This window comes from Apium graveolens, chromosome 2 (assembly GCF_009905375.1).
Source record: "Apium graveolens cultivar Ventura chromosome 2, ASM990537v1, whole genome shotgun sequence".
Lineage (NCBI taxonomy): Eukaryota > Viridiplantae > Streptophyta > Magnoliopsida > Apiales > Apiaceae > Apium > Apium graveolens.
This window is the reverse complement of record NC_133648.1, coordinates 87315048-87387136: the sequence shown is the minus strand read 5'-3', so window position 1 is coordinate 87387136 and position 72089 is coordinate 87315048. Positions and strand designations below refer to the sequence as shown.

The 72089-nt window shown below is 36.5% G+C and overlaps 4 protein-coding genes across 4 annotated transcripts; 3 read left to right on the top strand and 1 right to left on the bottom strand.

Annotated features, from left to right (window-relative positions):
• Positions 1-23422: 23422 nt before the first annotated feature.
• Positions 23423-24127, top strand: LOC141691211 (uncharacterized). Its single transcript, XM_074495951.1, has one exon. It carries the CDS (start codon positions 23423-23425, stop codon positions 24125-24127), a length of 705 nt encoding a protein of 234 aa, XP_074352052.1.
• A 4798-nt stretch (positions 24128-28925) lies between these two features.
• Positions 28926-45391, top strand: LOC141707621 (myosin-6-like). Its single transcript, XM_074510875.1, has 39 exons — positions 28926-29295; positions 31123-31251; positions 31466-31609; positions 31720-31865; positions 31949-32105; positions 32241-32299; positions 32410-32569; positions 32890-33039; positions 33138-33274; positions 33380-33526; positions 33664-33765; positions 34773-34830; positions 34927-35028; positions 35979-36016; positions 36170-36296; positions 36407-36574; positions 36657-36788; positions 36879-36988; positions 37075-37135; positions 37302-37479; positions 37565-37770; positions 38009-38128; positions 38875-38973; positions 39744-39962; positions 40046-40185; positions 40265-40376; positions 40462-40506; positions 40595-40678; positions 40762-40932; positions 41611-41766; positions 41861-42055; positions 42918-43046; positions 43143-43213; positions 43309-43408; positions 43519-43575; positions 43785-43841; positions 44155-44235; positions 44343-44425; positions 44802-45391. The coding sequence occupies exons 1-39, from the start codon at positions 29293-29295 to the stop codon at positions 44914-44916; spliced, it is 4548 nt and encodes a 1515-aa protein (XP_074366976.1). The 5' UTR covers positions 28926-29292; the 3' UTR covers positions 44917-45391.
• A 2043-nt stretch (positions 45392-47434) lies between these two features.
• On the top strand, positions 47435-49185 carry LOC141691204 (protein FAR1-RELATED SEQUENCE 5-like). Its single transcript, XM_074495943.1, has 2 exons — positions 47435-48681; positions 48849-49185. Exons 1-2 carry the CDS (start codon positions 47435-47437, stop codon positions 49183-49185), a joined length of 1584 nt encoding a protein of 527 aa, XP_074352044.1.
• A 1782-nt stretch (positions 49186-50967) lies between these two features.
• LOC141691199 (ubiquitin-like-specific protease ESD4) lies at positions 50968-52060 on the bottom strand. Its single transcript, XM_074495938.1, has 4 exons — positions 51857-52060; positions 51635-51724; positions 51358-51567; positions 50968-51228 (listed from the first exon to the last, which is right to left on the bottom strand). Exons 1-4 carry the CDS (start codon positions 52058-52060, stop codon positions 50968-50970), a joined length of 765 nt encoding a protein of 254 aa, XP_074352039.1.
• Between the last annotated feature and the right edge of the window lie 20029 nt (positions 52061-72089).

Genomic DNA, 72089 nt, shown 5'->3' with positions numbered 1-72089 from the left:
TTTGACTCTTTGGCACGTATAACATTTACTTATCCATTCTGCAATTTCCTTCTTCATGTTTGGCCACCAATAACTTTCTTTTAAATCCTGGTACATTTTCGTACTTCCAGGGTGAATTGAAAATCTCGAGTTATGCGCTTCTTGCAAAATCTCGTGCTTTAGTTCCATGATATTAGTGTTAGTCCCTTAACATTATAGCAAGAATTACAGAAGGGGGTTGAATGGAATTTTCGAACCTTTTTCTTAAAATAAAAATGTTCAAACTCGAATATAAATATAAGTGTATTGATTAGCACAATGTGGAATAAAAACTTAAGTGAACCAGAACACAAGTAATTAAAAACAAGAGTCTTTAAAAACTTTCTGGTGGATTTAATTCCACCAGAGATATATTATATCGAGATAACTCTGTGTGCAAGAATGCTCACAGCTGCTTACAAATATAAACTAATGAGAATACAGAGAAATGCGAATAATTCTGCTTACAAATATTTCTCACTTTTTGTATCTTAGATCTATATTTCTATTTGCTACTTCTTGGTTTATATATTACCAAGATTACAAAGTCAAAAGACAGGATCATCAAAAAAACTATCGGGTCTAATGTTTTTCTACTTTGTTCTCTTTTACCCAGTTAATAGGCTTCCTCATTCCATTTGCATACACTTCGACGCATGTGACCAGTTGTCACTGTCAACTGATATTTAAATTCTTTATCCGTTGAGTATATGATCATCCGTCGACTTTATGATCATCCATTGATGGCTTCATTGATCATCCGTCGACTGCTATATTGAACATCCGTTGATAGCTATTTGATCATCCGTCGATGGCTTTGTTAATCATCCGTCGGTAGCTATTTTGGCACTTGACTTCAATTCATTTATGCAGAATTACACGACATCATCTATGTACAATTAATCAACCTATTCTGCATATCTAGTTAAGTCAACATGACTTATATGCTACTACAGAATTTATACAAAGGTGTATGCAGAAATGTGCTACAGACTCATTATTACATAAGCTACTCACTCGATGGATAATAAGTCATCATCCGTCGGGACTATAATGAGTTATCTGTCGGGACTATAATTCTTATCCGTCGAGTGCTACATTATTTCACTAAGTAAAATCTACTTGGGTGTTTTGTTTATGTCATCATCAAGTACACAACATATGCACAACAATCTCCCCCCAATTTATGTCTACTGGAATTATAGCCATAAATTAAGAGATACTTGATGATAACAAAACACCCTAAACATACAGCTTTAAAGAAAAGTAGATAATACTGAAAAGTGCTTCAATTAATCAAAATGTACAAAGTTTGGCTCACAGTCATTTTCCAAGATGCTTCTCTAGTCTGAGCAGATTTATCTAGTTCCTTGAAGGTCTGGATCTTCTTCCAAGCTTTCTGTTGTTTTCATCAATCTGATTTTGGAGCTGTCTGTGGAATTCCAGTTCATCAGATTCTGAGAGATTTAGCTTTCCTTGCATTTCCAAGAGAGTCTCATTACTAGAGATGCTCAATTGGTATTCTAATCTGAAGAATCTTCTCACAGCTTTGTCATCCATGAACTCCATCAGCCAATAGGGCCTTAGATGCACTCTTCTCTCTGTGTATGGGATGATTAGAGTCTTTGGGAGTGCATCTTTAGCTCTAACACTCCTTAGGTCTTCAATCTTCTTCAATACTAGTCTTCTTGCTGTGAGATTGAACCCAAAGTTCTTCTTGAAGGATGAATAGACTTTAATCAGTACAGCTTGGCTCTCTTGAAGAATCCTGTGAAGTGGCCACTGAATCTCCTTTCCTCCTTTGTACTTGAACACTAACCTTTCAGGTAGGTTCCTGTATGCATCAATACCTCTTACTTCATCTAGTTCATCTAAATAGAGATTTAGATCAGAAAATTCATTGATGTCACACAAGTACAAGTAGTCTCCCCTATTGACTTTGGGCTGAGCTTTGACTATAGATTTGGATTTGAGAGGAGACAGCTTAACTTTTTGACTGCTCTTGACTTTGTTCTTTTTGGATTGCTAAGGATTGGTAGATTGAAGTCAGGAATTGACATGTTATCCCAATCTATTGGCTCATCCTTGGGCACAATAGGTTCACCATGAATATTCCTGTAGGGATCCACCACCCTTATATCTTCAAATACCACAGAGGGCTTTGATGCTTGAGTTGTGGCTGGTGTGGATTCCTTAGGAAATTGATCTTCCAATTCCTTGTCAACAATATCCAGTTTCTTTTAGTTCTTTTAGCCAATTATTTCTTTATTGGAGATTTCTTCTGTTCTTCAACTTGTTTCCTTGATTCTGTAGCTTCAGATGGTTGAGAGGGAATTTGTTGAGATGAATTCATAGATTGTAGCTTGGCCAAGATAGCAATCTGCTCTTTTTTTTTGTTTAATCTTCTTTGCATCTAGAGCAGCTTGCTTCTTTTCCTGCTTTAATCTGGCTTTTTCTTCTCTCTTTACTTAAGCAAATTAAGGATGTCCAGCTACCACACAAATTTCTTTCCCATTTCTGAATATCTTAGGAATCCTCCTTTTAGAAGCTGAATCAGTTAGATCTTTATAGAAAACAATTGATCTTGACAGAAGCTTCTTCTCATCAGGCTTGGGTGTCTCATACACAGTGTCCAAGGGGTTTTTCAAGGATGATTTTGAGTAGTTTACCCTTAGTTTGAGAATCATTTCAGCCTTTGGAGACTTGATGTAGGAAGATTGTCCTCTTTCCAGATAGTTCATGCTCATCTCATTCACACTTACTTGCTTGACTTGAGAGTGATGGATGGCTGACTTAGCTGGCTCCTTGACAAGTTGGAACTTCTTCTGTATCTCCTCATCAATCTTCTCCCAGTTGACCAAACTCAACTTTTCCTTCTCAGCAACTTTCAAGTTAGTTGTTGTTGCTTGAATCAGATCTATACCATCTGCAACTGGTGGCTTTGAGACAGTAATTGAAGGCACAATTACTTTACTGATTTGTATCTGAAGCTTTTCCCCCTCACTTGGTCCTTTCTCCCCCTTTTTGTTATCATCAAGTTGAGGGGTCAAGCCTTGTGCTTTAGCCAGTTGCATTAGAAGATTGGTCTGAGACTGTTGATTTTGAAGAATGGTGACCACAGAATTTTCAATAACTTGAACTCTGTCCTCCAATTTGGCCAGCTTCTTTTCAGCATCTAATTCTCTTCTCAGTCTCAGTAGCAGATCCTGCATGGTACCATAGGGCATGATTGAATCCAGCTTCTCAGAATTGTAGGTCTTCAAGTCAGCTATATCATTTTTGAGTTCATCCATACTCAGATTCTATCTTAATTGATGTAGCTTCATGAGATGTAGAGAATCTAGGTGGGCTTGAAGAATAGCCTTGGTACCAGCATTTGAGGTGTTAGAATGGCCTTTTGGATAGACATGATTTGTTTGACTAAGGATACATTGAATTGTCCTGGTGTAAACTCCTTTGTCAATGCCCATTCAGGTAGATCTGGAATAGAACTTGGGCCTTCATCTCCCCCTAAGTTCATGTTTCCATCAAATGAAACAGAGTCATCATCATTAGAATTTACTGCAAACTCTTCAGATGGCTCACCAGCTGTAGGAGGCATCAAATTGACAGCAACTTTATCCCTTTGTAGAGATTCTGAAGTATGTACTAGATTTAAAGTCTTCTCTGCCTCCTCATTGCCCTGAGTAGCCAACAGTTGATAGGCTGACACAGGATGAGTAAAAGTGTCAGCATCCAAGGAAATGTTATCAATTACAGCTTTGTAATATTGCTGAAATTGTCTTTCTTTTCAGCATCATCCACAATCATTGACTCGTGAGCAATGGCTGGATCCACCCTTATACCCTCTGTACCTGCTTTTCTCTCATGTTCTCTCTTTTGTTGCATCAGGGTCTCACCCTGGCTCCCCACCCTCACACCTTCACCTTCACCTACTAAGGTGGGACTCCTCTCACTCCCTTTTGCCAATCCTGAAGAAATGGATTGCAGATTTTCACTTATTTCCTCTCCTTTTTCCTGGGAGCAACCCAGACTCTCACTCAACACACTCTGCTCTCTCAATCCTAAGAGTGACTATACAACCACTAAATCTTCTGCACTTGAAATAATTGAAGTTTGAAGTTGTGCAGAGATACTCGATGGATGAGTGATATCCATCGAGTGAGTGGTTTTGCTATCCGACGGATAACTGCTGTTAGGTTTATCCATCGGGATACAATCACTACTCGACGGATGAGCAATATCCGTCGAGAGAGTAGAAATGAATGAGGTGGGAATAGAAACTATTGTTGACTCTGTGCTGTTTAAGGATATTTTAGGCACAGATGACACAACAGTTCCTGAAAGAATTGGCAAGTGAGCCAACAAATCATCTAAAAGATGATGCTCACTTGCACTAGATTTTGGCTTCCCCGACAGAGTTAAAGAAGGGGAATCAGGGATTGATGTGTTTATCATATCCACATCCATAGAGTTGGTTGGTGAGTATGGTGTTAGAGGTGCTTCTATAACTGATATTTGAATTCTTTATCCGTTGAGTACATGATCATGCGTCGACTTTATGATCATCCGTTGATGGCTTCATTGATCATCCGTCGACTGATATATTGAACATCCATTGATAGCTATTTGATCATCCGTTAATGGCTTTGTTAATCATCCGTCGGTAGCAATTTTGGCACTTGACTTCAATTCATTTATGCAGAATTACAAGACATCATCTATGTACAATTAATCAACCTATTCTGCATATCTAGTTAAAGTCAACATGACTTATATGCTACTACAGAATTTATACAAAGGTGTATGCAGAAATGTGCTACAGACTCATTATTACATAAGCTACTCACTCGATGGATAATAAGTCATCATCCGTCGGGACTATAATGAGGTATCCGTCGGGACTATAATTTTTATCCGTTGAGTGCTACATTATTTCACTAAGTAAAATCTACTTGGGTGTTTTGTTTATGTCATCATCAAGTACACAACATATGCACAACAATTAGGTATCCAAATACGTGAGTTAACATGGTATATTCCTTTCCCAACTTTTTGAGCTTTAGTTTCTTCTCCCGTCAACTTATCCTTTTCGCGATTCATTACTTGCTCTTGACAACATCGAATCTTTTCTAAAATTTCAGGTTGAAATGACATTGCATATATAGCTTCACCTCCAAATTCGGGAGTCTGCACCTCTATTTCCATCTTTTCAAAATCTTTGACCAATTCTTCTGATGTCGTTAACATATTCAATCTTTCCTTGCGACTTAGAGCGTCGGCCACCACATTTGACTTTCCAGGATGATAATTTATCGCACAATCATAATCTTTGATCAGTTCCAACCACCTTCTTTGTCTCATATTCAATTCCTTCTGAGTAAAGATATACTTTAAACTCTTATGATCCGTATAAATCTCGCACTTTTCCCCGTACAAATAATGCCTCCAAATTTTAAGGGCAAACACGATTGCTGCCAATTCCAAATCATGCGTTGGATATTTCTGCTCGTGCGGCTTGAGTTGCCTTGACGCATAGGCTATTACCTTCCCGTGTTGCATTAACACACACCCAAGTCCTTTATACGAAGCATCACTGAATATCACAAATTCCCCTTTTTCATCTGGTAATACCAATACTGGGGCGATTACCAATCTCTTCTTTAACTCTTGAAAACCATCCTCGCATTTTTCTGTCCATACAAACTTCTCATTCTTTCTTGTCGACTTCGTTAACGGAACGGAAATCTTAGAGAAATCTTGCACAAATCTCCTGTAATATCCGGCTAATCCCAGAAAACTTTTGACTTCCGTAGGAGACTTGGGTCTTTCCCAACTCATTACAGCTTCTATCTTGGCTGGGTCCACTTTGATTCCTTCTTTATTAACTACATGACCAAGAAATTGCACTTCCTTTAGCCAAAATTCACACTTTAAAAACTTAGTGTACAGCTTCTCTTTTCTCAGAATTTCCAAAAATCCTCAAATGCTCCTTATGATCTTCTTTCGTATTGGAGTAAATCGGTATATCGTCGATAAACACAATAACGAACTTATCCAAATATTGCTTGAACACTCGTTTCATAAGATCCATAAATACGGCTGGCGCATTCGTCAAGCCAAATGCCATTACCAAAAACTCATAGTGTCCATATCTCGTTCGGAACGATGTCTTGGGTATATCTTCCGCTTTTATCTTTAACTGATGATACCCAGATCTTAAATCAATCTTGGAGAAACATGAAGCTCCTTTCAGCTGATCAAATAAGTCATCGATCCGCGGTAGAGGATACTTATTCTTAATCGTCAATTTATTCAGTTCGCGATAATCAATGCATAACCTCATACTTCCATCATTTTTCTTTACAAATAACACCGGTGCGCCCCACGGGGATACACTCGGTCGGATTACTCCTTTATCCAACAAATCTTGTAACTGAGCTGCCAATTCCTTCATTTCAACTGGCACCATGCGATAGGGAGCTTTCGACACTGGTTCCGTTCCAGGAGCCAAATCAATCATAAACTCGATCTCTCTGTCTAGAGGTAGTCCAGGCAATTCATCAAGAAATACATCCAGAAAATCTCTTACTATCGGAATATCCTCGATCCTTACGGATTCCTTCTCCACATCCATGACATGAGCCAAATAAACTTCGCATCCTTGTTGTATTAATCTTCTCGCCTCAATAGCCATTAGGAATTTCTTCTCTTGCCTCTTTCCTTTAAATATCACCTATTCACCATCCTTGGTTCTTAACTTCACCTTTTTACTTTTACATTCTATTTGCGCTTCATGGTTTGTCAACCAATCCATTCCTAGTATAACCTCAAATTCTCCTAACTTAAAGGGAATTAAGTTAGCAGAAAAGTGCCGACCTTCTATAGTCACATCACAATCGGGACAAATCTTTCTAGCAATAACTTTCTCTTGATTTTCTACCTCTATAATCAAATTAGGTTCTATAGGGTACGCAACATAATTTAACTTATCAAGAATACTTTCAGAGATAAAAGATCTAGCTCCAGAATCCATCAAAACTTTTACTTCTACTGAGTTAATAACAAGCATACCTGCTACCACGTCCACATCTTGCACCACATCTTTCATCGTCATGTTAAAGGTTCTAGCTCTGGGTTGAGCTGATGGTGTTGGGAGGGACGGTGGTCCAGCAATCCTAAGAACATTAACCTTCTGAACAGGCTCCTTGCAATTCCTGGCCATATGGCCCACTTTACCACACTTAAAACAAGCCAAATCAGGCTTCCTCGCTCCATTTGGGCATTCTAAAGAGTAATGACCCTTCTGGTTGCACTTAAAACACGTTACATCCAACTTATTACACCTTCTCGGGTGTCTCTTTCCACAATTCTTGCATTCTTGAATCTGGGGTCTGCTATCCTTCCCCGGTTGTCCTGTTTTCTGGAAACGGTTCTTCTGAGCTCCATTTCCGGGTTTAAACTTCTGAAACTTTTGGTTCTGACCTCCTCCATTCTTGCCAAACTTTCCTCTAAACTTTGAGCTTCCTTGCTCTTGCTCTGAGCTTTCAAATTTCCTCTTCCTTCCTTCATTTCCTCTTCTTGCAGCTTCCCGCTCACCTTCCACTATCATTGCCTTTTGAACCAAAGCAGCATAATTCTTGATCTCCAACAATGCTACTTGACTCCTAATCCACGGCTTAAGTCCATGTTGGAACCTCTTAGCCTTCTTCGCTTCCGTATTCACGTACTCAGGTACAAATCTAGATAATTTCGAAAACTTCACTTCATATTCCGCTACTGATATTTCCTCTTGTCTAAGGTCTAGAAATTTCATTTCCAACTGATCTTGCATATAGATCGGCAAATACTTCTCCATAAACATTTCAGTGAACTTCTCCCATGTTAAGTCTTTGCCTTCCAACAACGTCTTTGAAGACTCCCACCAGAAACTTGCTTCATCTTTCAGGTAATAACTTGCATACTGAGCCTTCTTGTCATCCTTAACTTCTGCTAACTCAAAAGCTTTTTCCATTTCTCTCAACCATGACTGCGCCTTAATCGGGTCTGGAAAACCTAAGAACTCTGGGGGATGAACAGATTGAAAGTGTTTGAAATTTCCAACTTTAGGGGCCACAGGTTGTTGCAAAAGCTGAGCAAGTCTATTCATCATGGTGGTTTCTGGGTTTACTTCTGGGTCTTGGGTGGCAATTTCTTCTTCTTGGTGATCTGGTGAGTTGGCCATTTATTACAAACCTGATTGAGCAATTATTTAGAAATATGATAGCATGACATATATATAACAACAGTTTCTATAAAATCTCTTTTGTGGGTTTTAAGTTTTACCCAATTTGCACATGCAATCCTATTACTTCATAATTCTCGCATCAGTGTTGTTTTGTCATGGTATAAGGTAGGGTATTATGAATTTTAAATATGGTTATACGAAAACATGGTTGCATAGAAACATGATATTGAGAACAGTTTATGAGATATTTAAGGTGCTCAATGGAAATCAAGATAATGGATTTATTTAAAAAGGGTACATAAAGATAAGTCTGGCTATCACAAGTCTTAAAATAAGGTACAACAATATAGCAGGGTTAAATAGAGGAAAAACTGGAAAATATCCCCCTATTTACCCCTAACTTCCAACAACTACTACTACAACACAGTTCTGAAATACAACAAGATAAATGAAAAAGGGATCCCGGCATCTGACCAAGTATCTCAAAGCCTACTGGCGCTGAAAAACAACAATCTACGGGCTTAACCATCAGTCCCGTCTAATCAACCATCAGTCCCCTCTAATCATCTAGAATCTCTCTCAACACAACCAACATCCAGCGAATGATCTTATGCAGCCTTTGGGCCTCAACATCTGCATCACTAGTGGATGGTCCCTCATCCAATCTCCTTCTGAAAACCTGCTCCACCATCTGAATCCTAGCTCTCCACTCCTCCATCACTACTGAAGTCCTCTGCCTAGAATCTCGAAACAACCTATCCACTAAAGCTCCCAACTCAGGAATGCGGGAGTAAACAAAGTCTCGATCCTGGGCTAACTTGCCACCAACACTGACAGGTACAGTCTTAGGCATCTCAGACTCTGGCTCAGGGGCAGGGGTCTCTGAATCTGGCCTCAAGGGTGAAATCTGCATAGGGATCTCACTACTCTCAGAAGGGTCCTCTTCTGGGTCTGAACTAACATACACAAGCTCCTCTGGAGAGGGTGGAATGGGGTCCACTGGGGTACCATTTAAACTAATCTCTGAGTCTGAGTCACTACCACTACTAGGATCCTGAGAGAAAACACAAAACAGCAACCAAGAAATAATGTTAGGGTTAAATAAAGCTTCCAGCTAACTCACACCCTAACTCTAGTTTCCACTCTAACCGATACACACTTTTCTTAGACTATACCTAATAGTCTAACTCAACTATATATGAGTCGAACTCTCTCGCAATATAGATATACACCCAAAATACCTCTTTTTATTCCTAACTTATCTCAGGGACTAGATCATGTAGCTCTTGTGGCACCCTCCAAACCCGGGTCAGAAGTTTGGGGTCCACAACACATACTCAATATATAAACCTGTATATAAAATATTATTTTTAATGACCCTGCTTTACATAACCACGGATCGCAACAGGTTAAAGTATGAAAATAAGCCACAACCTTAACTTTTATTACAACGCACCAAATCCCAACTAATTTAATTTACAACTGATATGAAATTATTCTTACAACCTTACTATCTCACTACTGCAATAAGCTCCTGCTAGCTCGATCAATCATAATCTGGAATCCTAGCTCGAACATTGAACTGAGAAACCTCGCTATCAACCGTATCCTTCTCAACTGTAGAATACATAAAAAGATTCACAAGAGTGAGCTAACTAGCTCAGCAAGTCATATTATCAATAACTGAGGTTAAACAATAATCAACGAGGTGATTCAAAGGAATCAAGTTTCTTGTTAAACAACCAATAGAATTGGATATTCATTTTAAGTATTTGGTATTTGATGGATATATATTTGTGGAGTAGTATTGTATTTGTGTGGTTTAATATCTGGTAAATCAACAAGAAATGGTTCACCAAGAATAAGGCTTGCGGCTTAAAGATCGAATGACGTGGCTCAGGTTCAAGGCTGAAGGATTCAAAGTATTTACGGTATAAAACAGAGCTATTTTGGGTATTAACAGTATGTCACAAGAGAATTTAAAAATATTTGCTTTATATCTCGAAAAAGGTTTAGAATTACTTGCCTTATCATAATCGATTTCAACTTCACTTGTATTTGTCTAATGACTCCATTCAACAATCACTCGTCTGCTTTTCTTATGCCTCGCTTTTATCCTCTGATTACTTGCTGTATTTTCTACATGTCAATTCTATTTTTTGATCACCTGCTTCCCTTTCTTACGCCTTGCTTACTCTGCTAGGCATTATAAATATCTATCAATATTTAACTCATACGATTCTATTCGATATACACTTCCATCTACCCTTCGTTTCACCCAAATCCGATTAACGGATCGAAAGTTATGTTATAAACAAGTAATCACCGAATATATAGACCGACAGTCAACCAACAAGTCACATATAACACATAGCACGTCACATAATCAATGATATATCATTTTTAAAGAAGTCTCGCGTCATAAACAGGCTTTCAGGTAATTAAAATGATTTTTAAAACATTTTTCGGAATTAAAACGGGTCGTTGGATCAATTTCAGAGTAATAAACAGGGTTCGGTTGGCCAATTCTGGCTTCGAAACAATTTTATAATAATTATCGAGCCTTGAAAATAATTTAGAATAATATTTTAAAGCTCGAAACTATTTTTCGGAATTTTTAAATCATTTTTAAATAATTAAATCCAATTAAATAATCAATTAAATCAATTAATAAATAATTAAACTAATTAATCAATTAATATTTAAATTAATTGATCAATAGAATAATTATTATTAATTAAAGTTAATTAATTAAGTAATTTAGATTAATTTTTTTAAAATTAAAAATAATTTTCAGAATTAAAATATTGATTTTAAAATATTTAAAATAATTTTTGAAAATAAACTATAACCAGAAATATCTTTTTTATAAATTTTGAAAACAGAAATCAGGTTTTTGTAGGTTTTTAAAACAAAAGTTCATAATTTGCAAATTTTCCAAACTAGGGGGTCGAAATGCAATTCGACCACCCTCCTTCCTCAACCTCGCCGGCGGACGGCCGGGAAGCCATTAACGGCGACCCGCCGCCGCGCAAGCTCGCCGGAAACACACCATAAAGCTCAGAATGATTCAAAAACTCAGGGAAATGTGTGGATAATTGCCAGGAACTTATTCCAGCAAACAAATCAAGCAAACAAACTCTTATTTAGCCGGATTTGTGCCTAGAAACGAAGAACTCCGACGAACTTTCAAATCACAACCACGGGCACTACAAGCAACGTCGATTAGCAAGGTATATATGAATAGATTGCAAATTTTAGGGGGAACAAAACCCACTATCTCTCAACATCAGTTAATCCCTGTTTAAGAAACCCCCAATTTTAATCAAGAACATTCAAACGAATATAAACCCTAGTTATACAATTCGAGAATCAAACCCTAATTTGAACATGTTATTGAACTCCAAATCGATCATATGACCTACCAAAATGACCAGGAAGAAAAGATCTACAACATGCAAGCATCAAATCATCCAAACAATAACTCGAACAAAAATTCACACTTTTAATTCTTAATAATTCTAATAAAAAGTAGTTTATAAGAAAATAACCTTTGATTCTGGGTTGAAATTGATGGCTGAATCAGATAGGAAATTTTTCAGGCTTCAATTCGAGTATATGCACGCCTTAATCCGATATCGGTAACGCCTCCGAATTTGTGTTTGATTACGAAGAACAGTTTATAATTATAGTATTTTCTCTGTAAAAACTCTGTAAATGTTGTTTGCAAATGATTTATGGTACGAAATAAAATACGGTAAAGGCTATTTATAATTACGGAAAATTAGTATCCCGTTGGATCATTCTGGATATAAAACGGTATGTTTATTTATAAAAACTGATCCAAACGGTATCGATTTTCGGGATAATTATCCAAATCAGTACAATTTGTACTGCGGTCTTGGTCTCAGCGCCTGGTTACACGTATTACGAGGTGATAATTGTGATAGTTTAATAAAAAGCTCACGTTTATCGAAAATACAAGTTTTATTGATTTACCGAAACAAATATTGTATCGAAAATGTTGCGCCGGGACCCGCGCAGGACAAACCGTACGCCGGATCGAAAAAGTCGAAACATGAAAAATGCTCGGAATATTGCAATTAGGTTAGGAAGAAGTTCTTGGAAGAGTTTCGGGTTCTAAAACGTGAAAACGGATGACGTCGGTTGGTTCCCGTTTTTATAAAATAGGTTTTAAATACCCGGAAAAAGATTTTATAAAATTCATATATTTCCTATAAAATCATAAATCAACATAAAAATAACTAGGAAGATATGACAATTACCTATATTTTATCTTGGACATATAAAAATTAAAATACTCAATTAATAATATTTTTAAACATCCAAACATCTTTAACACTTAACAAATAATTCACAGAATAGATACTGAACACATATAATAATTATTTATTAGCAAAAATAATTACACGATATATCCCGGATATTACATCTCTGATACCAAATTGTGACACGCTCAATCTCGGGGTTAGGAAATGAGGACTCACACACCTTTAATCTAATAATTAAATAAGCATAAACCCCGATTAACTACTAACAGGATCAACAGGATAAAGTATGAGACAAGATTACAACTACCAATCATAAAATATAGCTCACAATCCCAAAATATTATTAAATAAACAATATCGATTCCGGCTGGGAACCGACAGATAACCCATTGTATCTTTACAGATTTCCTTCTAGGCCCGTGCTCACTCAAAAATACCACTACCTGCTCTGGCAACCGGAAGCCCTCAACACGGTAGGGACCACCAGGTACGCTCTTACGAGCAATGCGCCTAAGGCTGACCATCTTCTTGCTTAACTGCCATGGTTAGATTAAAACAAAATATATGAGTATAAAACTCAGCAAGTAACTATAAAGCAATTCTACGATATCAAATCACAATATACTTTACCAAACTCAGGGCATTCTACTTTATTTGCTCAAGGTGGCAGATTTCCAGCTTTTGGGTTAAGGAAAGGTTTTGAAGGAACAATATGGAGCTTTTAAGGAACAAGGCTCAATGTAGGATGAAAGCCAACATTCATCACAAATCATTAAAGGATCAGAATAAATCTTCCAGAAAGAGGAAAGCAACAGAATTTCAATATATGGAATCAATCATATGATCAACATATTAAAATCAGGGTTCTCGAGCTTTAAGCTCCATGTTAACACAATCAACTCCTTTGTAAAACAATATAAACCATTTTCATTTTCAAGAATCAATTTACTGAATAGAAAGTTCCAGTTCCCTTTTAAATAATCAATTAGGACCCTTGATTGGATCACTTTATCTTTTCATTTCATTATAATACGGGTGATCAGCCCGTACCGACCTCCATCCGATCTTTAAGGAACCAATCGACATAATTTCAGCCTTAAGTTGGACTAGCCCCGCTAGCCTCTTACCATGACTGGACTAGTCCCACTAGCCTCTTACGTCCCAATCCAATCCATCAGGAATTCGTTTGGAAAACCTTGAGTTGGAAATAAACAAATAGGTTTTCTAAAATCCATTTTATCATTACCAAGAACATGAAATCATTCAGACTCTTTCGAGTTGAAACTCATTCTTAAGTCAGATTTTAAGAAAAAACAAAGTTCAGGGAGTGATTCAAAGATAAGCAAGGAACAATTCTTAAGGATTCTGTATCAAGGATAACAAGGTACTTAAGTTAGAAGGATCAACATCTGTTTAGGGATCAATAGGGTGATCAGGAAATAAGGTATCATTAAATAGGGTTCGCAAAGATAATTATAGGGATTCAATACAATTCATGGCTTAATAAATAACTTGAACAGAAAGGACAGGTTATCAAAGGGTTGAATCATTAAGCTTATCAATAACAGTTTAACAAGATCAAAGGCAGGGTATCTTAAATCAATATCAGGGTTTCACAATTAAACAGTTCAATACTCTACATGGTATGAACAACATTCTCTTTATAACCATTTACACAAGTAATCAGAGTTACTTGCCTGAATTTGCTTTCCTGAAGGTTGAACTACTGCCACCTATTATACCCTTTCCTTTCCTAGCCTGAATGCCCTCACGCTCCGAATCTACAATAAAACCAAAACCTTAATCAGTTTCTCAACTCTCGTTCCCGGAACGATCACTCAATGACGATAGCTCAACTATACTTTTGACTTGAACTATACGAGTATAGCTTAAATACACACATCACATAACACATTCTTTACTCATAGCCTTATATCACTTTACATATACTCGCTAAACCTTGACTATTTTCCCAAATCAAATATTTATAACTCTAACAAACACACAATGACATGCACGGCTATTTCTTATAGCTTTTAACCTCAAACTCAATTCCCTTTTTCTTTTATCCATAATTCGAACCAAAAACAACATCCAACAAGCAAAAATTCAAAGGTTTCACACATAAACACTCAATCATTCTATCATTTACCAAAAATCAGATTTTTGACTTTGAATTTCTTTGGCCTATTCGGCCTTAACCACAATCACAATCAAACCAAGACATGCATTAACAGTTCCTCTTTTAAATCAACATGAAATCTTATTACTTTCTAGTTAAACCTTAATTATACCAAAATCAAGTCACAAAAATCAATTCTTCTTTTTATTAACACAAGGTCGAACCTAGACCTTCACCATGCATTCCCAAATTTTGCATCCAAACAAATGTACAAGTCCAATTATCATAGAATCTTAGTTAACATACTTAAATCACAAAAGAATATAGCCCTTTTGGTACATGCAAACATTAAGAAATTTTATCATCCAAGCTTTACTAATTTCCAAGAATGAACATTAACAAGTCATGATCATTACTAAAAATCATTTTTTTTATCTTTTAAAACCAAGATCCCATTCGGGTTTTCCAAAAACAACACATGCAAATTATTTCCTTAATCCTTAAATCACAAATCAACCCATAATCAAACATCAAATCAACAACTCATTCATTTTAACACAATCAACATGATTTCTAAAAATAGTAAGGGCCATTCGGCCTTTCCCCAAGAAAACACACATGCAACTCAACTTTTAAGCTTTTGCATCTTTAATCCTACTAATCTCTTAACATCAAACTAAATTAACATTACAACCAACAAGAATCAATTTATCAACTTGTAATCTACAAAACCATTCGGCCTTTTTATCAAAATACCACATGCAAACACAAATATTTGATTTAAAGATTCTAGAACTCAGTTTTTTAACATCATTGCTCACCACCGGTTCACCGGAGTTCATCACCGGTGGCGGTGGCATCTCGGTGGTGCCCCCATTCGGGGGTTTCCAACCATCAACCACCCATTTTCACAAGTAATACACACATGCAAACACATATCCTCACTCAAAACACAAACCCTTTTGTTTTCATGAAAACCAAACTCAAAAACCACCAAACCCAACTTTGATTTTTCTCAAGAACTTGAAAATAGCAACATGTATGTATGTATACAGGTAGATATCTCTATTTCTCACACAATCAAGGTTCTATATCCGAAAATGAATGAAGAACAAGTGAGAGAGAGTAAAGAGAGAGAGAGTGTACCGAGAGAGAGAGAGAGTGAAGAGAGAGAGAGAGAGAGAGAGAGAGAGAGAGAGAGAGAGAGAGAGAATCCGAGAGAGAAAGAGGAAGAAACGAGAGAAAAGAGAGAAAGAAGATAGGGGCTCGGGAAAAAAAAGAAAGTAGAAGGAGGTGGGGTGGTTTTATATTACCAAGGGAGGGTAATATAGTAATTAGGTTATTCTATGTTTTGATTCTCTTTTTATCCTTAAAAGAAAATAGAGTTGATCTGCAAATACTTCTCTCGGAAAGATGAATTTGTTTTGAATAAAGTTTTTTAACACGTAGATCTCAAAATTAGCTTTCCAACCATTACTCATAATAAGATTTTGAGCGTACGGTTGAATTTATATGATTTTTACAAGTTTGTGCTAGTAATAACACTTTATCACATAAAAATCAATTTAAAATGCAACGATCACCAAATAAATCCGTCCATCATTTTTAGAAAGTCTACAGGATTATTACGAAGATAACAGAACAAATCTCATGCTTTCATCTTAGTCGGATAATTTTATAAAAATGCGCGAAGGTTAAATAAACCTTTATCTAAATCAAATAATTCCTTTAAATTCACAAAAATGTCACAGAGCACATAGTCATGTACACAGATAGGCAATCACACATATATGATCATATAGCGCTTCTGGTCTGATCATAGAATTTGTCCTCCTTTCATCTTTATCCTTTTCTACGCGTACCGGGTCATGTTCAGCCTGACGGTCCGACGCTCAGCATTTCGATTACGCTTCTCATTATCATTACCAATCGACACGTCACTTAGGACGAAATACTTTATTTAAACACTCCTTTCATTCAATCACACATAATTCACATTTTATATTCTTTATATCCCTATTAGGATGGGTTTCGTTCTACTTGACGGCCCGACACCACATCTTAACTCCTAAGCTGATTCTTTAAATTGGAACGTTTTTATTTACGCTCCTATATTCTAATATATAGAGAAGACAATTAATCAGCACTTAGTCACATAAATATAATCACATCATATAAAACATACTCTATTGACTTAATTACGTTACAAAATTCTCAGTCGTCACATAGGAGATCCTGATGATCCAAACCCTCCATTAATTGAAGAAATTATGAACACCAACATTTAGAGGAAGTTCAAGATTCCCACCATCAAGGCGTCTAATGGAAATGGCAACCCAACCAATCATGTTAGGACGTCCTCTAACGCCCTGTTGATATATCCCGTGAACGAAGCTATCAAGTGTCGGGCCTTTCCCAAACCCTGTCGAGTATGGCTCAAAGATGGTATAGCCGTCTACCCCCCCCCCCCCCCAATTCAATTGGATCCTTCAGAGATCTGAGCCATGCCTTCATCAAGAAATTTATAAGTGGTAGAGTTCACTAGAAGAGCTCGGCTTCTCACATGGGTCTTTTCCAGGGAGCAAAGGAGGCCCCTACAGACTACCTGAACAAGGTTCACAAAAGAGGCCCTGCAGTCTCACATCTTGACGATAAGGTAGTTATGATATCCCCACAATAAGGGACTAGGGACGAATTCTTTAAGATGTCCCTGGTCAAGCGACCCCTAAAAGCATGGTGCAGCTCCACGATAGGGTCGAAAAGTTTATCAAGGTGGAGGAAAGTATGAAGAATGCACTGATGAATAATGAACCCAAGGGCAACCAGAAGCGGAAGATGGATCAAAAGTATGATGCCAAGGACAAATATCCTCAAACTCACAAAAACTTTGACTGCACTTCTAAGAAAAATCAACCACCAATGATCACTGAGTATGCAAGGTTAAACGCTTAAAGAAGTCAAATCCTTTGGGAAATTGAGAAGGACAAAGAGTTCAGATGGCCGAAGCTACTAAGGGGAGACCCCGTGAAAAAAGACAAGGGCCGGTATCGTTGGTTCTATAGAGATGTTAGTCATGATACCAACGATTGTAGACAACTCAAGGATGAGATTGAGTATTTGATCCGAAGAGGTAAGTTCGGACGTTTCACCAAGGGTAAAGAGACTGGAGGCCAAAATAGAGATGATGATCGAAGAGATGACGATCGAAGGGGCAACGACCGAGATCATAACCAACAGCCCCGAGGGCTAGTAATCAACATGATCTGAGAAGGCCCAACCGCTGCTGGGACTACAAGAAACTCTCGAAAAGCCGATGCGGAAGAAATGATGAATATAGTCGGAGAGGCGCCTAAGCGTGCTAAGACTAACATGACGCTTGAGTTCGGTGGCCTCGACCTTGAATGTTTGAAGTTTCCCCAAGATGATCCTCTAGTTATCACCCCGATAATTGGAAATTGACCTATCAAAAGGGTCATGGTCGATAATGGAGCTTTAGTAGACATTCTGTTCCACGACACGTTTCTAAGGATGGGGTACACTGGCTCCTAACTAAACACCTCTGATGCACCCATCTACGGGTTTAATGGAGTGGAGTGTCAAGTAGAAGGAGCGATTCTTCCCGTGACTATTGGGGAAGAGCCCAAAGAAGCCACGCAGATGTTAAACTTTTAGGTGGTCAAGGCAGCCTCTACCTAAGTGTAATCATGGGGAGAACCAGGATTCATGCATTAAAGTCTGTGCCCTCGACTTACCATATGGTACTTAGTTTCCGATGGAACTGAGGGCAGGTTCTCCCCATAGAAGAAATGGATGTTCGTGAGAATGAAGAACTTCGAGGATAGCCAGTTAAGGACTTGGTCACAATCCCCTTGAACCTTTTAGACTCGGATAAGGTCACATATATAGGAGCATCTCTGGATAAGCCCTTTAAGGGCCAACTGATATGCCTGGAATTGACCCTGGCCTTATAATTCACAAGTTGAATGTCGATCCAACTCGAAAGGCTGTCAAGCAAAAGAAGAGAACTTCTGCCCCTGATAGACTGAAAGCCATCAAGCAGGAGGTCGAGAAGCTCCTAGAAGATGGATTTATTGAAGAAGTGCAATTCCCCGAGTGGTTGGATAACCCCGTGATGGTCAAGAAAGCTAATAGAATGTGGAGGATATGCATCGAATTCACTGATCTGAATGATGCATGCCCAAAGGACTAATATCCCATACCTAAGATTGATACCCTAATCGATGTCACTGCTGTGCACGAGATGTTGAGCTTTATGGATGGCTTCAGCGGTTACAATGAGATTAAAATGCACAAAGACGACACCCACAAGGTATCTTTCATGAATTTGGTGTCTTTTGCTATCTTGTTATGACTTTTGGACTTAAGAATGTAGGAGCCACTTATCAGATATTGGTGAATAAGATTTTCGCCAATCCAATTAGAAAGATCATGGAGGTCTATGTTGATGACATGTTAGTCAAAATCCTAGCCAAGGCCGATCATAATAATCACCTCAAAGAGGGATTCCGTGGCGACCCAAAATCCGGGGTCAGGGATCTAAGAGGCCACGTCACCTTGAGTCATGTTTAACTCTTATCACGTACAACAATATATATATATATATATATACTCACACCTTTACGACACCACACTTATCAACACACACACACACTTACAGGTTATTGTCTTGGAAACGAACAATTCATTACTAGAGTGTATCAATCCACAAAGTGATAATTATTACAGACCAAAAGTGATTAAGTCTTACCACGAGTGTAACCTTTATTTAAGGTTAGACTGGAGTCCAAATATACGTTTCTTCATTATTACCTTACATAAATCATACTTGTAAATATGTCTGACTAAAAATAACTGAAAACTAATCCATCTTATACGGTCTACTTGGGGTACTGCACCGAACATCCTACGGAATAGCTAGTCGTTTCCTAGCCATTTCCTACCCGTTTCCTGGCCATGAATTTCATGATAGGCATCTTGATTCACTGTTGTGTTGTGTCATTTTAAGAAAGCAAGTGTGAGCTATAATGCTCAGCATAATAAAGTACAGTATGAAAAAACTGTATAAGAAATTTATATCAGTTTCCACATATGATATATATATGTGTTTATTTAAAATAGTTTTTCTTGGTGTCACACACCTCTTTTCAAAATAACTCTTTTACTGACTTATTAGTCTGCAAATACCTTAATGATAAACCCAGCGCCTAGGCTTAGGTTACGGTATTGCATCTCAATTCCAATTGTAAGAATATAGGATATTTACCGGAGCCACTGCACACGAAGATCAGTTGTAATACAGAAATCTGTAACCTTTTCTACTGGTAGAAGGATGATTCCCTTTTCTGTGTCCATCCCTCTCAGGTACACACTTCGTGTCTATCCCTCTCAAGACACGGTTTTGCGTCCATCCCTTTCAGGTACGCATACTCCACATGTTCATCGGAATATAAGGCACCTTCTCATATGGTAGTAAATTGGTAGTCTCCCCAGTCCACGAAGTACTAGAGTCTACCCCTCCCTGTCCTTGTAAGAATCCTATCATATATCTGGAACTTATATTGTTCCCCAAGCATATTGCTTGTTGATAGGTACACACCGACATATATATATACATACTTCTGAGAATTTTTGGGGAAAGTATTATGATAATGTGAGTTGACCATTGTCAACAGATAAATAATTAATGGAAATTTCTTTTGACACTATAGTTAAAATAAGTCGAGATAATATTCCCGACGATCCAAAAAGATTAGAATGATTTTCTGAAACTCAGAAAATATTTTAAAATAGGTTTTATAAATTTTAAATCATATTAAATTATTTAATAAATATTTAATAATTGAATAATAATTATTAAATAATTAAACCTCGAATAATTTTATTTTAAAAGAATGTTTGAAATAATATTCCTAAACTAATTTATGTTTAAATAATTAAAATAATCTTTAATAAATATAAAATAATTGGGTTTGAAATAAATATTTGTTGGAGAATACTTCTCCTATTTCAATGAATATTTGAAATAGTATTCAATGCTCGATTAATTAAATATAGTTGAGAAAATACGATCTTTAAAAATTATTTTAAATAAATTCGAGGTATTTAATACTTCGCAAGAGGACATTGAGTCTCTTGATATAAATACGTATGGACTTTTAATTGTCCAAAAGAACTCCGGGATGGTTCCCGGGTTTTCACTTTGTAAAATATGACCGACTCTCGGTCTTATAATTTATGCATCACCCTTTATTGTAGCGTTAAAATATTCTACGATATACTCATCGTGAGTTCAATCATTATCGATACGGAAAACTCGTATTTTACTATTATGGCAAATATGTCATTTGTACAAATGACAGTAAAACAATTTTCACAGCACAACAATATATTGAGTCGGGTTCATAAACTTTCCTGGGTACTTTGAAGTGGGGGTGCTCTAGGGTCCGCCTGGAAATCTATAACTATAAACAATTATCATTTCGTTAGATTCCGTTCGTATTTATCGTTACTTGTACATACGCGATACTTACTATTCATTCACATAACTCGCTTTACTCTCATTATTCCAATAAGTACAGGTACTTGTCATATTCGCTTCCTTTTTGAAATCCCTTATGTCCGTTAATGTCTTACATTTTGTCCCTCGGCTCCACTCTCGATTCTTAAGGGTTTCTATTCGCGCGATCTCGGCTCCGACATTTTTATAAAATTGAAAAATCGATATTTTCACTTGATATTTTTATGGTAGTTAATAAACTCCATTTCTTACTCTATGTAAAAAATCTCATTATTTTAAGTCGATCATTTCTATTTCTAAAGTTTGTAATTCGTAGCAGTTTTTATCGCGTAAATCGTTTTCACTAAAACGGACTTAACTTTTGAACCGTAAATCAAAAACAAGCGATTCAAGCGCCTAAATGATCCTTACAACAAGATATATCATTTTTAAGTCTTACTTTTCAAGAAATCACAGTTTATACATTCCGTAATTTTGCAGAAAACTTATGTTTACGATTCTCTCATTTTAACGACGTTACGCTCGCGACTCGGGTTTCGTTTTCGCTCGAAATCATTAACCAACCATCATCAATCACAATACCATCATTTTAACACTTACTCCTCTCAAGAACATCATGTTCTTGAGTCCACAACATCAACCTTAATAACTAATTATCTAATCATCAAGAAAATATCAAATCAATCATCAATACTAGGTTTAAGATCCTTAATCTTCTTGAAACTTAAACCTTAAACAAAATTTTGGGTAAGGATTTATATCTTTATTGAAAGCTTGGAATGTTTTCTTCTTGATGGTTGAACCTTGGGGAGGCTTGGTTGTGCTTAAGGATCCTAAATCATGCCATGAAAATCAAGAAATCAAGAAGTGTTACTATTTGGCACTATTCATCATCACTTTCATGGAATTATTTGACTATCTAAACCTCAATAAAATGCTTTAAAAAATTTATCTTACCTTAGTTTGATATGTAGGAAGATTAGGAATTAATTGGAGTATTTTATCATGGCTTGAAGTTGGATTTTGAAATTTGATTTCTCCTTCCTTTTCTTCAAGGCCAAATGGAAGGTTTCAAGAGAGAGAAGAGAGAGATTTTTGTTGCTTGCCTTTGTTGCTTCTTGGAAATGTGATAAATATATTAGTATATAATCCTAGGATTTGCAAATCTCATCCAATCTAGCTAGTTGGCCTATTTTCCAAGCTATAATACTAGCCAAGGTACTTGCATTACTATTCGTTCTACTATTTGCTAGCTAGGTTACTATGTTCTCTAGGTAGGCTACTATTTGGTTGTTAACCATGGTTAGTTTCTTACCTTAGTTAGTTTGCATGGTTTGCATGGCTCGATACATTTTATTTATTTGCTTACGTGTTCGCTTGGTCGCTTATTCATTTTCATAATAATTCTTCGTAAGCGGTTCGCGAGGTAAATCCTTTCATATATGTCATTTATGCTTTGAAGCCTTGTACTTGGGTTTGAATTTGTAGAATTTTAGATTCGTAATTATATTGTGATTCTCGTATTCCTTGAAGGTTTGTAGATATGGTCGTTTTACAAAGTTCATTTTTTTCGAAAACTAATAGCATTTACATACACTTATTTGGTACGTATAATCACATTATCGGCTCGGAAACTAAATTTCCCATGCATAACATAATGTGAGCTAAAAAGTTTTCACCGATTGTCAGGGTTACTATTCATCAAATATTTTACAAAGTCTCATACAGATTCGAAGTGCAGAAGCACCACAAGATGATGTTAAACCCTACCAAGTGTGCTTTTGGCGTGGGTCTGAAAAATTCATGGGGCACATGGCCTCATAAAGAAGAATCGAGGCCAACCCCGACAAGGTCAAATCCATCCTAGATATGGAGCCACCACACTCCATCAAGGATGTTTAGAAGTTGACCGGAAGAATTGTGGCTCTCAGGAGGTTTATCTCCAATTCTGAAGACAAATGTCTGCCCTTTTTCAAAACCCTGAAGAAGGTGAAGAACTTCGATTGGACAGCTGAGAGCCAAGAGGCCTTTAAGCAGTTAAAGAAGTACATTACTGAGGCCCCATTATTGGCTAAACCTAGTCTGGAGGACATCCTTTACTTATACCTCACGGTCTTTGAGCAAGCTATGAGTGTCGTCCTAGTAAAGGAAGAACAAAAGCTCTAGAAGCCTGTCTACTAAGTGAATTTGGTGCAGGCATAGCCTTAAAAATCCTCGAAAGGTTCATGATTGAGTATGCTTTAAAGTTGGACTTCCCAACTACGAACAACGAAGCGGAATACGAAGCTTTAATAGCCGGATTAGGCATGGCTAGAGCCGTGAGGGCCAAGAACCTTAAAGTATGTAGGGATTCAAGACTTGTTGTTGCTCAAGTCAATGGAGAGTTTGAGGTCAATAATGACACAATGGCCAAGTACCTGAGAGTTGTGAAGGGAATACTGATTCAGTTTGGTGAATGGTACGCTGAACATATTCCGAGAGAGGATAACACAATGGTCGATCCCCTATCTAAGTTTGCGTTATCTGAAATCAAGAACTACTCGAGAAGTATCTACTTTCAAGTCCTAAAGACCCCTGCCATACATGTCATAAATTTGATAGTGCCAATTGGTGTGGCAAGTTATTGGATTAATCCAATTAAGACTCACCTTGAGACTAGATGGCTTCCCGATGATGCCCAGGAGGCACGCAAATTATCGGTGAGAGCATTGAGATATTCGTTGATTGAGGACCTCCTGTACAAAATGTCTTTCATCATTCCATACTTAAAGTGCTTGAGACCTCTTGAAGTAGAGGAAGCGCTTAAGGAAGCCCATGATAGGATATGTGGGAAACACTTGGGGCAGGGCCCTCGCTCACAAGATAACTCGATTGGGATTCTACTCGCCAATAATGTTAGCCGATGCAGAGACTTATGTGAAGAAATGTGACAAATGCCAGAGGCACACTCCTATAGTATGACTGCCCCCAGAGAGGCTTACATCCATCAGCACACCCATCCCTTTTGTAATATGGGGAATGGATATACTTGGTCCATTTACTGTAGCATCGAGACAAATGAAGTTCATCGTGTTAGCCATAGACTACTTTACAAAGTGGATTGAGGCCAAGGAACTGGCCAAGATAACCACTCAGTAGATCTCCCAATTTCCATGGGATAATGTGATATGCAGATTTGGAATCTCACGCATCCTAGTCACAGGTAATGGGCGACAATTTGATAATGCATAGTTCAAGGAGTACTGTAATGATAATAGCATAGAGTTTCGCTTCACCTCGATTGTACACCCACAGGAAAACAGGTAGGCGGAAGTTGATAACCAAATTATCCTTAATGGACTTAAGAAAAGGGTCGAACGCTCGAGGAACACTTGAGTGGATGAACTGCTACCTATATTATGGGCATATCGTACCACCTGGAAAGTGATGATTGAAGCTACCCCATTCATGTTGGCTTATGGAGCCGAAGCTCATAGAGATCATTCATGGATCACGTAGGGTCAAAGTCTATGAAATAGAGACCAATGAAGAAGGCATGAGGCTCGCTCTCGATCTCATTGACGAGGTCAGAGATGAACCAAAGCCGCAATGCAGTGCATCAACGAAGAGCCTCTCTCTATTACAATAAAAGGGTTAAGGAAAGGTTCTTGACCAAGGAGACTTGGTCTTAAGGAAGATTAAGGCATCAAGAGTCGGGGAGAGAGGAAAGATAGCCCCTAACTGGAAAGGGCCTTATAAGGTCAAGAAGACACTGAGACGATGATCCTACAAGCTAGAGACCTTGAACGGTGATGAAGTGCCCTGTACTAGGCATACTTCAAACCTGAGAGTTTATTATGGTTAGGACTCACATGACAAGTTCCTACCATTTAGTAGTAGATATAGAAATAAGGTCGATGAAATCATTTTCAGTTCTATGTAAGGGTTGAACCCATTATCCAAAGATATTTTCTGTTTATGAAAGTTCATTTCTAACATCTTGTCTGCCAATTTATTTAAGTGCGGTCACCTAATGAATGCAAGTCTTGAAGGACCAAATGCTAAAAATAAAAGATAAGAATGAAATTGGAATAACGTTCTTGATGAAAATAAGATAAAATCCTGAAGGATCACAAATCAGTCCCAAAGGACACTTAGGTTACCAGCCGAATAATTCAAAGCCCAAAAAGGGCAACAAATAAATGAAGCTCTGAAATAGAAAGGACACACGTGGTGTCTAAAGCAATGCAAGGCCATCATAATCAATCATCTGAAGAATCCCCCTCCCCCTCATCGTCTGCTCCATGGGCGACCTCGTGCTCCTCCTCTTCATTTTCATTCTCCTATTCATTACTTTCATCTGAGCGGGACTTAGAAGAAGAGAAACTACTCCCCGATACCGGCTCCCTGATCTTCCCATAAAGAGCCCTCTTAGAGTTGGGGCTTCCCGAAGGAGCTTTGCCTTTAAAGGCGAAATTTCCACGGCTTGAACTGGATGATGGTTGTTAACGAGCAGCCTCGGGTGCAGACCCGGAAGCCTATCCGGATGGGAGGATCACAAGATTTTTCCAAAGGCAAGAGAAAAGGCTTGGGTCGACCACGTCTACATACAAGCTATGGATGTCCTTGGCGCCCCTGTTCTGACTATGGACGTCCTTGACGCCCCTGTACGGGGCGACCACGTCTGCATACAGGTTATGGATGTCCTTGACCATCTGATTTCTAGGTTCACGGGACACATATGATCATCCATCAGCTTGAAAAACTCTTCGGACTCATGGTACATATTCACATGTTTTCTCCACTCCGTCTTCCTCCTATAAAACTCCTTGGAGTGTTTCTTCTCAACGAGAGTGGCCTTTTCTTACTCTTGGTGTACCTTAGACTCCCACTCCTGAGTGGATACCTTCATCTTCTCCACCGAGACTTGCAATGCAGTATAGTCACTCCTCATTTTGATGCTCTGTGTGGAGGATGCAGCAAAATATGCATTGACTTGAAAAGAAATACAAAAAAGAAAAGTTACAAAAACTAACTCCACAAAAATCAAGTGAAAAAACACTAAGCCGACCAGGACCTTCATAGAGGTATGGTCCCGACCGACCAAGACTCAAGGGGGTCGACTCCCCCATGAAAGGTCTAGGACGACCAGGACCTCCACAGAGGTCTGATCCCGACCGACCAAGACTCAAGGGAGCCGACTCCCCCACATAAAGGGTCTAGGCCGAACAAGACCTCAATGAAGGTCTGTACGACCGACCAAGACTCAAGGGAGCCGACTCCCCCATATAAAGGGTTTAGGCCGACCAGGACCTCCACGAAGGTCTGATTCTGGCCGGCCAAGACTCAAGGGAGCTGACTCCCCTACAAGGAGGGTTTAGGCCGACCAGGACCTCCACGAAGGTGAGTCTTGGTTGGCCTAGAATCTTCCAAGGTAAAGAAAAATGCTCTTGAACGAAAATTTTACAAGTTAAGAGTACCTGGTATAAGGCGTGAGTCCCAACGCCCCGACATCGAGTATCTTCTCACCCGAAGAGACGTGAAGGAGGTCTAGGGGAGTAATGCAATTATTGGACCACTCTAAGGCGAGAGCCGAACTCCTGAACACCGAGTCGCTGGTGAATATGCCCCGTGAAGGGAGCCGAGTCATCTGTATGGAAGGGTTGGGTCGAGTGGAATGCTCACAAAAAAAAGTTTCGAGGGATTCCACGACCCGGCCGACCAGAACCTCCAGGGAGGTGGAGGCCCGACCGACAAAGAGCCATCCCAGCCGAGTCCTCCACATGGGAGGGTAGGGTAAAGCCGAGTCAAATGCCCTCCTATAAAAAACAATTTTTTTTAGAAAGTTCACGACCGACTCGTCTAGGCCGACCAAGACTCCACCTCCCAGGACCTCCACGGAGGTGGAGTCCCGGCCGACCAAGAGTCAAGGGAGCCGAGTTCTCCTACTGGAGGCCTTTTGCCTACCTGAACCTCAACGAAGGTTTGGTCTAGAGCCTCCTGGAGGATTTTCCGTGACCCTCCTGGGAAACTTTCGGATAAAAATTTGAATTTTTTTAAAAAATTTCAGGATTTTTTATGTAGCCCCGTTTAGGGCAAAGTCGTGAAGATTAGTCCTGATTAGGGCCGATTACACATGATTAGCCTGTATTAAGGGTAATTGGTGACTTGTGTGATATAATTATCTCTTATTAGGGTCGTTTAACTTATCCACGTTCATGATTAGTGTGAATTGAGGATAATTAAGTGACTTACGCATATTAATTTGTCCCGATTAGGACCACTTAGCCCTGATTAGGGCCAATTAGCCTCGATTAAGGCTGATTAGTGTACTTTAGCTTAAAATTAGGCTATGTTAAGCCTAATTAGCAGCTCGTACATGGAAATTAGCCCCGTTTAGGGCTGATTAGCCCCGTTTAGGGCCTATTAGCAGCTTTCACTTCATAATTAACCTTGACGAAGGTTAAAAGGTGATCAACGCTCGCTTTCTAGTCTCGATTAGGACGGTTTAGTGTTTTACACTATTCCATTAGCCCATGCAAATGCTTAAAGTGTGTGTAATCACACGAAATATATAAAAGTCGTTGTAAATATGTAGATCGCTCCATACTTTACGAATAAAATGACGATACCCATGAAGGGCCGAAAGTAGCCAGAGTCGCGAATAGACCATTGTAACTTCCGCGAAAACTCGAGTAGTTCTCCCAGAAGTTAGGGGCAAATGATATGGATATAAAATACATCATTAAGACACATTAAATATCGTATTTATTACGCCTGGAATTCATGTATAAAGCCCACTACAAACCAGGTAGGTCAAGGCCTGTCATGGACAAAAGACGGCCCAAGTCGTCAAGGCCCACAAGTAGAGGTCATTAGGGTCCACGAACTAAGTTATTCACGGGCAGGGCCTAATACGACTGTAATACTAGCGACACGTCGTCCAACATGGACATTAACTCATGGAAGGATCTAGAATCTGCTACATTGAGAATTTAAGTTTAAGCCCGTAAATAATTACCGACGAGTGTTTCATAATCTAATTTAAAATTTGAATGTACAACTTATAATCTATAAAGTGGTAAGTTGAATATTAGGAATGATATATTTTTTAATTTATTTTAATTTATCACTTTTTTATTAACTTAAATTTTTAAAATTTATATTCTTAAATGTCTGTCCAATTTAAAATTTACGAATTAAGATAATTTATATTAAAAAAATATATATTTTAGTTCATTTAAGTGAAAATAATTCTCACTTATAAATAAAATTATACAAATACTTATTTAACTTATAATTATTCGTTTAATTATCACTTATAAATTATTTAATTATTTTAAGTAATAAATTGTTTATTTTAAGATTTTTAAACGGGCTCAATTTCACTATTAGTAGCACAAAAAATTTCCAACTTAGTGATAATGTATGTTGATTAATTATCATCTTCAATTAAATATTGATAGAAATAAATCCACAAATAATTTATCTTCTCGGTCTCATCCATCCATTAAAACATAAAATTTAATTACATATTATAAAAGAAAATTAATTTTATATCTATAATAAAATAAAATAATATTTTATTACTTTAAAAAAGGGGGATGGTAATGAGAAAAGGCACGTAAAGGTGAACAAAATGGTTAACGACCTTGCTAAGCTATGACCAAATCCGAACAACGTGGGAGGGAAGAAAAATAAATAAAAAAACCCAAAAATAAAAATTGAAAAAGCGTTGAAAAACAACAGAAAACAAACAAACGCGCAAAAACACAAATCCTTTCAGCTTGGCTGAAATATAGAAAGGAGAGAGATATAGAAAGGAAACAGAGAGATAGAGATAGGAGGGAGGGAGAGAGAGAGTAATCAATTGAAATCAATCAAATCACCTCTTTCAATTAACAGCCTAAACATTACAACCACAATCCAGTACACACACAGCTCATTTAGTTACTAGTTGTTGATTCTCGTTTAACATTTTGATAGACTTTGGGGTTACAACTCTATTAGGTTGAAGCCTGTAGTTTAAAATTTTGTTAGTTGTATTAGGTAATTGGATCGAATCGGAAGCTGGTGAACTCGGCCGAGTTTCCGATCCGATTCCACTTGCTCCGATATGGTAATTTTTTCTCAGTTTTTACTGCTGTTTTTTTAATAATGATTATTGCTTGAATCTCAGTTTTCATGTTATAGTTTGTATATGCGTGGTTGTTGTATTTAGAGTTTATTAGAGATTGACTATCTCCTGACGTCTTTGATTTTTAATACTCGATTTTAGCAGAACTCGATAAAATGTCGGTGTGTGTGTTTGTGTTCGATTTTGGGTGTGCACACTGTCGTAGATGTTTTGGAGCAATATTTAGGTTTAGTTGAATTTCTGGTTTTCGATTGTATAAGTCATTAGGAGCACCATTTCTAGAGTTGTTTTAGCAAGATACACTTGATTTACTTTGTTTTTGATTTCCTATGTATGTGTATGTATAAGATCAGGATTTTTTTTAAACTTCAAACTTTTTTTAAAATGTTGAACCTATATCTATATGTGTTAGACCTCAGTGCGGTGATATTTGTTTTAATAAACAATTGAAATACTATGACCTTATTGCTAAAGAATCAGACTGTCATTTTTTTGTCAATAAGTGTAATTTTCGTATAACCGTTGTTCAACACACATGTAATTACGTTTCTGAATAATGAAAGTGATGGTAGTTATGTAAATAACTGGAAGTTTGGTGTAACTTAGCTTCAGCAGGTATGATTAAAGTACAACGCATATTTCTGTTGAACCTTATATGTTGATATCTTAAACCTTATGTTTTCGAATACTACTATTTCTTAGAAAAACGTTTGAATTAACAATTCACAAATTAACTTAGTATTATTATAACCCAACTTTGAAAAGATGAATTCTAGTTCGTTGGCATTAATTATAATTTTATCAAACTTGAACAGATGTATAAAAACTTCAACAAATGTATAACTTAAGTTCTAAATGTCCAAACAAGTTTCCAGGTTTTAATTTTAACCAAGTTTCTATTTAATATGTCTCTTGTCTCCTATATATAGTTGACATTCTGAAAGTATGAAATAGGAGTTCACTGTTCAAGACCTAATTTTGTTTGTAAACATCGTTGCAGGAGCAGGGTTTTACTAAATATAGTACTCAAACACAACTTAGGAGTATAATTACTTTTTTTCCACTCTGATTTGAAAGGGTCATTGAAACTATGAAAGGGTCCAAAATTAGGAAAAATTTGATATGTTGGCATCTCGTAAGTAAACGCCTTAGTACACATACGAAGTTCGATGTGGCATTTCTTTTAGGTTGGAGATAGTATATGTCTCTTGTTTATCGTTTGAAGGTTTATTCCAGTTTCTAGACAAATACATGTAAAGCATCTAAAGGTACCCCTGTTTTAAGTTGACTGGATTTCTGGGACAAAAATAGTTCTTTTTTAGGAATTGTTTTTGATATTTAATTCCTTAACATATCAGCCATAAAGGGTTGAGGTATATCTTAAATTTCATATTCTTAATTAAATTTTGTTGAAAGGATCTTCTTAACCAGTATGTATCAGATTACATATGTTAACTCTGTATGCCGAGTGGAAAAAATTAGTTTGGTAGAGCTTAAAACATACTTTAATCGGTCTTTGATGTCATTTGCTGCATTCTGTAATATAATATTGATATATTAAAAATTCTTATGAGGTTGTAGCAGTTACATGCATTGATAGTTGCAATTACAGCAAAATTCTAATATAATATGTTTGGTCGGCCTTGGGTCTGCTGTTCTGGTGATAGATACTGCCTCTTTATTTTTTGTTGATTGCTCGTAATCGTATTACTGGATCTGGGGAAAGATCTATTATCAATTTTATTATGTCTGGCGTTTCTAATTGTATGAAATTGAAATCACGTGAGTGCTGATACTCGTAATTTGTAGGTTGTTTTGGCCAGCTTAGGAATTGGATCCGTAGTATGGGTGGAGGATCCAGATGATGCTTGGATAGATGGAGAAGTCTTAGGTGTCAATGGTGAAAAGATTGAAGTTCTTTGTACATCAGGGAAGAGGGTGAGAACTCTGACAAATTGTATGCACAGACTTAACATGTGTTATTGTTTCACCATTCTGTTTTTTTAATGTTTGGTAGATGATTTCTGTAGTAAACTAAGCAGGATATTTTGTCATTCTTCCGGATGCACGTATATATACTTCTAACTTTCTTACATGAAGCAAGATTTTTTAATCTGACTTCTCTGACCTTTGTTTTAAATTTGGGCTATAGGTCGTTGTCAATGCTTCCAATGTTTACCCCAAGGATGCTGAAGCACCTCCATGCGGGGTGGATGATATGACAAAACTTGCTTATTTGCATGAACCGGGGGTTCTAAGCAATTTAAAATCTAGATATGATATCAATGAAATATATGTGAGTTCATAATCCTTCAATCACCTGGTCAACCTGAAAGTGTCTGCTCTGTCATTTCCTGTACTAGAGAGTATATGTGGTCGAAGCTAATTAACTTTATGGTGCCCCAGACTTACACAGGAAATATATTAATTGCTGTAAACCCTTTTAGAAGATTGCCACATCTTTATGATAGCCATATGATGGCCCAATATAAAGGTGCGGCCTTTGGTGAGCTGAGTCCCCACCCATTTGCTGTTGCTGATGCCGCATACAGGTACTGGATCAACATCTTTCGTTTAATGTTGTTTTAATATGTATTTTTGAATCTTCATTAAAAAGGTCAAATTCATGATGCAGAGTTATGATGAATGAGGGAATTAGTCAGTCGATTTTAGTTAGTGGTGAGAGTGGGGCTGGTAAAACTGAAAGCACTAAACTGCTTATGCATTATCTGGCTTACATGGGAGGAAGAGCTTCAACTGGAGGAAGATCTGTTGAGCAGAAAGTCCTAGAGGTAAAAATGCTTATCATGTGATTTGTTTATCAAGCTCACAAGTGAAGTAGAAAATCGCATTGCTTTTAATCTTTTACTTTGCTGCGTAACACGGATGACACAAGTATGCCCTTTTGTTTATGTATTCTTCTGCAGTCTAACCCTGTTCTGGAAGCATTTGGAAATGCAAAAACTGTCAGAAATAATAACTCAAGGTGGAAAAATTTGCTAACACAACATATTTTATTTTAAACTACACTTTTTTGAATGTGTCTGCATTATTGTTCTTTGTCTACTTTTAACTTATGTGTTTTGAGTTCTGTAGTCGGTTCGGGAAGTTTGTTGAGATTCAGTTTGATCATAAGGGTAGAATTTCTGGAGCTGCTATCAGAACTTATTTGTTGGAACGTTCCCGCGTGTGTCAACTCTCTGATCCTGAAAGGAATTATCACTGTTTCTACATGCTTTGTGCTGCACCGCAAGAGGTAACAATTTCTACGTGTGCTGGTACACATGTCTAGTTATATATAAAAAATTGTAAATTTATGTTTGAGTTTGTCATGATCAGTCTGACGTGGCTCATTGTACACTGTTGGCATTGTCAATATATGTTTTTTTATTGAAGCAAAATGTAATTCTTGCACCGAAGCCCATACTTGTCCAGGTTCTTGTTGTAATGTCTACACCTTATTTTGTAAATGTTGCGTCAATTGACAATTCACAATCTACTAACTGTTGTTTATATTTATACTTTATACTGCATGCTGGCTAGTCTGAGGACATTGTCTTTGTATTATGTTGTCAGGAGCTTCAAAAGTACAAATTAGAAAATCCAAGAACATTTCATTATCTTAATCAATCAAATTGCTATGAGATAGATGGATTAGATGAATCCAAAGAATATGCAGCAACAAAAAGAGCTATGGATGTTGTTGGAATTAGCTCCGAGGAGCAGGTAATTCTAGGTAGTGTCATTTTATATGGGAACAACAAAATTTCAACTCTGAAATTTATTTGAGATTGTCATTTATGAAATAATATTCCTGTTCTCAGGAAGCTATCTTTCGAGTCGTGGCTGCAATACTCCATCTGGGGAACATTAAATTTGCGAAGGGAAAGGAAGCGGATTCATCTGTGCCCAAAGATGACAAATCTTGGTTCCATCTAAGAACTGCAGCAGAATTATTTATGTAATTGGTCATTCTTGTACTAATCCATCCATTTTTAGCAGTTGTAATCTTATTTGGAAATGCAAAACTTAAATGTGACTTACGAATTGTCCATTTGTTTTTCAGGTGCGACACAAAAGCTCTGGAGGATTCTCTTTGCAAACGTGTTATTGTAACTCGTGATGAGACAATCACCAAGTGGTTGGACCCACAATCTGCAGTAACCAGTAGAGATGCTTTGGCGAAAGTTGTATACTCCCGATTATTTGACTGGTGCGTTCTATTTCAAATGCTTTGGAGTAGTGTATTACACTATCTTACGTTGATGTTACTTTTTTTTTCTTCTGTACATAATTTTTTTAGAGTAAAATATTGGGTTTTACCACTTTCTTGTGCAAATGTTTGTGCAGGCTTGTAGATAAGATCAATACTTCAATTGGTCAAGATCATTCTTCAAAGTACTTAATTGGTGTGCTTGATATTTATGGGTTTGAGAGTTTCAAGACAAACAGGTGCATAACTGGTACGCCTTTTGTTTATATGATTGTGGAGATCTGAATAATTGCAGTTAACTGCAACAGATTTTCATGTGGTTAAGTAACCGTGAGGTCGAGTTTGTTGGCCTCTCCGGGGATACTTATTGTCCTATGGGATTTTTTTCCATCTTTAATAACTGGATCTGTCCTCCGGTGCTGTTTAAACAATATAAATTCTTTTCTTTAATAACTGGATCCATATAGTGTAAGCTTGTGTGTCTGTGTCTTTGTCCCATGGGATTCTTTTCTATAAATTCAAGTATTTACTGTAAACCTTTCTGGTGTAGGCTTGCGTGTCTGTGTATTTGTTAAAGAATCAGTGATACTATTAAATTTTTCATTGTTTCCTGCCAATATTGCTGCTTTGTTTCACCGTCTTTAGAAGTCTAATTCTACAATAAAGATTTATAAACTCAGCAGCTACTTAAAAAAATCATTTCAAGTATAGAGTACTGGCTCTCTTAATTTTATTTTTAATTATTCCACCCAACTTATATATAAAACTCTTTGTTATATAAAGATCCATTATGACTGTTTCTTTCACCTTACAATGTGAAGACTCGTGATGGGACACTTGTGCTGGAGACTTCAGTATAACATCTTATCCATATAGAGATCATGCCATCGTTGTTCTTATATAAGAATTTTAACATGTGCATGGAATCAAAGATAAAAAGTTGATTTGATTAGTTAGATTTAGCAGAAACGAAGATAAATTATAATTGACAGCGGAAGCTTTTATTCAGAAGTCCAAAATTGACCATTATACTGCGCCTGTTTAAAGGTAGCACTAGAGGTGAAAGTTGCCCCAACATAGTATTTCTAAACTTGTTTTTTTTTCTGTCGTTTTCTAAATGCACATTATTTTTGAACACCGTCTTGTTTGATGTTTCTAGCAATTTAAGATTCTTGTAGAGATGAGTATCTCAAATAAGAATTGTTAGGTTATTTTATGTTATTTAAATGATGTGCTATAATTGCAGCTTTGAGCAATTTTGCATCAATTTGACAAATGAAAAACTTCAACAACACTTCAATCAGGTATTTCGTCTTAAGCATTTGCACACTGTTTCCCTCTTAAAAATACCATAATAATTTCAACGATTCTGTTGTATGACACCTAATGCCTTTTAATAGCATGTCTTTAAAATGGAGCAAGAGGAATATACCAAAGAAGAAATAAACTGGAGCTATATTGAGTTCATCGATAATCAAGATATCTTGGATCTCATCGAAAAGGTTTGTAATGTCATCCCTTGTAAACCCTTTCGTAATTATTCCTTGTATATCTTTAGTTCCATTTTAGTTATTCATGCTGAAAAGAAATATGGAGTGTTGGATGCTTTAATTGTTCTAGATCATTTGGTTAAAAATATTCTTGACTAGCGTGCACTATTTGAGAGTTTGTTGACCTTCGATGTGAAGAAAGTTTCCAGAACAGAAACTGTACATTCTGATTAAGCTGCTTACTAAAGCAGAACACTTATCAATAGATGCCTGTGAACGTAATTCAATTAATCTTTTAAGAGTCATAACCCTCAACCTAGTTTGAATTGTCTACATGATCGTACGGAAGGTGGCAGTAAAATCTGAATTACAAGTACATATAAATGAAATTAATTTGGACCCCTGTTTATATCCGAAACTAGTTGATGCTAATTAAATCGTTGTAAGCATGTAAGATAAAAGTTGGCATTTTTAATTTACCTGTTTTTATGTACAAGTTTTCTGTTAAATGCACTCAATATATATGGGTTTAGCCAGCGATAAACTTAAGATGTTTGGTTGTCCTACATGAGGAGAAATATTCTTTTGTGTAGATATGTTTTTTAATGATATTGACCCCCATTTCCTAGTTATGTTAATTTCATGGTTATATTTTCACTTATGCTAATAAGTAATAATATATTAACATGAACATATGCCGCCTTGTGCAAATTAAGTTAGATTTACTGGTATCTACTTTATATTTTAAAGTTCAGAACCTGTAATCCATTTAAGTTTCTTGTTCTTTTTCCTTTGGGCTATTCAGTTTATTTATTTCTTATATTTTATTAATTTATTTTCCTTCCGTATCTTTGATGTCATGTATATTGGGATATTATAAAAATTGCAGACTAATTAATTATAGACATGATATTCTATGTTCAGATCTTCTCCTTTCTAATATATCCATTTTTGTTTCTTAGAAACCAGGCGGCATTATAGCTCTTTTGGATGAAGCTTGGTAAGTAGACTATGCAAAGGCAAACTCTTTCTGTTTACGCTTTTATCTTTCAGATAGACCCCTGTAGCACATTGCTTTTCAGGTCATCTAAAAGTATCTACTTATGATTTAATTGTTGTGCTAGTGAAATATCACTTTAATTGTTTTCTGTAGCATGTTTCCAAGGTCAACACATGAAACATTTGCACAAAAGCTCTACCAAACATTTAAGGACCATAAACGGTTCAGCAAGCCAAAACTCTCTCGTTCTGACTTCACCATTGACCACTATGCTGGTGATGTAAGTCTAAAGTTTTTATGTGTTGCATGATGATGCAGATGGCCAAAATTTATCAGAGTATGTTGTATGGAAGCCACAAGAATTCTACTAATTTGTGACAATTATTTCAGGTTACTTATCAAACTGAGTTGTTTTTAGACAAAAACAAAGATTATGTTGTAGCTGAACATCAATCTCTCCTAAATGCTTCATCCTGTTCCTTTGTGGCAAGCTTGTTTCCACCATCCGAGGATTCCTCAAAAAGCTCAAAGTTCTCCTCAATAGGATCACGTTTCAAAGTATAGTCTCTTTCAACCCGCAATTAATCATATTCTTCTTACAGGCCTTCAAAAAAACTGAAGTTTCATTATGTTCTGTCAGCAACAATTGCAATCATTGCTTGAAACTCTCAGTTCAACCGAGCCTCACTACATACGATGTGTAAAGCCTAATAATCTTCTTAAGCCAGCTATATTTGAGAACCATAACGTTTTACAACAACTACGTTGTGGGGTAAGTATCACCAATGTATATTTTATGAGTTGGAAACTAACCCATATGCATTTTGCTTCCGACTTGACATTTCTTTGTGTCTGTCTTCAGGGAGTCATGGAGGCAATTAGGATAAGCTGTGCTGGATATCCTACTAGAAAGCCATTCTATGAATTTGTGGACCGTTTTGGCATCCTCGCTCCTGATGTTTTAAGTGGCAGGTACGTGATTTAATTTATATTGTCTTTTGTATTTGTGCAAAATCTTTTATTACATTTGATGGCTTATTTTTGTATAAAACAAATAGTTTGGATGAGATCAACGCTTGCAAGACTCTTCTGGAGAAAGTGGGCCTTGAAGGCTATCAGGTAACTTGTGTGCCTGAATACCTAATGTTCTAATATTCTTCAGCATTTTGACATACAACTAATAGTTATTGTAAAATGGGTAGTAGTTGTCAAAGCAATTATCTTGTAAATACCTGTTCTATTATTCATTTTTCCTTTACCAAACATTTGTTGGTTGCTCATGCAGATTGGTAAAAGAAAAGTGTTTTTAAGGGCTGGTCAGATGGCAGAGCTGGATGCTCGCAGGACCGAAGTCTTAGGAAGATCAGCAAGTATTATCCAGAGGAAAATTCGTTCATACATGGCTAGAAAAAGTTTTATTTTGTTGCGCTGGTCTGTTTTGCAGATTCAGTCTGTGTGCAGAGGTACTTGACTGTGCTAGATATGAATGACCTGTGACAGTTATTTGTGTGACTTTCCTTTGTATTATATTTCCTCTTATCATTTCAGGACAACTTGCTCGGCATATTTATGGTGGCATGCGGAGAGAAGCCTCTAGTCAGAAAATTCAAAGAAATTTGCGAATGCATCTTGCTAGAAAAGCTTATAAAGATATGTGCCGTTCTGCCATTTCCATTCAGACAGGTATCCGTGGGATGACTGCACGGAGTGAACTTCGCTTCAGGAAACAGACTAGAGCAGCAGTTATAATCCAGGTGAGACTACTGTATGTAGCACATGGTTTTCTAAAATAAACTCTTCACTTTTGTTATGCTAAAACAAACTGCTTCACGCTTTTACTGACACTTCGTTCTCACATATAAGTAATACTCATAAATCCATGATGTATCCATGGTTTGTTACTCTTTTAGAAAGTCTTATTAGTTATATTTAGGAAATCTTCAATTACAAATCTTTTCTTTCGACATAAATGACTTCAATTTGTTATTCCAGAGCCATTGCCGTAAATTCTTAGCTCGTCTGCACTATAAAGAGCTAAAGAAAGCTGTAATTACCACACAATGTGCATGGAGAGGGAAAATAGCTCGTAAAGAATTGCGAGCACTAAAGATGGTGAGTACTGAGTACCATTGCTTACTCTTCCCTTGCCGAGTTGTTTTTATTTCTTCTGTTCCTGTTCTTTTTTGTAACTTGTCATTTCCAAAAAATTATCAAAAGCTTTACCTCAGAAATAAATTATAGGACTTATATGTCTTGATTTTTGGTCCTTTGAACTTATTAATACAATAAAATGAATTAGGCCGATACGGAAAGAAACAGTCAATTACAAAAAGCTAAAAAAGAACTTGTTATTCAGGGCAAAGTAGTATAGCCAAATCTCAGATGTGATTCTAATTTATGAGGTTTGGCGTTAGCCATGTCCAAAGTCCTGGTTTGCTGTGTAAAAATATAGAAATGCATCTCCCTGACTAATCCCCATTCTTTCTTGCCACCTAAGAAGAGAAAATCAAATGATAAGGACAGAAAAGATAAAAGAAAAATTGATAATCTGTTGAGCTCTGCTCATTTGGTGTGCCAACAGAAGTATATTTCAGTATCTGTATGGAAAACACTTGGTTAAGCAGTTTGTAACTTTAGGGAAAGCAATTGTTTTAGCCGAGAATAAATATGTTATCGTCGGTGTATTTAGTAAAATACTATATGCATCATATATTTTTATTAAGAGTTGTTAAGCACAGTGGTATATTTCTAGTGAGTTGTTAAATAACAATGGTATATATCTAGCTTTTCAAGTTTGTTTACTGGTGCATTTTGTTGGAGTATATTTTGTTTCTAGTTCTAACTATTTCTGAATACAGGCCGCAAAGGAAACTGGTGCTCTTCAAGCTGCAAAGAATAAATTAGAGAAGCAAGTTGAAGAACTGACGTGGCGGCTACAGCTTGAGAAACGTATAAGGGTAGGTTCATCTGCTGAACTCTTTAATTAACAAATACCCATTTCTAGCTTCTGAACGAGATTTATAGCATTCAAGTTCTGTTGTTGAATTTATGACTTCAAATTTAGTTTGTTTTGTTTTTAATTATAAAGATCGACAGAAACCAGTTGCATGTTGTTGCTACTACATTAGATAGTATATAATAATGTCTTAAGCAGAAAGTTTAACTTATGTACTAGTACTAAGTACAGGTTAATTAGAGGCTGTTGCTCGTTGCATGTGGAAGTTTGTGATTTCCCAATGATCTCAGGAAGTCTGTAGTTTGTAATTTGTATATGTAATTTTTTTTTTTTGTCTTTATAATTGGGGCGAAAGGTTAGTGTCTTTTGCACTTCACTGATGCCATGCGCAAGGCGACAACTGCTAATAATATCCACGAGGCAAGCAAATAAATCCCCATCCAGTAACAGCAGCAACATCTATAGAAGATCCCCTGGGGGAACTTTTTGGTGCTTTAGATTAATTACCAGACTCCTTCCCCACCCCTAAAAAAAGGGATAAAAGAAGTGAAAATCCATATCTTTTAGTTAGACAGTAAAGTGTTTTTGGAAATAAATAATTGCTGGACCGAAGTTAAAGTCCATCCCTGATGCTAACTTGTTGAGTAATCTGTAAAAGGCAGGAAGTATTATCATTATCTTAAAATGTGCTTCCTTCTAAGGATTTTACTGAATTGTTCCCGTTCTTTATCCCATGGTTTTCTGATATTATTTTTCGACTTTTTGTTTCAGGCTGATCTGGAAGAAGCAAAGACGCAGGAAAATGCTAAATTACAATCTGCTTTGCAAGATGTGCAACTTCAGTTCAAGGAAGCTAAAGACTTGCTACTAAAAGAACGTGAGGCTGCCAAAAAGTTGGCTGAACAAGCCCCTGTCACTGTCATACAGGAAGTTTCAGTTGTTGATCATGGGCTGATGGATAAGCTTACTGCTGAAAATGAGAAACTTAAGGTTAGAAGTTTGAAAATATATTGCATGACTTATTGGATATAATTATTTTGAGTTTGACAGAAATTTATTTTATATAACTACAGATTATGGTTAGCTCTCTAGAAGTGAAAATTGGTGAAACAGAGAAAAAATATGAAGAGACAAATAAACTTAGTGAGGAGAGGCTAAAGCAGGCCACTGAGGCAGAGTCCAAGTTAGTTCAGTTGAAGACGGCTATGCACAGGTTGTGCAAAAGGGGTCAGATGTATTTCCTAGACTTTTGGTAGATTAGTGAGATACTTACTGTTGTTTTTAATGCACAGGCTTGAGGAGAAAGTTGCTGACATGAAATCTGAGAACCAAATCCTTCAGCAAGCATTGTCAACTTCACCTGTAAAACGAAAATTAGAATTTGTATCAACTCCATCAACTAAGGTAAACATCTGTTCAAGAAAAACAAACAGTAATCTCCTTCTTATCCTTGAGACATTATCTGATTGTGGATTTTGCTTGTTTGCAGATTTTAGAGAATGGAATCCACGTGAACGAAGATAGTCGATCCATTGTAAGTTTATTGTATATAAAATCTGTATGCATGTTTTTGGGGTGTCAGTGTCTTGTTCATATGCTAACTGAAAACCTATTTACTGTAGGAACCACAAACTGGAACACCTGCAAAAAGTATGAAGACCGATCCTGATAGCAACTTTAAGAAGCCCCCTATTGATCGCCAACATGTAATTGATGATTTTGATTTTAAAGATGTTATCTTCTGGTTTTATGATGCCTTGAGGACGGCTTACCTAAAATTCTGCTGCAGGAGAATGTTGATGCTCTTATCGACTGTGTCATGAAAGATGTCGGGTTTAGTCAAGGCAAACCTGTTGCTGCCTTTACAATTTACAAATGTCTTATACACTGGAAGTCTTTGGAAGCTGAAAAGACTAGCGTGTTTGATCGTCTCATTCAGATGATTGGCGCAGCAATAGAGGTAATTAGAATGCATCGCCCAAGTCATTACTTGAATCATTGTGATAATTTGAATCAGATACATATATTTTGTATTGTGTCCTTGTTGCTTTTATTGTTTATTAACCTATCCGACCAATGCTGTCATTAATTATTATTATTAATATTAATTTTAATACTAACGCTAGCATCCCTCACTGTTTTGCTCTCATTAGCTAATTGGAGGGTTAGTTTTGGACTTCTAGGTTTGTGAAGCCTGCGAGAATGGGCAAATCTCCCTTAGTTTATTGATATAGTGCTTTATTATTTTTTAGATAAAAATTTTATTAGACAATTTTACTAAAACCTTGATCTTTAGAAGGTTGACTCAGCTACAACTTCCAAAATATTTATGCAGGTGTAAGAGGATATGGTAGATGTTAACTTTTTTTTCCCTAAATATGATTGATGTTAATTTAAACATGATAAGTCCTACATATTAACAAATTCAATTGTAATTTGTATACTTTTGTGGATCCTAGTTGTACTTAACCAAACAATTTTCTTTTTACATATTCAAGTAATCTACTTGTTTGATGCTTTCGAGGATAGAAGATTGTTCTAGTATTTGTTTTCTTGAGGATGGATGGAGTTATTTATTATGCATATTTCTAGTATGTGAAACATTGAATTAGCATCAGAAAGACTTGTGTCATTGCAGGATCAAGATGATAATGAGCACATGGCTTATTGGCTGTCAAATACAGCAACATTATTATTCTTGCTTCAAAGAAGTTTAAAACCTGCTGGTGCTTCTGGTGGAAGTTCAGCACGGAAACCACCACAACCGACATCCCTCTTTGGACGAATGGCAATGGTACTAAATTTCTTAACATCCCTACTATTTCTCTCTGCAGGTTAAATTAGTCTGTCTAATGCAACGCACAATGATATGTGACTCTAACAACCAGGGATTCCGCTCATCGCCTTCTTCTGTTAATATTGATGCCGCTACTGCTGCACTTGAGGGAGTGCGGCAGGTTGAAGCTAAATATCCAGCATTGCTATTTAAGCAGCAGCTTACGGCATATGTGGAGAAGATATATGGCATAATTAGAGATAACGTGAAGAAGGAGTTGGGATTGTTTCTTTCTTTATGTATCCAGGTTAGACTTCATTAACACTTTTTACAACTTGCATCAACGTTGCTTCTAGATTTCTTGCCGATCTGATATTGTTGAATATTGAATATGTACTCTGGCTGGAGCATTGACGTTCCCGCAAATAAGTTGACGCAGGACAGGATTTGAAACAACAACATATGATAATAGAAACAAAAAAAATATATACTTGGCTGGATTGATCGCAAAAAATCACTAATCACAGAAGGGAGAATAATTAGGGATCTCAACCCAAGAAGAGATGCAATTTGATAGCTCAGTATTATTTCAGCAACTAAATTCTTCTTAATATGTGGGGGATCACATCACTTATATAGGGAGTAGAAACCCTAATAACTAAACTAACCTAGGTGACTAAGGCCTGTAAATTATAGATAAACTACTTAATAATATACTTTGCCCACATTTAAAATACATAAAAAGAAACACTTTTATCTATATACAAAATGTTATATATTAATTAGTAGCATATATAAGAATTGTTCACTTCTGTTCCCCATCAAAAGTCTGTAACTTTTAGGTATTAGGTGGAAATTGGCTTTCAAGTGTAATTTTCATTCTCTTTCCTACTTTTCAATATTTGTTCGATGAATATAAAGTGTTTGTCTGGTATGTAAAGATGCTTCTGAAGGATCATGTATTTTTCTTTCGTTATGAATTTGGACACTATAAAGCAAGCTAAATCTTGTATCATGGTGGGTACTGGGCAGCATTTTGATATGTATATGGTCTCTAGAAAATGTCTTGCTGATTCTTAAATTAATGCTCTGCCGTTAAAGTGTGCTTTTAATGAATTTGCATCGAGGTTTTTGTATTTTAGAAAAATACTAATATTATGAACATGCAGGCACCAAGGACATCAAAGGGAGGTGCACTAAGATCTGGACGGTCTTTTGGCAAAGATTCTTCAACAAACTATTGGCAAAACATTATCGATTGTCTCAACACTCTTCTCAGTACCCTTAAAGAAAATTTTGTAGGAACCTTGTTTACATATAATATATAATATATAATATTTGATATTTATTTTAATTACACAAGACAACTCAATCTGATAATTTTCTATTTTCAGGTTCCGCCTATCATTGCTCAGAAAATATTTACCCAAATTTTCTCATATATTAATGTACAACTCTTTAACAGGTAACTTAAGTTTCTTGCTATCTCTGTTCAGACCTTTTTCCGTGTCACTATGCATGGCAGATCATAACTTAATGCTAACTTTCAATATTCTGCAGTCTTCTACTACGTCGTGAGTGTTGCACTTTCAGCAATGGCGAGTATGTAAAATCTGGGTTAGCAGAGCTAGAGCAGTGGTGCTGCCAAGCAAAAGAAGAGGTTACTTTTGTTGACCTTATTAAACTCCCGGCCAATAAATCCTTAATTAACATGCTTGTTTAATGTCTTCTTATATTGCGTGACTTGTTGTCCTTGTACCTGAATCACAGTATGCAGGTTCGGCTTGGGATGAACTTAAGCATATTAGGCAGTCAGTTGGATTTTTGGTATGCTACTTTTCATTTAAAGCCATATACATAATGAAAATGCATGTAGCATCATGATTTGTAGGTTTTTCTTTTTTCATTATGCAAGGATACATCTTCGTTTCTGTTCTGTTCATATTTTTTTTGTTCATGCAATGATTTTGCCTTTGTAATTAGATTATAAACTTGCGATATGCTGGCAGCTTAATATTATTTTTTCTCCTATACAGGTTATTCATCAAAAGTACAGAATTTCTTATGATGAGATCATCAATGATTTGTGCCCTGTAAGTTCTCTGTACCTCTCCCATCCTTTATTTCCTGCACATATCTCTGTTTTCGTTCATGATAAAAAGGACATAGGAGACATCTCGAAATGGCCGGTCCTTATAGCTCATTGCATTTGTTTCATATATGATGCATGTGCTTGCACTTACACGATGTTGAACTAAGTTTCTAGAAGTGCATTGTTGTTTTTTAACTTCTTGTACATGGAGTGACTTCTAATGACCAAGAATTATCTGGATGTTATAAATTAATTTAGTGGACACATCTATATACTCCGTGATATTAGCCTAAATACAAATCTTTATATTTCAGGTCCTAAGTGTCCAGCAGCTATATAGAATCTGCACTCTGTATTGGGATGATAATTACAATACTCGAAGTGTTTCGCCTGATGTAAGTCCTATATGGGCAATGAAGCCTTGTGCTAAGTTTTGAAAGTTAATTATTCTCTTTAGTTATTTATGTAGACGCTAAACAATTTAGATTTTATCCTCATTCAGGTTATTTCGAGCATGAGAATACTAATGACCGAGGACTCTAACAGTGCCGAAAGCAATTCTTTTCTCTTAGATGACAATTCCAGGTGATAGCTTGTCCTATTTTTGTAAAAGTGTTATATTACCATTTCTTGCATGTTAAAAGTAAAGATAAGTTGTCCTCAAATAATCTGCATGCAACTGGTATATAGCACACGCATGTCTACCTTTATTTAGAAAATTTAAGTGCTAGAGGGAAGGGAAATAAATTCTTTGACGAGTTGGTGATTATTTTTAGTTTCAACATCTTCGGAAAATATTAGAAGTCACATGCATTCGTACACACCTCACAAATATTGACCTATACCTAATATAGTTTTTCAAGGGATATAAATTTTCTTTGAAGGAGCCATAATTTATCTTTTAGTTCAATATTTTTTATTAATTAGCACACATTGACCACTACAGTTACTCTGAATGCAGCATTCCGTTCTCAGTTGAAGACTTGTCTAGTTCACTGCAAGTGAAGGAGTTTTTGAATGTCAAACCAGCGAATGATCTTCTTGAAAATCTAGCCTTTCAGTTTTTGCACGAGTGATTTTTATAAAAACTCGAGCATGCTTTTCTTACATCTGCAAGGTACAAAAACTTGAATATACTTGGAGGACATACTATATGTTGTGCATCCTTTCTTTTTTACGGTTCTATATTGTTTCCTTTCATACCTGCCCATTTTGTATAATTAATCTATTGGATTTGTTCGTTAAGATTTCACTAGCACAGGGGCAGGGGTATCTTTTTATTCAAGGGTGCGGTGCGTCTTGTTTTGTAGTTTTCAATTATTTTCTGTCACTTTCGGTAGCATTCTTTGTAGGAAGATAGCTGGGAAGTTTGTCCCTGTAGAAAGTCAGGTTGAAAGTTTTGTTCATCTGGCCATCAAGTTAAATTTGTAATGTAAATAATCATATGACCATACGATGATATTTCTAAGAAGTATTTTGTATTTTAATTCTTTACACCCTTGTAGAGCGGTGTGCGCAGTTTTATTGAACGTCTCATGTTCTTATTTGTAATCAGATGTTTTTTCTTTGGTTTCTAATTCATTTGGAAGGAGATTTTTTAGCCCCTTCTAGAACGCATTACAGTGTATATATACATATAATTTACATTTTGGCAAAAGTTGAAAGCTTTAATTTGATAGTCTAATATGAATGAATTGTTGCATTCTGATTATACTTGTAAAACAAAGGAAAAATAGTCCTGGATCCCATTACTTGTAATTATGTACACCATGCAGATGGCTAATAGCTTGCTCTAAAGACTTGTATTTATTATATTGTAATACAGTTGAAATGCAGAAAACCACATGCTAGTTTTTAGTTTTTACAGTATATAATATATTTTTTCTCTAGTAAGGAAGCATTGTAAGAATATGTGCACGATAACGTTTTGCAGGAAAAAAAAACAAAATCAGGTGTAGAACCAATAACAAAAGTTAAAAAATGCACAAAGTTTTGGAGGTTGTGTTCAATCTTTAGTAAATTTAAATGAGATTGTAAGTTTAAAAAAATTGGAAGTACATTTGTCTTTATTGTTTTATATTTCTGTTGATATTATCATCTTCCTTGAGGTACTTGTGCAATGCATTGAATTTGAGAAAATGACTAAATAGACTACGTAATATTTTCTGCCGACATATCACTTGTTAATAATTACCATCATATTTCTTGGTCAGTAAAAGTGAAAAAGAAAATATCGTATTACAGTATAATCTTAAAGTTTCGGATTTAGTTATCTAAACTCTAAAGACTAAAATGCTTTATAGCACACATTGGAAATGTAAAATTAGCCATTCATTCAAATGCTATATTTTCTTGTATAGACTGCAATGTATTGTACAAGCCAGTTCTTTTTCATTTTCCCTTTGCACCTCTTGGCGTATTTCTATTCTCTAACTATTAACGATATGCAGTCTATAGAAGAGTCTGCTCTAAAAGGAAAAACACTCGGAACATAGGAGTATTATTTTGAACAGAACGTGCAGTATTATCAAATATAAATATCTAGGAAGGCTTGACATAAACATTGACTTGGAAGTCACAATTGAAACAAATGGTTGTTTCAATTTCAAGTCACATTTCAGCCCATGAGAAATGCACAAGGGGGTAATGGCATAAGGCCCTTGGCCAACGTTGGTACCAGGACCATTAAACAGCAGCTGCTGGTGAATTTGGACCCCCTACTGGACCATTTTTGTCTTGTTCATACTTCATTACCCTAACCATTACGACCGGATCTAGGGGGGATTAATTTTGTGCATTTTGTTGTTTGTACAACAAGCGCATATGCATGATGGGGACGGGTCTACAATAACTGTTTGTTGTAGACCGTATGTTAGTTGTAGACCGTATGTTAATAAACAGGTTATCAGCAGTTGGATGAGGGATGAAGGGCTGAGATCAGCCGGGCCGCTAAAACTTTCCGCGGTTAGGACGGACCGCGGAAAATTTCCGCGGTTGGGTACTGCTTCTTTATCCTCCTTATCCCCAACATCCTAACAACTCCTCATTCCATCACACAAAAACACCAAAATTTCCAAAAAAAATCTATTCTCCAAGTTTACATTTTAGGCGATTTTGGGGCATTTTCATCAAGAAATTCAAGTAGTTTTGTAAATTCAAGGTATATTTCTTGTCCTAAATTTCACATTTTCATGGCGGATAAATTATTTGCTCGTATGTTTCGTCATAAACGTCAAAATGAAAAAAAAGAGGCTATTGATCATAGTTTACATCTTGATGATTTAAATACTAGTGAAGAACCTAAAACCCCTGTATATGTTGAAGATGATTTTATGGAAAAAGTGTCGTCGCCGAGAGTAGTCAAAATAAACGGCGTAGAGAGGTTTATCCTAAAAGTGAGTGCAAGGTGAGGATGTATGTCAATTATCAAAAGAAAAAATGTCTTTGGGAGGTAACTAGCCTTGAATTGGTACACAACCACAGTCTTGTTCCCCTAGTAAGATGAATTTGGTACAACGCGAAAGACATGTCAACACCACGACCCGTAGTTTGATTAAAACGCTTTATGGTTCGGGGGTTCGTAATTGTCAAGTGATGAATGTGATTGGTAACATTCATGGAGTTAATGATAAAGTTGGTTTCAATGTTAAACATGTTAGGAATGAGTTAAGAGACGAGAGGAAGAAAAGGTTTGAGATTAGTGACGCCCAAGCGGGGTTGGACTTGTTGCATATGTTGAATGAAGAAAGTGGTTCTAAATATTTTATTAGGATCGAAGTTGATGAAGAGAATCGTTTGAAGTGTCTAGTATGTATTGATCCGAGATGTATAATGGCCTACCAAAATTTTGGCGATGTTGTGGCTTTTGATACCACTTATCGGAAAAATAGATATGCAATGTCATTTGTCCCATTTACCGGAGTCAATCATCATTATCAATCGGTTATTTTCGGGTTTGCATTGATGCGGGATGAACACGCGTCGACTTTTGAGTGGATGCTTCGTACTTGGCTTGAAGGTGTGGGGAATAAGCCTCCATTGACTATAATCACGGATCAAGATCAAGCCATGGCAAGCGCTATTGCGGTTGTACTCCCGAATACTACCCATTTATTGTGTTCTTGGCATATTAGTCAAAAAATTCCCGAGAAATTAGCTCATTATTATTCGGCTTTTCCGGAATTCAAGACGGACTTCAACCATTGTATTTATAAATCTCTCACCGAATGTAATTTTGAGGCTAGATGGGCGTCGTTTGTGGAAAAGTATCACTTGCAAGAGTATAAATGGTTAAATGTGTTATATGAGTTGAAGCGCAAGTGGATTCTTGCATATACTAGAAACACATTTTCGGCGTTTCAAAATAGTACATCGAGGAGTGAGGGGATGAATTCTTTCTTTGATAAGTATGTGAGTTCGGCAACGGGTTTGAAGGAATTCATTGAAAATGCCCAAAAAGCATTGGCAAGGCAATTCATGAGGGAGAAGGAAGAAGATTATTTCACCATTAATCTAAAACGTCCCATGAAATTGCATACCACATTGGAGTATCATGCTTCTTGTATCTACACTAAGGAAATGTTTAGAAGTTTTCAAGATGAATTGGTTGAGTTTTCAAAATATTTTGTTGAAAAAGACCGACGAGCTAGTGAAGAAGGGGAGAGAATGGGGGATGTTTATACGTACTATAGTTGTTATAGGCCCATGACCGAGCCTACGAGAAGAAATGTTTATTTTGTGGCATTCGAGAAAGCAGGCTTTTTGGGAATGTGTACGTGTAGAATGCTTAAACATTGGGGCTATCCTGTAGACACCTATTGGCGGTCTTCACTAAAAAACAGGTTTCGAAAATTCCCCCGTATTACATAAATCCGAGGTGGACAATACATGCCAATAGAGTTGATGGTGTGTTGCCTTACGATTTGGATATTGGACAAAGTCATGAGATGACCTCAACCGATTGATTTAATAGCATGACAATGTTAACCATGAGTTTTTGTCAAACTAGCATTGCATCCAAAGAACGGTATGATTATGTCGTTGGAGTGATGAATCGAGAAATACCAATTCTCGAAAGAATGAGCGTTGATGGAATTAAATCTTACGAAAGCAATTCTCATGCTCCAAATGCAAGTGCTCATGAAGAACCAATTCTTGACCCTATTATGTCCCAAACTAAAGGGAGAAAAAAGGACGTTCGTTTCAAAAGTCCCATAGAATCGATTGGTAAAAAGGAGAAGCCGCCAAGAAAGTGCACCTATTGTCAAATGGAAGGCTATGACAAAAGAAAGTGTGCTAGTAGACTAGAAGATCTTAAAAATGATCAAGAATTGCAATATAATTAGTAGTGTAGCATTTGTAACCGAATGTTGTAATTTTTTTATGGATTTGAATTTTGAGCTTTTAATATTGCTTTCTTTTTTGTTATATTTTATTGTCATATAATTTCCAATTATTGTCATATAATTGAGTTTTATTGTGATAGGTAACATGACTAGCGAGTATAGTGGTGACAACAACTCCGATCATAGTTGTGATTCGATTTCCCACGTTAGCAACAAATTCTCGGACTCCCTACCAAGAGACTCATGGTATGAGGACAATGACGAGGAAGATGTGGTCTCACCAACCTTTAGTGAGATGGAAGATGCATGTGCCGTGTTGATTCCCCTCGTGGACAATGACGAGCCGCCTCATGTGGAGGAAGAGGAAACAGACTTGTATCTACCCGATGAGGAGGCTTATAGGGCCAAAAATTGGATCGAGGCATGCAATTGGATGGAGGGTACTGAACCGTGGAGATTGATGAACTCTCATCCGGATCCGTAATTCCTTCCGATCTTGAATTTGGGAAACAACACGCCCGATGGAAAATGGAAAAAATCCGGATTGAATGGCGGTAAGCTTGTTAAATGTGATCGGATTGCTGATATTGTAAACTTGAGGCCTCGTGAGGGTTGTAATATGGACCAAATGCGCATTGAATATGTAAAGGGTTGGGTTTCACACCTAACAGGAGGGACGAAGAGGGAACGCGACACATGTTTTATAATATTTCATCTCTCCGATGGCTCGAGTACCATTTCCGTTACCATTTGGAACGACTCCAACCCTTACCGTGGAAACTTACGGAAGGGCATATCTGTGATGGTTGTGTACTTGTTCTCTACCATATTGCATGCTTCGTGGATACTACGCAATGAGTTGCTCAACACCGGTTATCCGGTGGTCTTTCTAATATACTAGGTATTTTTTGTTAGGATCAATATATTTCGTAAATTTAGTGGATTGTATTGATCGTGTCACTTTCATTCGAACCTATGTATTTTCTATGAATTCAAGTATGAAATTTAAGATTGAAAGCCTCCCTATAAATTTAAGATTGAAAATTAAAATTTACAAGTCCAACTATACATTAGAAATTGTTATGAAATGTATTGAAAAGTTTTTTTTTAACATTTGGACAAAATGTTAACTTTTGTTGACTTTTTAAGGAATTTTCAATTTAATGTAAAAAATGAATTTTTTTTTTGAAATCACTCATTACCATATTTTAAGACTTTTGAGAGTGGTTTCGATTTTTGGAAGTTAGTTTAGGACCAACTTCTAAAAATTAATAAATTTCAACAGAAGGTTTGTGCTATTTACTCTGCCTCTACTCTGTTTTGTGCTCTATTTTTTGGGCAAAAAACCAAACACACAGACCGCAGAACTTTTCCGCGGTTGGGCTGGAGAGGGACTGCGGAAAATTTCCGCGATTGGGTCTGGCATTTTTTTTGTAGACTACAAACAGAGCAGAATCCACCAAAATCAGAATCCAACCTGCATACAACCCAACCAAATCCAAATTCACAACAATCCACCAAATTCACAACAATCCACCAAAATTCACAACAATCCACCAAAATCCACCAAAATTCACAAAAATCCACCAAAATCCACAAAAACCCACCAAAATCGACAACAATCCAAATTCCACAAAACAACCAAAATCTAGCAAAATTAAACTACGTCAAACCAAATAAACCAAATAAACCAAATAAAGTCCAACTACATCCGAAATAAAATCCAACTACATACGAAATAAAATTCAACTACATACGAAATAAAATCCAACCACATAAGTACTACGAAGCTTCGTGACGTCTACGCATACGAATCCCGGGAATCCCCCTTGCCTTCCCTTGATGAAGCTCCCTGGCTATCCAATACCTAAAGGTATCTACCTCCTCTTGCGACCAATTCGGTACCTCAGCTAAGTCATATCCTTGTGTGAAGTAGTCCATATATTTCATCACATAAACACCGCAATCATTGGAGTTTCGTTGCTTTGGTCTGGACGGTAGAGCTAGGACCTCGGCTGAAGTAGGGTCACGCCCCTCGACTGGCTATATCATATGCAATAGCTTCGGCAACAACCATGACTGTAATGAAATTATAATCCGAGAATGAATACAATATACAATTGGTAAGGACTATATAGAAGACAGTAATAGTAGACAAGTAAAGGAATATACCATCACTCGTATATCCTCATGATAATCCGGCTCGTCATTCATTGAATCTATGATAAGACCTTCAAATCGTCTAGTACCGAACATGAACAAAACCCAATGCACATCTCTGACATAACAGAGGATGAATATGTAGTCCACCTCGAGAACAGATGGACCAACAGTAGCAGTGGCAAAACTAGTAAAACTACGTAATGCTTTATTCCATGCCCTCTGCAATGTATCTCCACCGATCCTCGATACTTTTCTAGATTTTCTTCACATGTCCTTTCCCAAGCACCATGAAGTAGGGATCCATAAAGTAATAGACGAGTTTCCTCTCCCATATACCTCCAGTGTGAATCTCCTCCTCCCGACTCCTTAGCAATCCCTGAAAATATATATGAATGCAACAAGTAAAATAAATGCAACAAGTAAAATGAATCCAACAACTAAAAATATATTAGACAACTAAAATGTATTAGAAAACTAAAATGTATTAGCAACGAGTAACGAACAATACCATATAAGTGTATATGATCCTGTCATCAACCCATGTTCCTGGAGCCAGACTCTGCATAGCTGATGCATGAACGTGATAATCTTGAACAGTAAGACCACCGGGAATTCTCGGCTCCATCCCAAAGCACCATCCCCAATCTGAATATATAGCATTCTTCTTTGTCATGCTGAGACTCTTAGTGATACTCCACTTCTCTTCTTTCATCCTGCGGGATGCAAGCTTCGCGGGCCTACTAGATGAGGCAATAGTCTGGGGTGGCTGAGACACATGCTGGGATGGCTGTTGTTGTGCATATGTTGTGTACTTGATGATTTCATAAACAAAACATCTAAGTGGATTTTACTTAGTGAAATAATGTAGCACTCGACGGATAAGAATTAAAGTCCCGACGGATAACTCATTATAGTCCCGACGGATGTTAACTTATTATCCATCGAGTGAGTAGCTTATGTAATAATAAGTCTGTAGCACAGTTATGTATGCACCTTTGTATAGAATCTGTAGTGGCATATAAGTCATGTTGACTTTAACTAGATATGCAGAATAGGTTGATTAATTGTACATAAATGATGTCTTGTAATTCTGTATAAGTAAAGTGAAGTCATATGCTTGATTGCTACCCGACGGATAACCTACAAAGCAACCGACGGATGATCAACAACCCGACGGATGATCAACAACCCGACGGATGATCATGTACTCAACTAATAAAGAATTCAAACAGCAGTTGAATAGTGAAAGCTGAGCACAGCCGTCGAGATGTATACAAATCTACTGTGGAAGCCCATTAACCGGGTAATAGAGGACGAAAAGCAGCAAAGCTTAAGACTGATAGTTTTTATATTTGTTCAGTCTTTTTGACTTTGTAATTTTGGTGATATATAAACCAAGAATGTAGCAAATAGAAAGAGAGAGCTGAGAAACACAAAAATAGAGAAATCTTTGTAAGCAGAATTATTAGCATTTCCTGTATTCTCAGCAATTCAATTTGTAAGCAGCTGTGAGCATTCCTGCACACATAGTCCTCTCGATATATAATATATATCTCTAGTGGAATTGTTTAAATCCACCAGAAATTTTTTAAAGACTCTTGTTTTTAATTACTTATGTTTTGATTCAATTAAGTTTCTATTCCGCATTGTGCTAATCAAAACACTTATATCTATATTCGAGTTGAACATTTTTATTTCGAGAAAAAGGTTCAAGAATTCCATTCAACCCCCTTCTGTAATTCTTGCTATATTGTTAAGGGACTAACAATTGGTACCAGAGCAAGCTCATAATCTACAAAGAGTTTAAAGATCAAAACAATTCAGCAAGATGAACAAGAAAGATGTTGGAGTTAAAATTCCTTTTCTTGATAAAGATAATTACCATCATTGGAAGGTAAAGATGCATCTTCATATGTTTTCTCAAGATGAGGCCTATGTGGACTGCATAGAAAGAGGCCCTCACGTTCCAATGAGAGCTGCAACAGGAAACGAGCCATCTGTTCCCAAACCAAGGCATGAATGGTCTGATCCTGACACTGAACAAGTCAGGAATGATAAAAAGGCCATGAACATTCTGTTCAATGGAGTTGATGCAGACATGTTTGACAACATTATAAACTGCAAAACAGCCAAGGAAGTCTGGGATACTATACAGATAATATGTCATGGCACTGAGCAAGTTAGAGAAAATAAAATGCAGCTCTTGATTCAGCAATATGAGCATTTTCACAATGAGGAAAGTGAGTCACTCACTGACATTTTTAGTAGATTCCAAAACCTACTAAATGCTCTTAAGTTGCATAGAAGAGTCTATCAGACTAAAGACTCCAATATGAAATTTCTTAGATCTCTTCCAAAGGAATGGAAACCAATGACAGTCTCATTGAGAAACTCACAAGATTATAAGGAGTTTACTTTGGAGAGACTGTATGGCATCCTGAAGACCTATGAGCTTGAGATAGAGCAGGATGAAAGGATGGAGAGAGGAAAGAAGAAAGGAGGATCCATTGCACTTGTTGCTGATTTGGAAAAGGAGAAGGAAGTGAAGATGGAGGCTGTTGAATCAACTTCAAAGGTCTGTGAGAATAAGGGCGATGGGCTTGCAGCAGAAAGTGAAGATTCATTGAGCCAAGATGACATGTAGGACATTGATGAGCACCTAGCATTTCTTTCCAGGAGATTTGCCAAGCTCAAGTTCAAGAAGAACTTTGGAGCAGCCAAGCCAAATAGAAACATGGTGGATAAGTCAAAATTCAAATGTTTCAAATGTGGCTTGGCAGGGCATTTTGTAAATGAGTGTAGAAAGTCAGATTCCAGTAAGAAAAGGTTTGAGTCTGTGGATTATAAGCAAAAATACTTTGATCTACTTAAACAAAAGGAAAGGGCTTTTATTACACAAGAGAATGACTGGGCAGCTGATGGTTTGGATGAAGATGAAGATGTCAGCTATGTCAATCTAGCCCTAATGGCCAAGTCTGATGAAACAGAGACAAGTTCCTCAAGCAATCAGGTAATCACTACAAACCTTTTATATTTATCTAAAGCTGAGTGTAATGATGCCATAAATGACATGTCTATAGAATTGTATCATTTGTGTGTTACACTTAAGTCTCTTACTAAAGAAAATGCTAAAATCAAAGAAAATAACTTGTTTTTAAGTGAGAGGAATAATGTGCTTGAGTCTCAGTTTATTGATTTTGAGAAATTAAAAATTGAGTGTAATATTGCCAAGGAGGAATTAACTGAGTCCATGAAAAAGGAAGAGATTTTAAAGAAGCAGCTCGAGCGTGAATAAGAGGTGATAAAAGCATGGAAAACATCCAGGGATGTCCATGCTCAAATCACCAAAGTTCAAGGAATTGAGTCTTTTTGTGATGAAGTCTGGAAAAAGAACAAAGAAAAACTAGAACCCAATTTGGTAGATGGTCTACTAACAGATGTAGACTCGACGGATAATGAGGACTATCCGTCGGATAACAAAAAGTGTTATCCGTCGAATGATGAAAATCCTCATCCGTCGGCTGTAAGCAAGGCCATTAGCAAAGCCAAACTAATTAAGCTAAATGAGAAGTATGGGTCTGTTTCCAAGAACTTTGTTTCAGGAGAGTCAAGTCAAGCTAAGAAAGGGAAAAAGGCTAATATTGGTCACATGACTGTCAAACAGTTAAGTGACAGACTTGAGAAAATTGAGGTAAAAACAGAGACTAAAAGGAAAAACAATAGGAATGGTAAAGTAGGGATTAACAAACACAATAACTACACACCTGATAAATATGCTCCTAGAAAAATCTGTGTCAAGTGTGGTAGTATAAATCATCTGTCTGTTAATTGCAAATCTGCCATGCCTACTCCCATGTCTGTTCAGTCTCAATTTCCTCACATGAATGCAATGTCTCCCATGCCTGTTAATGCTATGCCTACACGGAACATGAATGCACAGTTTGCTAATATGCCATTTGCACCTAATCCATATTATGCTGCATACAGTTTGCCTCAAATGCCATTTAGCATGCCCTACTGGAATAACATGTTTACACCAAGCATGTCATTTCCTGGTAGTCACAATATGCATGATAATTCTGTTGCATTAAATAGTTTCAAAGGCCCAACCCAAATGACTAAGGAAGAATATGAAATTCCTAAGTTAAATGAGTTAAGACCTAAGAAACAGAAGAAGAAAGCTAACAAGGCAGGACCCAAGGAAACTTGGGTACCAAAATCAACTTGATTTAATTTTGATGTGTGCAGGGAAACAGAAGGAATCTTTGGTACTTGGATAGTGGTTGTTTAAGACACATGACTGGTGATTCTACCCTGCTCACAGAGTTTAAGGAGAGAGCTAGCCCAAGTATTACTTTTGGAGATGACAGTAAGGGTTATAATGTGGGATATGGCTTGATTTCAAAGGACAATGTCATCATAGAGGAGGTTGCCTTAGTGAATGGTCTCAAACACAATCTGTTGAGTATCAGCCAGCTTTGTGACAAAGGCAATTCAGTAACCTTCAACAAAAAAGCTTGTGTTGTGACTAATAATCAAAGCAACAAAGTGGTTCTCACTGGTGTGAGAAGAGGAAATGTTTACCTAGCTGATTTCAACTCAACTAAAGCTGAATCTGTAACTTGTCTTCTCAGTAAAGCAAGTCAAGTTGAAAGTTGGCTATGGCACAAGAAGCTATCCCACTTAAACTTCAAGACCATGAATGAGCTGGTAAAGAAAGAACTAGTAGGAGGCATTCCTCTAGTGGAGTTTACAAAGGATGGACTGTGTGATGCCTGCCAAAAAGGGAAGCAGATTAAAGCATCATTCAGGAAGAAACTTGATTCAGCAATTGAAGTGCCTTTGCAACTGCTTCACATGGATTTGTTTGGACCAGTCAATGTATTGTCAATTTCAAGAAAAAGATTTTGCCTAGTAATTGTAGATGATTTCTCAAAGTTCTCTTGGACATATTTCCTAAAGTCTAAAGACGAGGCTAGTGAAATCATCATCAATCACATAAGGCAAGTTAACAATCATCCTGATTTCAAGGTTAGAAGAATCAGGAGTGACAATGGAACTGAGTTCAAGAACTATGTCATGAGAGCATTTTGTGAAGAAAATGGGATCTTGCATGAGTTTTCAGCAGCAAGGACTCCACAACAGAATGGAGTAGTGGAAAAGAAGAACATTTCACTTATTGAAGCTGCAAGGACAATGCTTGAAGAATCAAAATTACCAACATATTTCTGGGCTGAAGCTGTAAATACTGCATCCTACACTCAGAACATTTCTCTGATTAATCATGCAAGACGGATGACTCCTTATCAATTGTTCAAGAACAAGAAGCCAACTCTAAACTTTCTTCATGTCTTTGGCTGTAAATGCTATATTCTGAGAAATCAAACTGATCAAAATGGGAAGTTAGATGCTAAAGCAGATGAAGGAATTTTTGTTGGATATGCTATTGGTAAAGCATATAGAGTCTACAATCTAAGAACCAACATTGTTGTGGAATCTATACATGTTGTGTTTGATGATAAAAAGATTGAAGGACTAAAAGATGGAGATTACCATGAGAGCCTTAAATTTGACAATGTGGAGATGGCTAGTGATGAAAGTGATGATGAAAGTGATCAAGAAACAGTGTCTAAGGATAATGCAGATAAATCCACTACCAATGAAGCACAAAACTTTACATCTGTCGAGTTGCATAATGCTTCATCCATCGGGAGGCAATCTGTGTTATCCGTCGGAAGACAACCTGCCTCATCCGTTGGTACTCAAAATTCACCATCCGTCGGGTTATCAAAAGGAGCAGGAAGTCAAAGTAGATCACCTATAGAAAGTACCCCTTTCTCAAATCAAAGATCCACAAACTCAGGGGGAGTTTCTAGCAATCAAAACTCAGTCACACATCAAGAAAATCTTGAGGTCTCTTCATCTAGAGCTAATCTACCTCAACAAAGGAAATGGACAAAAGATCACCCTTTTCAACTTATAATTGGTGATGTTTCTTCTAGAGTTCAGACAAGGAGAGCAACTCAGGAAGAATGTCTATAAAGCAGCTTTCTGTTAAAGGAAGAACCAAAGAAGGTAGAAGAAGCTTTGTTAGATCCTGATTGGATTTTAGCTATGCAGGAGGAGCTAAACCAATTTGAAAGGAATAAAGTATGGAAGCTGGTACCCAAGCCTAAAGGAAAGAATCCAATAGACACCAAATGGGTATTCAGAAACAAGATGGATGAAAATGGCATAGTAGTCAGGAACAAAGCTAGATTGGTTGCTAAAGGCTATTGCCAACAAGAAGGAATAGATTTTGATGAAACATTTGCTCCTGTTGCAAGACTTGAAGCCATCAGAATCTTCTTAGCCTATGCAGCCCATGCCAATTTCAGGGTCTATCAAATGGATGTCAAAAGTGCCTTTCTGAATGGAGATTTGGAGGAAGAAGTATATGTCAGTCAACCTCCTGGCTTTGAAGATCCAAATTTTCCAAAGTATGTCTATTATCTTCTGAAAGCACTTTATGGACTGAAGCAAGCACCTAGAGCCTGGTATGACACTTTATCAAAGTTCCTTTTGGAAAATCACTTCACAAGAGGTACTGTAGATAAAACTTTATTTTATAGAAATATTAATGGCTCTAGCATACTTGTTCAAATTTATGTAGATGATATTATTTTTGACTCTACAGATGAGAAACTTTGTAAAAAGTTTGCCAAATTGATGCAAAGTAAGTATGAAATGAGTATGATGGGAGAACTGACTTACTTTCTTGGTTTACAAGTTAAGCAAGTTAGTGATGGAATATTCATTAGTCAAACTAAATATATTTTTTATCTTTTAAAGAAGTTTGATCTAATGGATTGCACATCTGCAAAAACTCCCATGGCCACTGCAACTAAGCTTGAATTAAACACTACTGAAAAGTTTGTGGATATTTCAAGTTATAGAGGCATGGTTGGCTCACTTCTGTACTTAACAGCTAGTAGGCCAGATATAATATTTGCTACATATTTGTGTGCTAGATTTCAGGCTGATCCTAGAGAATCTCACTTGATAGCTATTAAGAGAATTTTCAGATATCTCAAGGGAACACCAAAACTTGGCATTTGGTACCCTAGAGATTCTGGTTTTGATCTAACTGATTATTCAGATGCAGATTATACAGGTTGTAGAATTGAAAGAAAGAGCACAACAGGAACCTGTCAATTTCTAGGAAACAAGCTTGTGTCCTGGTTCAGTAAAAAGTAAAATTCAGTTTCTACTTCTACAGCTGAAGCTGAATATATTGCTGCTGGCAGTTGCTGTGCACATATTTTATGGATGAAAAATCAACTGCTAGACTATGGTTTGCAAGTTGAGAGGATTCCTATTTTCTGTGATAACACAAGTGCAATTGCCATCACTGAAAATCCAGTGCAATATTCAAGGACAAAGCACATAGACATCAAGTACCATTTCATAAGGGAACATGTGATGAATGGTACTGTGGAGTTACGTTTTGTTCCAAGTGAGAAGCAACTTGCAGATATCTTTACCAAGCCATTGGATGAATCCACCTTTTCAAGGTTGGTAAGTGAGTTAGGTATGCTTAATTACTCTTAATTTATCTGAGTTATTTTGCAAGTTGAAAAGTAGCCAGAAATTTAGCTGATTTTTAAGTCTAGGATGAAATTTTGGCTAAGTCAAAATTTGCATCTCGACGGATGACCCTTATCCATCGAGTTTAGTCATCCGTCAATATACTATTTGCCAATAAAAATCAATTACCTTTCTGGGAATCTTTTAAAACTCGACGGATAACAGTTTATCCTCATCCGTCGAATTGTCTAAATCTCAGCCGTTAATTCCCTGAACATTATCCATCGAGTATACTTACAGTTTGTAAGCATTACACGACGGATAATGGGTGGAATTTTTACAGTTTATTTTTAAACGGCAATTTTAAGCAATTTCTATTGGTTAATTTACTCTTCTTTATTATTTTTATCCGTTGTTTTTGAGATAGTATAAAAGCTTATTTCATTCCAATTATTTTCTTTTATCATTCTCAAATTCAACTGCTTTTAATTTCATTCTCTCTCAAGCAAATATTCTCTTTCTCTTCAAGCTTTCATTCTCTAACAATGACACCTGTAGTAAAGATTATGTCTCAAACTGGGTTCATTTATGAGAAGAATAACTTCACTGCTTTGGTCAATAAGGGTATTCAGCAATCAGAAGACTATCACAAGATGATGGACTTTGTGAAGAACTGCAAGTTAAACTACGCCATGCTGGAATCACCCACAATTTTCTGTGAAGTTGTTGAAGAGATGTGGACCACTGCAATCTACAACTCTACTGACAAGACCATCACTCTAACCATCAAAGGTAACGAATTCTGTATCAATAGTGATGTGATAAAAGCATGTTTCAAAATTCCTGATAATAATGTGACTTCACCACACACTGACACTGATCTTATCAATATGCTTAATTCCATGCATTATGCACTTCCTACTTCTAAACTAAGTGATATTAGAAGAATGGGTCTTAGGAAGGATTGGAGTTTCATGTGTGATGTAGTTACTAAGGTTTTCTCTGAAAAAATCAGTAATTTTGATTCTGTAAACATTTCCATGCTTAACATGCTATACATGCTAGTCACAGATAAATTTTACAATTTCAGTGACCTTGTCTTAATTGAGTTAGGTTTTAAACTAGGTGAGTTAGCTAAAAGAGGAAAGAATGTGTATTATGCTAGATTTTTCATGTTATTGGCTAACCATATATGTCAAGAAATTGTGCTTGAGAACCCAAACAACAAACTGGCTTGTTGGGTTCAAGAGAGAAGACTCATTGCAGACTTGAACAGAGCCAACCATCACAGGGATGTGCCAATGTTCTACTTTCCTGTAATGCAGACACCTCAGGTAAGTGAGGTAAGTTCACCCATCCCTTCAACTATTCCAACCTCCTCAATTTCTTTGAGTTCAGGAGTAGCTATGACAACTGTGACAATGACCAAACAGTTGTCTTCCAAAGCTGTCAAAACTACTACATATCTAAATCCAAATCAAAGAAAACCCCCTCTGGTATCTCTCAAAAGGTACCAGTTGAAAAATCCACCAAAGCCAAAGAGGGGAGTGTGAAGGAGGGTAAGTTAGGTGAGGGAAGGGGTGAACATCAAAGAAACCCCAAGGATAAGGTTGGAGAGTTGAGTGAATCCCAGCCTAGCCACACTGCAGTTTCTCAACAAACTGTAGTGCTTAAAAAGGACAAAAGCTCACTTCTAGCTGCATCCTCCCAAAAGGATGTAGTTATTGAACAAAGCTCTCAGCCAAGAGCACAGGCCAAAAGGGTTAGGGACACAAGCTCACCCCAAACTTACACAAGAAAGAAGAAAGCCAAAACCACTAGGGATGCACAGGGCACACACACAGTGCAAACTGGTGCTAAAGACACAGTCCCTGCACTTTCTCAAATTCAGTTTGATGTGGCTCCAATAAATGTGGAGTCACAGCCAAAATCTCTAATAATAGAAGCATCTGAAACACCATACTCACCAACAAACTCTCTGGAAGTGGATATGATAAACACTTCAATTCCTGATTCCCCTTCTTTAACTCTGTTGGGGAAGCCAAAATCTAGTGCAAGTGAGCATCATCTTTTAGATGATTTGTTGGCTCACTTGCCAATTCTTTCAGATACTATTGTGACATCTGTGCCTCAAATAACTTCAATCAACACAGAGTCAACAATAGTTTCTCTTCCCACCTCATTCATTTCTACTCTCTCGATGGATATTGCTCATCCGTCGAGTAGTGATTGTATCCCGTCAGATAAGCTTAACAGCAGTTATCCGTCAGATAGCATTACCACCCACTCGATGGATATCACTTATCCGTCGAGTATCTATGCACAACTTCAAACTTCAATTATTTCAAGTGCAGAAGATTTAGTGGTAGTACAGTCACTCTTAGGACTGAGAGAGGAGAGTGCATTGAGTGAGAGGCTGGGTTGCTCCCAGGCAAAAGGAGAGGAAAAGAGTGAAACTCAGCAATCCATTTATTCAGGATTGGCAAAAGTGAGTGAGAGGAGTCCCACCTTAGTAGGTGAAGGTGAGGGTGTGAGGGTGGGGAGCCAGGGTGAGACCCTGATGCAACAAAAGAGAGATTTTGAGAGAAAAGCATGTACAGGAGAAATAAGGGTGGATCCAGCCATTGCTAGTGAGTCAATGATTGTGGATGATGCTGAAAAGGAAAGACAATTTCAGTAACATTACAAAGCTGTAATTGATAACATTTCCTTGGATGCTGACACTTTTACTCAACCTGTGTCAGCCTATCAATTGTTGGCTTCTCAGGGCAATGTGGAGGCAGAACAGACTTTGAACTTAGTACACACCTCAGAATCTCTTCAAAGAGATAAATCTGCTGTCAATATGATGCCTTCTCAAGCTGGTGAGCCATCTGAAGAATTTGAAGTAAATTCTAATGATGATGACTCTGTTTTTTTGGATGGAAGCATAAACTTAGGGGGAGGTGAAGGCCCAAGTTCTGTTTCAAGCTTACCTGAATGGGCATGGACAAAAGAATCTACACCAGGACAATTTGGTGTATCTTTGGTTAAGCAAGTGATGGCTATTCAAAAGGCCCTTCAGGAAACTTCAGATGCTGGTACCAAGGCTATACTTCAAGCTCACTTAGACTCTCTACATCTCATGAAGATCCAACAATTAAGACAGAATTTAAGTGTGGATGACTAAAAAGGGATATAGCTGACTTGAAGACCTATAATTCTGAGAAGCTGGATTTAGTCATGCCATATGGTACCATGCAAGATCTATTACTAAGATTGAGGAGAGAATCAGATTTTGAAAAGAAGCTGGCCAAGCTGGAAGACAGAATTCAAGTTATTGAGAATTCAGTGGCTATCCTTCTTCAAAATCAACAGACTCAGACAAATCTTCTCATGCATTTGGCTAAAGCACAAGGCCTAACTCCTCAACTTGATGATAACAAAAAGGGGGAGAGAGAATCAAGTAAGGGGGAGAAAGGACCAAGTGAGGGGGAGAAACTTCAAGTACAAATCAGCAAAGTAATTGTACCTTCAATTACTGTCTCCAAGCCAACAGTTGCAGATGGTATAGATCTGATTAAAGCAGCAGCAACAAATTTGGAAGTTGCTGAGAAAGGAAAGTTGAGGTTGATCAACTGGAATAAGATTGATGAGGAGATACAGAAAAAGTTTGAACTTGTCAAGGAGCCAGTTAAGTCAGCCATCCATCACTCTCAAGTCAAGCCAATCAGTGTGAATGAGATGAGCATGAATTATCTGGAAAAAGGACAATTTTCCTGCATCAAGTCTCCAAAGGCTGAAACAATTCTAAAACCAAGGGTAACTTATCCAAAATCATCTTTGAAGAACCCCTTGGACATTGTTTATGAGACACCCAAGCCTGATGAGAAGAAGCTTCTATCAAGGTCAATTGTCTTCTATAAAGATCCAGCTGATTCAGCTTTAAAAAGGAGAATTGCTAAGATATTCAGAAATGGAAAGGAAATTTGTGTGGTAGCTGGACATCCACAATTTGCTCAAGTAAAGAGAGAAGAAAAAGCCAGATTGAAGCAGGAAAAGAAGCAAGCTGCTCTAGATGCAAAGAAGACTAAACAAAAGAAAGAGCAGATTGCTCTCTTGGCCAAGCTACAGGCTGTGAATTCATCTCAACAAATTCCCTCTCAACCATCTGAAGCTGTTGAATCAAAGAAGAATATTGAAGAACAGAAGAAATCCCCAAGGAAGAAAGAATTGGCTAGAAGAACAAAGAGGAAACTGGATATTGTTGACAAGGAATTGGTAGATCAATTTCCTAAGGAATCCACACCAGCTACAACTCAAACATCAAAGCCCTCTGTGGTATTTGAAGACATAAGGGTGGTGGATCCCTACAGGAATATTCATGGTGAACCTATTGTGCCAAAGGATGAGCCAATAGAGTGGGATAATATACCAATTCCTGACTTCAGCTTACCAATCCTTAGCAAGCCAAAAAGGATAAAGTCAAGGCCAGTCAAGAAAGTGAAGCTGTCACCTCTCAAATCCAAATCAGTAGTTAAAGCTCAACCCAAAGTCAACAGGGGAGACTACTTGTACTTGTGTGGCATCAAAGAATTTTCATATCTAAATCTTTATCTGGATGAGCTGGATGAAGTGAGGGGAATTGATGCATACAGGAACCTACCTGAAAGGTTAGTGTTCAAGTACAAAGGAGGAAGGGAGATCCAGTGGCCACTTCACAGGATTCTTCAAGAAAGCCAAGCTGTACTGATTAAAGTTTATTCATCCTTCAAGAAAAACGTTGGATTCAATGTCACTGCAAGAAGACTAGTATTGAAGAAGATTGAAGAACTAAGGAGTGTTAGAGCTAAAGATGCACTCCCAAAGACTCTAATCATCCCATACACAGGGAGAAGAGTGCATCTAAGGCCTTACTGGCTGATGGAGTTCATGGATGACAAGGGTGTGAGAAGATTCTTCAGATTAGAAGACCAATTGAGTATCTCTAGCAATGAGACTCTCTTGGAAATAAAAGAAAAGTTAGATCTCTCATAATCTGATGAACTGGAATTTCACAGGCAGCTCCAAAATCAGATTGAGAAAAATAACAGAAAGCTTGGAAGAAGATCCAGACCTTCAAGAAACTAGAAACATCTGCTCAGGCTAGAGGAGCATCTTGAAATGACTGTGAGCCAAACCGTGTACACTTTGTTTATTTGAAGCACTTTCAGTATTATCTACTTATCATTAAAAGCTGTATGTTTAGGATGTTTTGTTATCATCAAGTACCTCTTAATTTATGGCTACAATTCCAGTAGACATAAATTGGGGGAGATTGTTGTGCATATGTTGTGTACTTGATGATTTCATAAACAAAACATCTAAGTGGATTTTACTTAGTGAAATAATGTAGCACTCGACGGATAAGAATTATAGTCCCGACAGATAACTCATTATAGTCCCGACGGATGTTAACTTATTATCCATCGAGTGAGTAGCTTATGTAATAATAAGTCTGTAGCACAGTTATGTATGCACCTTTGTATAGAATCTGTAGTGGCATATAAGTCATGTTGACTTTAACTAGATATGCAGAATAGGTTGATTAATTGTACATAAATGATGTCTTGTAATTCTGTATAAGTAAAGTGAAGTCATATGCTTGATTGCTACCCGACGGATAACCTACAAAGCAACCGACGGATGATCAACAACCCGACGGATGATCATGTACTCAACTAATAAAGAATTTAAACAGCAGTTGAACAGTGAAAGCTGAGCACAACCATCGAGATGTATACAAATCTACTGTGGAAACCCATTAACCAGGTAATAGAGGACGAAAAGCAGCAAAGCTTAAGACTGATAGTTTTTATATTTGTTCAGTCTTTTTGACTTTGTAATTTTGGTGATATATAAACCAAGAATGTAGCAAATAGAAAGAGAGAGCTGAGAAACACAAAAACAGAGAAATCTTTGTAAGCAGAATTATTAGCATTTCCTGTATTCTCAGCAATTCAATTTGTAAGTAGCTGTGAGCATTCCTGTACACAGAGTCCTCTCGATATATAATATATATCTCTGGTGGAATTGTTTGAATCCACCAGAAAGTTTTTAAAGACTCTTGTTTTTAATTACTTATGTTTTGATTCAATTAAGTTTCTATTCCGCATTGTGCTAATCAAAACACTTATATCTATATTCGAGTTGAACATTTTTATTTCGAGAAAAAGGTTCAAGAATTCCATTCAACCCCCTTCTGTAATTCTTGCTATATTGTTAAGGGACTAACAACTGTGTCATGTCAACGACATCCTGGGCATGAATAGCTGGAATGTCAAAGTCGTCAGCCGAAGGTGCAATGAAATCTGGTTTTATATTCTGAAATGTGGGAGGTCTATAGGCGGGTCCTTTGATCTTCTTCATCAACCGAGAGAATGATGTGAGGAAGGTACCAAAAATCCTCCCAAACTCCTCCACAAACTCAGGGGGAACCCTAGCATCCAGCTGCTTCAACATATTAAGGCCGACAACCATCTACAAACAAAAACAAACAAACATTTTTTCATTAATTCCACAAGGATATCATATGTGCAAGATGAAATACGTGTGAATGCAAATTTGGTAGTGTGTGGTGTAATGTGAAATATGCATATTTGTAAATCACTTACAACTTCATATCCCTCGAGACTATCATACAACTCCCTCGACTTGCACTGCTGCTGAGGATGTGGATCCGATTCCCTATTCGCATACGAGATATATCAGCATACCACGCCATGTAATCAGCCTCAGAAGCAATGTCAACCGAGTCATCAACAAGTCCATCCAAATCTGAACAAAACCTGGCCCATTTTCCAATATCAATGAATCACCGTACAAGCCAATCCTCCCCGACAAATTTGGCCTCCTTAGCCCCCTATAGCCAACCATGTTCACCGGCGCCCGTGGAATCTGGGGACTAGCACCAAACTGTCTGCTCACCCTATCCGGATGCTGCCACTCGACCAAATCATAACATACAGGGGAACTCGACCGCACCCAGCTAACTGTGCCTGTATCATCTCACTGTCCATAATATCGTCGAATCTAGCATACAGCCTCCAAACCACCTCATCACCAGCAACACCATCAAACTCACCCCTATAGAATGGTAAGCCGTGGTGAAGACCTGTCTTCCTGCGCTTTTTTAAAACCCCCATATGAGTATCACTAGAATAGGCCCATCCATCAGGAACCGGATAATCCTCCTGACCAGGAGACCGTAAAGGCACGCCAATACGAGGAAATCTCTCGTAAGACCAAACCTGTAACACCCAGACACAACAAGCAATGCTCTTACTGCCCTTCTTTGCAGCAATCTCCAAACCCCGATATATATGAGCTAACACAGCTGCACCCCAAGCATAATAAAGAATCTCCCGCATATTAATCAATGGGTGCATATACTGAACATGAAAAAAAGATCGGTTGATGCTATGGAAGAGGATACAACCCATCAAGAATAGCAGATACGCCTTAATATGTACAACCGTGACCCTCATATTCTTCTTCTCAGGCTTCTGTGCACCATATCTCTCAAACAACCACCCTATCTGATGTTATTCCGATACAAAGCCTCCTTCACCTCCTCCTCGATCAAAGGCTCAAACCAGTTATTAACAAAATACGCAGCCTTGTTCTCTATCACCCCACAAGTCAGTGCATCCCGCTGAACTGACAACCCTAGAATAAACCCTATATCATCTAGTGTAACAGTCATCTCCCCCTGCCTCGTGAAGAAAGTGTTGGTCTCCGGTCTCCAACGCTCTACCAAAGCAGATATCAACCGAGTGTCAGTAGCCAAGACAACAACAGGGTCTGCAAAAATCCCAAACCCAAGCATGTGTAACAATTCCTGCTGTGATCTCCTTAACTTCCAATCATGCAATGACTTGTTCCCAGAATAACTCTGCAACTCCTCTCTCCCTGCACCGTCCCAAACATCCTCACTAACGTGATACCGATTATCCCAAATAACATTATGCGCATTCGGACCCGGCAACATATTCCCGAAATCACCAAAATTATCCATACCTGAAAATATTGTCAACATAATTCATCAATCACCACAATAAAACACCACCACGCACACAATAAAAACAATTACCACATATATAATCACAAGTACACAATACATTAACCCTTATATTCGCAATTCGTAATTATACACCCATTTGTTCGAATTATTGTAAAATTCATCCCAAAATTCACATGTTAATTACATCCCAAAAATTAAGCAATGAAATTTAACCCCTAAACTAACCCTAAATTCATAATTATAAATTCTTAATTTAATTCGAATTTCACACTATTTTTTCATTAAGTTCGATTTATACACTAAATTAATTCGAAATTAACACTAATTTAATTCGAATTTCACACTAATTTATTCGAATTTAACACTAATATTATCATTAAATTCGATTTTACACTAAATTAATTCAAAATTAACACTAACACTAATTTAATTCGAATTTAACACTAATATTATCATTAAATTTGATTTTACACTAAATTAATTCGAAATTAACACTAACACTAATTTAATTCGAATTTAACACTAATATTATTATTAAATTCGATTGTACACTAAATTAATTCGAAATTAACACTAATACTAATTTAATTCGAATTTAATACTAATATTATCATTAAATTCGATTTTACACTAAACTGATTCTAAATTAACACTAACACTAATTTACTTCAAATTTAACACTAATATTATCATTAAATTCGATTTTACACTAAATTAATTCTAAATTAACACTAATGTATCCTAAAAATTGAATTAAATCAATTTCAAATTATGAACCCTAGAAATTCTAAAAATTCGAATTTAATCATACTACGATTCATATGTTAATTCATTATAAGGATTCATACATTAATTAACCCTAAAAATTTGAATTACATACACAAAATCAGATCTACACCAAGGAAAAAGTATAAATTTATATCAATAAAACTGTAAATAACAAAAAAGAATCGAATATATACTTTAATGACAAAAAAAGAGAATGATTTAAGCTTTCAGGGATCTTGGATTGCTGGGTTTTTGTTTCTGCTGCTTCTGCTGGGATTTTATGCGGCTGCTGCTGTTTATATGCGGTTGTGTTTGTGTTTATATATAGTTGAGAGTCTGTGTTTGCTAGGGATTAGGCAAACAAAAAATGATACCAACCGTGGAAATTTTCCGTGGCCCGTGGGCTAGGAGTATTTTAGTAATTTCAGCGGTTTTGTCTATGATCTCTGTCTTTCATTCCCCTATCCAACGGCTAGAAATGTGTTTGTTGTGAACCGGTCTACAACAAATGTTTGTTGTAGACTGGCCCCCGTTATGCATGATTGATACCATTTGGTGGGCATGGAACTTCACGTGACACACCAAGATCACATAGATGCCTTAATATTTTTTTAGTATTGAAATAGCTAATAATCACACTTTTTTTATTTTACCGAGGCAGAAAAAATATTAATGGATAATAATTCGAAAGGATCTAAACTGAAATTTAATTTAAACCAAATTTAGCCCGATCATAATTATGGTTTTATCTGATTTTCGTCCAAATTATACGAAAACCCCGATTGGAGTCATCTCCAAACATATCATCTTATTCTAATATGACATACTCTATGCGATGCCTTTTGTTCCTGTGATATGTAAAATTTAAATACAATTTTCTGATATTTTGAACAAATAAACAGGACATATAAAGATATATAGCAAAAGAAAAAGGGATATATAAAGATGTAACCCCCATAATATTTTCCATGGCTGGTGTATTATTAGCTGCTCATCTGATAGTGTTGGACCCAGATTTTGGGCTAATGAAAAGGACCAGCTGAGGCATTCACTACGCCAGCTCAAATTATCCCCACCGGCCCACTCTACACCTTAAAATTCAACTCAGGAGAGCACTTGTCCTTGTGGCCCAACCAACACGGCATCATTTCGATAGCATTTTAGAAACTCTCATTACATAGTCGTGTACAATGTTCAAAAAATTCCCGATTTTTAAAAAAATTCCCAATTAATTTCTGATTAATTCCCAACAAAGTATCCGACCGATTTGATCTTTGAAATGCGATTTATTTTTATAAATATTTCTTTATTGCAGTTTATATAATTATTTAATAAAATTAAAATACTATATTAATTTAAAAATGAATAATTATAGAAATTATGATATAATAAATATATATTTGTTAATAAATAACTAATATAATCATAATAATATATTAAATATAATTTAATATTATAATACATCCGATTTTTTCTCCGATTAATCCTTCCGATTAATCCTCGATTTTCAATTAATCCTAAATCGGTAGTTCGACCGATTTTTTCCGATTCCCGATTTTTACAACACTGGTCGTGTGACGAAATAAAATTTCTATCCAATGTAATATTTTTTTGTACTCTGGGATGAAATATGAATACTGTAATATTAACAATATAGAACAAAATTACTATAATCTAACAAATAAATTTAAGTTAATTAGTGCAATTGTCAAAGTGTAATATTTTAATTTTTTTTCCGCATGTCATTGCAAATATATTTAGAGTCCCTTTTGATTGGATTATTTGAGTGTAAGTCTTAAGGTGGGCCTAAGCCCAACAATTAGCTACAGGATATCATTTTAGAAATTTTCTTGTTCCGCAACCGCGGAAGAATTAAATTCTTGAGTGGAGTGTGAATTTTGGCCACACATCAAACCTTTCTTGTAATAAATCTGACGTGGGGAAGCAAACAAACAAAAGGGAGGGAGCTAGGATCACAAAGACGATGGAAAACTGGCGATTACAGCCGAATTTTGAAGTTGATATATGCAACTTGAACACTGGTAGAAATGATATGGACCCAAAATGGAAAGGTCCAGTTCTAGTCACATTCAATCTTCTAGGCATTTGTATTCTAGTGTAGTAATTAAACTTATTGCTACTTAGTTGCCTATGTCAGTTGTTCACTATTCTATGTCAGTTGTTTCGGTTGTTCATTATAACATTTGTAATTTTATTATTTTATATAAATAATTTATAAAAATAATAATTATATATTATTAAGATTAGTGAACTTCAAATATTTATTTATTATTTTATATATATCAAATTATTAAAGGATTCAAAATTTTAATAGTTAAAGTCTTAATTAAAATGTCCTCATAATTTGCTTCACCGGAAAGTGGAGTATTTGGTATTTTTTTTTAAATATTATTTTCCTAATTTTTCTTGATTTATTAATTATATTTTCAAAAGTTTTAGCATACTTTTTAGGAAGATGTTCATCAACGGAGTAAACGAAACGATATTTTCCTTATAATAGTATTAGCATTATTTTTAAAATATATTTTTATAATTTTTTCTTGATTTATTAATTATATTGTTATATTATTATTTGAATTACTAAAATTAATTTTATATAGTTCCCTACAAAATAGATAAGAAAGAAGTTGAGTGTAATTAGAATTTAAGTTGGATAATAATTCATAAAGTTTAGTTATATTAGATACATCATTTTTTTAATAAAATTATATTTGTTTAAATTTTATTTTGGAAGTTGTTAGCATGCTTTTTAGGAAGGTGTTCTAACCGACTAAATAAAACCATGTTTCGCTTATAATAGTATTAGTATTTTTTTTATATTTTTTTCTTAATTTATTAATTATATTGTTATATTATAATTTGAATTCGTAAATTTAATTTTGGAAGTGTTTGGTTCCCTATAAAAAAGATAAAAAGAAGTTTAGTGCATTTAGAAATTAAGTTGGATAATAATTAATAGAGTTTATAGTTATATTAGATACATGATTTATTTATTTTTTGATAAAATTATATTCTTTTATACTTTATTTGATAGGTGTTAGCATATGTTAATCAACCAAACAAAGAAAATCATTTTTCGCTTATAAATTATAACAGTATAGTATAGACCTGACACAGCCCCACGTGGAGTACTAGTGGGTTTATTATATACTAAACATAAATATACGGTTCTAGCTAGTTTTCCAAGGCCATGGACCATTTTATCAATAATTTAACTCACTGAAGCTCACTAATCACCATCATGAGTATGATCTTCTTATGGATCAAGTCAATTTGTTGAACCACCTTAAATTTACTTGATTTGGACAATGCTCACAAATCAATCTTATGATATTTTAACATCATAAAATTAATTTTGTATATTAGGATTGTGATTGTTAACAGGATGTGAGCTTTATCAGTCTCGTCTTTGTTAGATTACATACTCTCACTCATGCCTCTAATTATTCAAAAATTATACTGTATGATTTTTTCAACTTTTACTCATGTAAGTCAGGTAGGTCATGCAAGTCTAATTATACAAAACATTATATGATTTTTTTGAGTTTTGGTGCAACTTAAAATTTACTATTTTTTGATAAAAGCTATTATTTGATACTTAATAAAAAAAATATACGTATAGGTATCATACTAAAATCAAATTTAATATTTTGAAAAATTAAATTCTAAAATAATAAACAAGATTTTATTGTAGAATCAATAACAGGAGTACACTATCAGCTATGCTATGAACACACAACTTTATTTCAGAGGAATTGTAGGTGAATAAAAATTAAAGTGACCTTTGATGATGTACTTGTAGATGTGAGGTGTCTCACGTCTAAATTATGTTATGTTATTGCTAGTATGAAGTAGATTACCTGTCACCTTCTCCCCGAAAACATGTTTATAGGATAATTATTAAAAATATATAAAAAAATTAGTAAAAAAACATATCAAATCATGAAAATACATGTTTAATCATGGAAAGGCATGCCTGACTAATTGACGTCATGACATGCCCATCTTGACATACCCGTGCCGCTGTGACATGAACCCTAGTTGGGGTATTGCCCATACCGCGGTGACATGCACCCTAGTATGGATTTGAATACAGTAGCTCATATATTGGCTCCCCGACTTTTTTAGCACACTTGAATGGAGATTTTATTTTTTTAGTATAGACGTTCAAAAAATTCCAAAAGTGGCACATAACGCCACTTCCTCCGGGGTTCAAACCCAGAGGTCCAGAAGAAGTGGCATTCTGGGGTAAATTGATTTTTTTTTTGTTTTTTTTCTTTCCTCCCGGATTGAATTGCACTTGTTGAATTGTTTGTAAGTGTTTGTAAGAGGAAAATATTTAATG

Bases quoted from the DNA above. Each gene is read 5' to 3' on its own strand.
- LOC141691211 (XM_074495951.1), top strand. From the start codon at position 23,423: ATGATTGAGTATGCTTTAAAGTTGGACTTCCCAACTACGAACAACGAA.
- LOC141691204 (XM_074495943.1), top strand. From the start codon at position 47,435: ATGAATGTGATTGGTAACATTCATGGAGTTAATGATAAAGTTGGTTTC. The intron at 48,682-48,848 runs GTTTCGAAAATT...TTGTCAAACTAG, and splicing joins CGGTCTTCACTAAAAAACAG to CATTGCATCCAAAGAACGGT.
- LOC141707621 (XM_074510875.1), top strand. The intron at 31,610-31,719 runs GTGAGTTCATAA...ATGGTGCCCCAG, and splicing joins ATGATATCAATGAAATATAT to ACTTACACAGGAAATATATT. The intron at 43,409-43,518 runs GTTACTTTTGTT...CCTGAATCACAG, and splicing joins GCTGCCAAGCAAAAGAAGAG to TATGCAGGTTCGGCTTGGGA.
- LOC141691199 (XM_074495938.1), bottom strand. From the start codon at position 52,060: ATGAAAGAAGAGAAGTGGAGTATCACTAAGAGTCTCAGCATGACAAAG. The intron at 51,725-51,856 runs GTATTGTTCGTT...ATATATTTTCAG, and splicing joins GGATCATATACACTTATATG to GGATTGCTAAGGAGTCGGGA. The intron at 51,568-51,634 runs GTGCTTGGGAAA...GATACATTGCAG, and splicing joins TTATGGATCCCTACTTCATG to AGGGCATGGAATAAAGCATT.